Source organism: Amblyomma americanum, chromosome 9 (assembly GCF_052857255.1).
Source record: "Amblyomma americanum isolate KBUSLIRL-KWMA chromosome 9, ASM5285725v1, whole genome shotgun sequence".
In the NCBI taxonomy this organism is placed as follows: domain Eukaryota; kingdom Metazoa; phylum Arthropoda; class Arachnida; order Ixodida; family Ixodidae; genus Amblyomma; species Amblyomma americanum.
In genome coordinates this window covers 29105611-29177699 of record NC_135505.1, presented here as the reverse complement: position 1 = coordinate 29177699, position 72089 = coordinate 29105611, and the positions used below count along the sequence as shown (strand labels likewise).

The 72089-nt window shown below is 46.5% G+C and overlaps 1 protein-coding gene across 1 annotated transcript; it reads right to left on the bottom strand.

Moving 5' to 3' along the window:
- Positions 1-20054: 20054 nt before the first annotated feature.
- LOC144103838 (uncharacterized) lies at positions 20055-49220 on the bottom strand. Its single transcript, XM_077636537.1, has 3 exons — positions 48689-49220; positions 29164-29273; positions 20055-24486 (listed from the first exon to the last, which is right to left on the bottom strand). Exons 1-2 carry the CDS (start codon positions 48912-48914, stop codon positions 29179-29181), a joined length of 321 nt encoding a protein of 106 aa, XP_077492663.1. The 5' UTR covers positions 48915-49220; the 3' UTR covers positions 20055-24486; positions 29164-29178.
- Positions 49221-72089: the final 22869 nt, after the last annotated feature.

Here is a 72089-nt window from a genome sequence, read left to right as displayed (position 1 = left end):
ATCAGATCTTACTGGGGCCGCTGGGAGCTAAGGCTTCAGTTCGTGAAATTTGGCTTTATATTTCAATAAACGGTAACATTTCATTATTAGCTGCATCAACATTTACTTTCATATAATCATGATTTTTTCCGTATATTAGGACACGCAGCCTTGTTATTAAAATTAAGCAAAAAAGACGTCGTTTACAATAAAAAAAAAAGCAACAGTGGTGGCACTCTCAATCCCCAAAACGGATTGACATCATTTCGAAATAAACTAATGTCAGCAGGACTGGTCATAATCAAAGTGTGTTCGCGTAGTTTATTAACTTTGTTGAGCTTGTGGCATACCCAGAAATTCTGGACAAAGGGAATTTCAACGCTAAATAGTTTATGAATGACTTTTTTTGATAGATTTCATTATCAAAACCTATATACCCGAAGATCTTCCCTCAACAGCAGTTAATTTAAGGTCGCTGTGTTCCCTTCTTGGGAGCGGCTCAGACCTCCCCAAACGTGGTGACTCGGGGTTGATAAAGGAGGGGACAATCGATGATGCAGGTGATGAAACGAAGACGTATACTTACAGAATTTTGAAAAAGTGAAAACTACTAAGTTACACAAAAGAAATCGCACAGACAATTCAATAACTAATTTAATTAAAAACAATCTCACACAGAGAAACAACCCTAGTGTACCTTATTCATCGATTAAACGCAATAGTTAGAGCCTAGGTGCTGTGAAAGTTACGTGCTATGCACAGAGCTTCTACCTAGACTGCCGTCCTATGTTTGTTTTTTTTGCATTTTTATAGTTCTCACCAATAAATAAACTTGGGCGGTCATGTTTCGAGGCAAGACCTATAATTCACTAACCAATGAAACTTTAATGCCAGGTGGCCACAACCACTGAAGGTTGGGCGCAACCTAGAACTGAGGGCATGGATGAAAAAAAATTGGCGGTGGTTTAGCCCTGGTTAAACCTGGAGTGACGCGATAGCTACAGCTGGCCGAGTGGAACTTGGTCACGTGGCCAAACACGTGATCAGCTACGGCGCCGCGCCGCCCGCAGCTGCTCCGCACCACGTGACCAACCACTTGACAGCGTGGCGGTGCCGCCACTATAGTGAACTAGAATACCTATAGTATTCTAGTTCACTGTAGCCGCCACGTTGAAGGCTCAAAATGCTACCGTAATGTAGCTATGTAGCTACAAAATATAATGTAGGTACAAAAAAAAGAAACAACAGGAAAACATTCACGACGCCCTGTCCACGCGGAAGTACTCGCCCTAACCGCAGCGTGATGTTCTCCGCCTTTCCACTTTGCTCGTGCACCCTAGCGCGGATCGCCGCCGCACCTGCGTGCCAGTTCTCGAAGGATGACGTGTCCTTTTCGCTAATTGGCAGGGTGCAGGTAAAGAAAAGTCCTCCCTTCCGTTTTCAAGCATTCATCGTTCCGCGGTACGGTATGCGGATCCGCTGGCAGGCATGCGAACGGAGGGCCTAATCGAGCCGCGCTGCCTGTCGACTGCCTCACGCGTGCTTCCTTGGAGCCCGCGCGGCACCGCGGTTAACAATGCCAAGAGTCTTCGGCTGTCGTAGCGACGCTGCTAATCCTACAACGACCCAGGTATGCGCCGCATTTTTGCGTGTGTTTGCGGAGGACCTGCGGGCGGGGAGCTCCGACAACTACGGCACTGTTAAGCCGACAACGACTCAGTTATTCGCCATACTTTTGTGCATGTTTGCGTGGAACGCGCGTTCCGGGAGCTCCCAGAACTCTCCGTCCTGCACGATAATGTGGACCCCCGCGCACACGGGTCTCGAGGGTATACCGAAGCGGCCGAAGCCGCTGCCCGCCCGCTCACTCTCAGGCCATCACCCTCGCCTCCCCCCTATGCGGACTATGCGGACGCCGACTCTAATCCAGCGTTTACCTTTAGAGAAATCCCCCAACATTAACACTTCGACCATGCAATCTTTCCTAAGCCCTGTAAGGGCCTCACGACGGCGGAGGAACGCTTACTCCTTCGCCTGTGTACTAAAACAGTTATGCCCGGCAGTCCTAAAACATTTCGCCCAGCGTGCACAGGGATGTGCCCACACTATGGGGAAATGTCTTCGGACATTTCCCACGTGGTGTGGGCATGCCAATCAACCCCGCACCTTCCAACTATCCCCAAACCTACCCGGGGTGGCTGGGAGGCGGCCCTGCTCGGCAGCTCTGACCTGGCAAGCCAGAAGGCCCTGATCGGGCGTTCCTAAGCCGCAGCTACAGCTGTAAGACTCGCCTTCGGCTTCGGAATCTTCAGGGGCTGGCGCTTAACGAAGAAGAAGACGAGAAGCGCCGAACGCTCCGCCCCTCGTGCGTGCTCTTGGCTGACCGCTGCCTCTGGTCTGCACCTGGACTGTACCGCTGGTTGCTCGCGACGCAGTGCTGTGCAAGACATTCCTTATAACGCAGTTAATTCACTCCTGTAATGAGGGGCCCATCTACTGTTTATAAGGAACGTCCCTTTAAGGACGGCTCCACGCCCTCCCTGTAAATATTTCGACCAATAAAGTTTTCAGTCAGTAAGTCATAATGAGCCGCGGCTTTGCAGCAGGCTTGAATTTTTTTTTCGTTTCTGTCGTCAAAAACATTGCTGATTAGTTTCCTATGGCAGTCTTAACGACTTTATGCAAGCGGTGGAAAGTTTATAAGAAATATTTTGCGACGCATTGGATGAATGGTCTATTACCTTCAATAATTCCATAATAGTACAAGGTACATTGCAGTACAGTACAGTACAGTTCAGTACAGTAAAGTTCAGTACAGTGCAGTATAGTACAGTATAGTACAGTACAGTAAACATTTAATTAGGGAGATATTGGAGAGGCCTTTGTCCTGCAGTAGGCGTAGTCAGGCTGATGATGGTAATTATTAGCTTATAATGTTGCTACACTCAAAAGCTTTGCCCACGAATCCTGGACTTAGGTGATTCTAAGTGTGAAATGAATAATGCAATCACGCAAACGAAGAAGGCTGGAGGAAATAAGAGACAGGACAGCGAATAGCGTTATACTAAAATGAAGATAAGGACGATGGCTGGAGCTTATATAAGTAAAGGCAAAACAAGAGTTAAAACAAAGGATGTGATGCAAACTTGTTGTTTACGGTGTTAATTTGGTCACGAACGCGCTAATGTAAGGTGTGCGCAGAACGTCGGCGATATTATACCTAAAAAATTAATTTCTGGTGGTCGAGCGTAATTGATGCCATTAAAAATTCCAGACGTCTTCACCGGGGACGTGAGATAAAATATTTTTTTAAGTAGCAAGAACAGAGACGGTTATTTCCATCGCATGTAAAGTATGTTGTGAAATGGTGCGCTTTATGAAAGATATCATTAACATGAACCTGCGACAAATGCCAAAATTCAGCTAGGGGATTACACGGGCGAGAGCATGTGATGATTTATTATGCCAAAGTCATTTACTTAACGTACTTCAGATGCTAGTACCCAAAATTTACACCCCAGATGGTGGCGACTGAACCCTGCCCCTATCGTGTTCATAGGACACCGCGCGTTCAGCTGGTGGCTCAGTTTTTTAATAGGCTACCAGAAATTCAGTTTTGCATTAATCATCTTTCCTTTAACATTCGCTTCTAGAGTAGGCGAAAGTTGGGTTGTCCCGCTGGCTACTCCTTAAGTCGGGTTCAACGCGAGAATTCAGAGTGATTAATTTTTTAGATGTTGCCCACCATGCCTTGATTTTCAGCGCCTCAAAACAAAACACACACACACACACACACACACACACACACACACACACACACACACACACACACACACACGCACACACACACACACACACACACACACACACACACACACACGCACGCGCGCACGCACGCACGCACACGCACACGCACACGCGCGCGCGCGCGCACACACACACACACACACACACACACACACACACACACACACACACACACACACACACACACACTGCAGTGTTACGGTTTCAACAGGATCGCGTTAAAGGCCCCGTTCACCAGGAAATCCGGGGTCGGCATTGTGAGCGAATTATCACGGGCATGGCTCTGGCTGGTGGTTCTTAAAGAGCAACAAAGCAGGCAGGTGGGCCACCTAGGTCACGCGACCTTGCGACGCCATCACAAGCTGCACACCACTTTGTTAGCAAATTGCGCGCCGTGGCAGGTGGGAGTTAAAAATGATTGGTCGCTCGGGAAGAACAACCTGGGTCACACAAGGCCCACTGCTGGGAGCACCTGCCACCGCAGGGCAGTGGCGCATCGCTTAACCGCTGCAACACTGCACCAGGAGAGGTACGATGACTCCTAAGCATCTATGAATGTAATGTAGAGAGTGCGCTTCTGCGTATATGGGAATTAACACATTACGCTATCGGGTTATACCCTTAAAGCGGAGCTTAAGAGACCTCTCCGAACTGTTTGTTTCTATTTGCGTGCGCTTCCTTTTTCTTGTTTCTTTTTTTGTTTATCTTTATTTATTTGCGATGCACGGGGAAGATTTAAAGTAACACAAAAGGAGACAAGTTTCTCGTGAAAGGAACTGCTTTTGTACCGAAATCATTTTCTGCCAATCGTACGTCAAGACTCAGTGTCACTCAGTTCGCTCGAAATTTTACTCATAGAGAGTTGCGCCCCTCACAGCCCCGCTTTGAATGCTCGTTTCATTTTAACCCCCACTTTTCCGCACTGGAATTTTGCATCGAAATCACATTTTGCGGCGAGTTGTGCTTGATATTAGGTTTTGGTCTTGTATCTGCACGTTTCTGCAGGAATGAATAGAAGTCTGCATCGTCTGTAGACATGTTGAAACGGAAAGCAAGACCTCCTTCCAAAGCGCCATCTCTCATCGGCTGCACGAGGACGAAAGCAGACTGCGCGAGACAAAGAGTGTTCCTTCACCTCCTTGCAGGGTAGACGTTGCGCGCACAGCTTGTCCGAGAGGGAGAAAGAGAGGAAAACGTTTAATGCATAGAGGAAATCGCAGTTAGTTGGCTGGGCCCTCGTTCCTGGAGCCCACTGGCTTTTGCCGCCGCGCTTGGCCGGTTCACCAACGAAAGCTGGTCCTCCGAATGTGAGCTGGACAGCGCCGCCTCACAATTCTCACTTGTTGGGTTATATTCTTAGTATAGCTGGTTTCTTTTGGCATGCCCATACCATGCGGTATAAGTTAGCCACTTCACCGCAGAAGGCGCAATGCGCGATCATACGAATTTGGAAACATGTAGCTGAATGTGACTGGGTTTAAACAAGCATTTTATTGCCCTAGTCCATCCAGTAGGTCCCTTAATGTCTTGCTTCCTGAGAGCCGTATCATCCGTGAAATCGAATGGCGTTGAATTTTTTCGTCTACAGTATTATGAATGCCCATGTGTAGTAGTCTTTCTGCTCCTGTGCTGACAGGGATACCAAGTGCTCTTTCATATACTCTGCGTATGAGTACGTCCAACTTAGTCTGACTTTTTTGTATTTATCATATGGTGCTGATTAAGCGATCCTGATCACAATAAAAGCCTGTATTAACTGGTGTCTTTTTCTCTATGTCCATGCTAGCGGTTTGATACGCTTCTCTGATTAAGCGATCCTGATCACAATAAAAGCCTGTATTGACTGGTGTCTTTTTTTCTATGTCCATGCTAGCGGTTTGATACCCTTCTAATGATTCTCGCCACTTGTTCAGTTGCCTGCAATCGCGTAATCACTTCCGCGTTGTTTCCCTTGCTGTCTACTAACAGACCTAAGATTTTTGCAAGTGGTAACTTTTGATTTTGCGCTCTCCCTCATCCCCCAAAATATTCTAAAAGGGTCAGTCTCCTTTATTCCTAAATTCTAGTAACTCAGATTGGCTTTGTGCGCATTGGAGTTCACAACTGTTAGCGTATTTTTGCACGGTATCCGCCGCACATTCTAGTCTTTCCTACATGCTCCAAATTCCCCTTCCGAATGTCGAAATCATAATATATTGACAGCATACAGCGCGTGCTTCACATCCTGCCTGCTGTCCAGCTTACTCGGTAATCATAATAGAGCAATGTTGAAGAGCAAAGCGGGTAGCACTGAATCATGCGGTGTGCTCCTACTTCCCAGTCTCGTGTACTGTGATTTAATTCTACGACAGTGAACTTGAATTCTCTGATATCATTATACGTCCTTAAACCACTACTGCATCCCTCTAAATTTTTGACTATGGTATCATGTCTGACATTATCACAGGCACAATCGAGGCCTCATGCTAGAATTGTCCTGGTCTGAGAGTCTAGATTTGCCGACAATTTTACATTTAGGTGTAAGAGTACGTTTCGAGTCGAAAGGTTGATGTCAACCCGAAAATCCTGTTTGGGAAGGGGCCACTTTTTCCTAAATGTCTGCAAATTCATTGACATATTACTTTTTTGAAAAACTTGCTGATGTACGACGTTAGCGATATTGGCCTCAAATTCTCGATACTGATCTCTTTACCGGGTTTCGGAATAAACAGAACTTCTGACGTTTTCCAATCCTCAGAATTTTTCCTTCCGTCCAGCATTTGTTAAAGAAATCCGAGATAGCCTCCAACGACTTGTCGTCTAAGTTAACCAGTATTTAGTTGGTGACCCAATCTCCTCGCACCCCTCCTAATGTGCACGACACACCACCCAGGTTGTGATCTCCTTGTCCATTTCCTTATTCTGTGTGGCCCTGTAGTCTTCCATTTCCAGACAGACAACCTCAGATTGTACGTTTCTCCTTTTACGTTCTCCAATGAGCTCCCTTTCGCTCGCCTTCAAGCTGTGCATTTCCGCAGATTGGCTTTGCGCTCTTTTGCCCTTTCCTGGGTCCATCAGTCATCTCTATATGGACCAGGTTATCTTGAACTTAAGTCTGCACCGAGCTGTACCGAGCTTTATTTTATTTTATTTTTTTCAGCCACAGGTGTATCAGCCCAAATACCTCAGCTTGCCTTTATCGGTGTCGTCGTCGTCCCGTCTTCGGGCTATGGTCATTTTAAAAAAAGATAATGTGCAATTTAAGAACTGCCGGCACGGGAACCACACGTCTGCCCTGACTTGGACTCAACCTTTCTGCAAAGACGGACGTGGGAACCAAATTTGAACCGGAGGCCCCAACTCCGACCGTAAAGCACTGTACTCACCCCGTCAGCCACGAATCCACCCCATCATTAGACAGTTTTAGCGCAGACGGTCTGCCGTACGGCAAATACGGTAACGCGTTGCAGTTCCTCCGTCGTCAGGCTTGCCAAGCCATATCTGCCGTGTAGTACTCTAGCCGTGCGGTATGCGTTGCTGTTCTTACCCTGTTTACCGTACGGTTTCGGCTAAAAATCTCTATTCATAGGCTACTACCGGTGTTTGTGTTTGTACAATGACACTTCAGTGGCAGCGGAGGCCACTGCGGCGTAGTGTAACGATTGTGTTAATCATTTCGCGAACTACCTAGTGCTTATCAGTCGTCGTACCCTTCTTGTAACCATGTGTAATTTTAGAGGGAAAGCTGTTAGCGCATTTTCCTTGATCGTCTCGCTGTGGACGTCGTAGCATGAAGGAGTGTGAGGAGAAAAGGGGAAAGTGGAAGAGCGAGCAGGTGTCGCCCGTCACGCTGAGTAGTCGAAACGCTCTGCACTAGTGACGTTACATTGAGAGAGACCACAGGTGTAGCGTTCCACGATTATTGGCTCTTCCTCTCGCCTGTCCCTCTCGCTGCGCCTGTCTCGCCGCACGTCCACATTCTGGGTGCGGATGAGCGACCGTGCGTTGCAGCGCTATACTTATGGTCGCACGCGAACAAAGTGGCCCTACGTGGAACACACTTTTCCGTACCCGCACCTCTACACAGAGTTTCGAAATTCTCCGGCTGGCAGCATTCGCCATTGTGACGTTCCTTGTGTGTGCTACGAGGGTCCGCGTTCGACGGCGCGGCGTAGACGGAGCCCCCAGTGGCGGCGAAAGCACAACCGGACCCCCTTTCATGTTTCTACTCTATATGGCTGCAAGCAACTTGAGTGGGATTGCTTTCGGGCCTGCCGCCATGGACCGCACGGAAAAGACCCAGGTGATAGCGGCATCATCAATTACCGAGCCATACTCGTTGAGAGTGAACGACCAGAACGAAGGGGTTTAAGCACAACCGGACCCCCTTTCCATAGTGTCGGCACGAGTCGAACGCCGCCGCCGCCGCCGCCGCGGGGAGACGGGCGTTATCTTCCCCAATTGCCGTGGCCATTCCAAGGGGGCCTCGTTTCGGCGGGCCTGGCCCCGTGGCAAGACGGCGGGCATCATCAATCAACCCTCCCGAGCACATCCCAGGACAAGGGACCACTTTCCCGGCCTTTTAGTGACCTCGCGTTCCGGCCTTGAGGGGCGAGTGTCATTTGATGGAGAACGGAGGCCGGTGACCCGCGGGAACCGTCAGCGGGCCAGAGCGCGCCTTACCACAGCCGACGCTACCTCGACGACAACCTTCTTTCCCTTGGACTCAACACGTGAGGGGGGCGAGACCATAAGTGCGGTGGTGTGTTTGTGCGCCCAAGTGAAAGCCCTAGCCCCCCCCCCCCACTCCGGCGTGGGCGTCCTCACCCTAGGGAGTGTGGGGATAAGAGGATATAAAAATTGACAAGGAGTACCGAAGAAGCGACGCTCAGGACGACATCGTTCGCCAAGGGGGCCTTCAGCGCCGAAGCCCGACGGCGTGGAGCTTCTGCCAGCAACCGTTCGAGCTCAACTCTGGAGCCCCTCCATCGTCCCCATGAAGTCGTCGGCACGTAAGCTCGGACGCCCCAGCCTCTGAATCATAATCATGTATAATTATTGAATATATCTGTTTGTTTAAACTGAGCCATACGGTGTCTCTTTGCCTCTCCGTCCCGTGTGGACCTGCGCATTATGGGGGGTCATCACACCATCAACCTAGCTCTCACGAAATTTCGTTAATGCAATCGAAAATATCAGGCCATTTTATTTCCCTTCTCGTTACTGGAAAAACATGAATTCCTAATCTGTATGACAGAAACATTCAGGTACGCCTCCCAAACGAAGTAACCAACAAAATTGGCGGCCAAATTTCATTTATCTCCAAATTTCGATCGCGAACAAAGAGCGGCTTAGTTTTACAGGCACGCAGACCATGCTTTGTCAATTTTCTGTTCGAAACATTTTAAGAAAAGAGATGGCACACGAAAAAATACTCTGCTTTTCCCTTCTTTCATGCTGCAGAAAAATTGCGATAAATTTATCATGATCGCTGTCTCCCCTCTTTTGCGCACTCTGAGCTTTTAATTTCAGGCTAGCCTGTGTTACCTGTATATGACCACACAGGGCAATGTGAACGCTCTCTGCTTAAGCCGCTCTAAACAAGATAGAGGGGGAAGATCTTTAATAACAGAGTTTAGACAATCTAAACGTCCGCGGTTTAGAGCACCGAACCCAGCTGGTAATATAACGGCAAGGGAGTCCAGAGAGAGGAGGATGAGTCTAAGAAGGTGAAAGTGCGCTGTAAGAGAAGACAAGAATTAAGTGCGCTCTGAGAGACACCTCAGACCTTTGAGAGGACTTCAAAGAGGATGTTTACAGAGTAATCACCTCCAGAGTCGCAGACATGTGGTTAAATAGTATAACAAAGGATGCGGCCAATAGGTTGCGAATCCATTCGCGCGTCACATTCACATCGGGACATTTAGCCGCGAGTTAAGCGGCGTTCAAGTGAAAGTGCTTTAATCTGCAAACACAACAAAATCTTGCCACAGACAACTACATGACTCTCGGAAGCGCCTTCGTTTGACTTTTTGCAGCGACAGCTCTAATAGCTTTATAAAAGCCATTCAATACAGACCATTTAGGAAGCTACAACGGCAGCCGCCAAGCGTTCACTCTCCCCCATCAACGGAAAATTGGGGAACCGTAGCGGAGAGCTCCCGATAATTTAGAACCCCCAGGGAGGAGCAGCGATGACGTAGAGATAGAGCATACACCTCACGTGCAAGACGACCGGCGTTCGGATCCCGGGGCCGCGGAATTCACCTCCGAATATTAAAAAAAAAAACTCAGCGTGTCGATAGAATTGCATTAAAAGGCCTGGGGTGCGGCCCGATCTTGCTGACTAGAACCAACAACGTACTACGTCCCCAGAACAGTAATCGCAACCCTGGTGTAATAATTGGCCGCAACTTCCTTACTAAATAAGGCATTTATCCCTCGGCCCTGAGTACCGAACAGCGGCAGAGCAACTGACCAAGGCGGCGGTCAGACCTGTGTCGAAAGCGGAGGGTGCTAAGAATCTCTGGCTCCGGAAAGGCCGCCGTTGGAATCTGAACCTGCCAACGTTTAACGCTAGAAAATTATATCCGGTGAGGCTAGTCTAGCAGTGCTGTTCGAAGAAATCATCATCATCATCATCACCAGCCTTACTACACCCACTGCAGGGCAAAGGCCTCTCCCCTTTATCTCCAATTAACCCCGTCCTTTGCCAGCTGCGCCCACCCTATGCCTGCAAACTTGTTTATTCCTATCCGCCCACCTAATATTCGGCAGCCCCCTGCTACGCATGCCCTCTCTAGGAATCTGCTCCGTTACCCTTAAGCACCAGCGCTTATCTTGCCTTCGCATTACATGCCCTGCCCATTTACAGAAATAGGCATTACATGCCCATTTCTTCTTCCTCTTGATTTCTACTAGGATGTCATTAACCCGCGTTTGTTCCCTCACCCACTCTGGCCGCTTCCGGTCTTTTAACGCTACCCTATCATTTTTATTTCCATGGCTCGCTGCGTTGAACTTAACTGAAGCTCAACCCTTTTCGATAGCCTCCACTTTTCTGCCCCGTAGGTAAGGACCGGCAAGATACAGCTGTTGTATACTTTTCTCTTTAGGGATATCGGTAAACTGCCATTAATGATCTGAGAAAACCTGCCATATGCGCTCCCCCATATTCTTATCTATCTAGTTACTTTCATGAAGCAGGGCAGAATGGTGGGCCTGTTGGTATGGCATGTTAAAGAAGAAATAAACAGCCAAAAAAAGACAAGCACACAAGGAGAGAACCACACAGGACAACGGCTGGACTAACAGCTAAATTCTTTATTGAGTACAGACCGCCGAGTAATCTCAACGCATGCGCCAAGGCAGGACAGACACTCAAACATGGTTATTCAAATAATCATGTTCTTTTATCATCAGCGCTATCGATGGTGAACTGACGCAAGCATCGCCCTGTTTGGCTATTTGAAAGGCCTCAAAGATTTCGCGGGTCTTCCGTTATTTTTTAAAACCCAAAATGGTGACATCAGAGAAACCTGGGGAACATTTCCCAGGACATCTACTACAGTGCGAAGAAGGATTGCCATCTTCACCAGCGCCAAATATTGTTTTGTGCTTGCGCATCCTCTCGTTCACACAGTCACCCGTCGGACCCATGTAAAATTTTCCACAGGTCAGCGAAATCTTGTGAATCCCTTTGGTCCGGCACTTTGCGTACATAGTTCTACGTTTGGTCGTGCAATGCTTCTTGTTTCCGCCAGGCATAATTAGTGCACAAAGACCTGAAAGCTTGACGGGAGCCGAAAAAATCAAATTGACCCTTTGGCGCTCGGCGACGTTCTTAACATTGTGCGCCACTTTGTGCAAATAAGGCATGACGAATTTTTTTTCTTTTGTCAGTGGCATCATTGTTTCTCTTCTTGACCCCGCCGTTCACCCGTTTAGATATGGATTCAGCGACCGCTCTCAACATTTCTGCTGGGAAACCTGCATCAGACAGGCGTTAGGCTTGCGTAGTGACACTGGTTGACACGTTGTGGCAGCAACTTTTTTTTCACAGCGTTCTGGAAACAAGCTTCACCAATACCTCTCTTGACCAGTTTTGAATGGTTAGAGTCAAAGGGTAGGAGGCCTTTTTTGTTCTAGGTGAATACATCCAGCACACATGGCCTTCTCCAGAAAAGGTTATTAACAAGTTTAAAAAACGGATGGAGTTGTTAGTGCCTAACTCGTGAGTAAGTGTCAGTTGGGATGAGCAGCGCCTAAAGGCACCCAAAACATGTTCAACTATCATCTGATAGGAGTCTTTAGGTCCGGTGTTCAAAAGCATTAAAAAATCATCAAGGTATCTGACAATTCATCGAACACACCCGTCATCCAAAAAACTTAGAAGCGAGCGGTCAAACATTGCTAAGAAAATTATTGCAGAGCACTGGGGCTACGCAATCACCTATACAAATCCCATTGATCTGAATATAAAACTTATTGTTAAACTCGACAAGAGTAGAAGAGAGGTAGATAGCAAGGAGCACCAAAAAACTTTCGCTGTGGATTCCATATCTTGCTTGAAAGGCCAATTCACCAGGCTCTTCAATCAGTTCTCTCACCACATGAAACAGTTCGCCGTGAGAGATATAGTCAACCTTATTGATGATCTATTGTGGAATATGCTTTACCAAAGCCTGCCCGATCATTTGATTGAGTAAAGTCTACGGTTGCTCTGAATCTATTAACGATTACCTTAGTAAATGCCTTGTAGGCAACAGACCGTAAGCTGATCGGTCGGTAATGTTTCAAGTCAATGGCATCTCCTTTCTTATGAAAAAAGATACTGCTTGCATTTCTCCTAGCTTTTGGAGCGATCCATGTCATCAGGCATTGCGTATACAGGGTGGCCAGTTTTTCCAGTTCTAACTCCCCTCCGTCCTTCAACAGACCGGCTGTTACGTGATCCTCCCCAGCTGCTTTACCCTCTGCATTGCTCTTAAGCCTTTCTTTACATCCTCTTTCGTTACTGGCGGGATGACGCATTGCTGTACACTACTGTCTCTCTCATTAATATTCTGATTACATTTGCTACTCTAAAGATTCGTGTAGAACTCTTCAGCTACAATAAATGTCTTGTCCATATTCCTAATGAAATTGCCCTCCTGGTCTCTAAGCGCATATGTCTTCATTTTACCTGTGCCTAGTTTCCTTTTCACCAAATTTGGCTGTCTCCGTTCTTTAGAGCATGCTCGATTCTCTCCATATTAAATTTCCTTTTGTCCGCTACCCTTGCGCGTATTGATAAACTTCGATAGCTCTGCTAGTTCTACTTTGTACTGAGGGGCAGACGCCCTCATGCTTTGGCGTTTCTTATTCAGACCTTTCGTCTCCTGAGATGCCTTACCGGTGTTCTGTCGAACCGTCCTACCGCCTACTTCTACTGCGCATTCCGGAATGACAGCTGTCAGATTATCGTTCATTGTATGAACATCAAGATCGTCTTCCTCTGTTAAAGCCGAATATCTGTTTTGCAGCGATATCCTGAATTCCTGTACTTTCCCTCTTACCGCTAAGTCGTTAATGGCTTCCTATTCACTAGATTATTCCGTTCTCTCTTCAAGTCTAAGCTAATTCGAGACCTTACCATTCTGTGGTCGCTACAACGCACCTTTCCAAGGACGTCCACATTCTGAACGATGCCAGGTTGAGCGCATAGAATGAAGCCGATTTCATTTTTAGCCTCACCATTGTGGCTCTTCCATGTCAACTTCCTGTTCTGTCGTTTGCGAAAAAAGGTATTCAATATGCATAAATTATTTCTATCTGCGAACTCTACAAATAACTGCCTCCTGCTATTCCTAGAACCTATCTCATAGTCGCCTGCCGCGTGGTCGCCCGTCTGTTTCTTGCCCGCCTTCGCATTGAAGTCGCCCATCAGTACAGTGTACCGTGATCTTACTTTGTTCATTGCCGACTCCACGTCTTCGTAGAAGCCCTCAACGGTCTGGTCATAATGGTTGGATGTAGGCTTGCACCACCTTCAGCTTGTACCTACTATTAAGCCTAATTGTGAAAGCTGCCACCTTTTCGTTAATACTCTAGATCTGATCTACGTTTCCAGCTATATACTGATTAATGAGTAATCCCACAATTAATTCTCGTCTATCCGCTAATCCGCGATTGCAAAGTATGTGCCCGTCCTTGAGTACTGTATACGCCTCACCTTTCCTATAGCTTCACTTAGGCATATGACATCCCATTTAGTGTGCGCTATTTCGGCGAATAGCACTGCTTGCCCAACAAACACAAAACCTCCTCAAAATCTCCCAGAAATATCCAATAAGGACATTTGGAATGTCCCCAGGAGGTTCTCATTTTCCCGAAGACGTCCAAAAGACGTCCCCACAACTTGCCGTGTCCAAAAAGTTGTGCGTCCCAGGGACAGCCCCGAAAGGTTAATGCTAGATTTCTGGGCTACGGCTCAAAAAAATATTTCTTCTTTTTCATGCAGACTTCAGGCATCTAAGCGCACATATGTGCCAAATTTCAGGCACATGCTTACGTTACAGGTGGTGTAATACATCTGTCAACTCGCGTGAATGCTTGTTGGCTAGGCCATTCAGACTTACCTGTTTACATGAAATGTGCTTTAACAAGGTGAGAATTAGGGCTGGTTGGTGCATGATCTTGTGACGGGAGCAGCGCAGCACGAGAGAGACAGATGCAGGACACGACGCTGAATAACAACCAGATTTTTAATGCACGTTCGTCGAATATATACATCTCGCTCGTATAAGAAGGAAAAGGAAGAAGCATGAAAAACGCATAAGATGTACACGTGATGCAATATTAAGACAGCGCACGCAGATAATCAATTTCTCTGTCACGAAGCGCTATTGAAGATATGCAGACGCAGATGTCGCTCTTTGATCGGATGTTGAAGGCTTCTTCAATCATCCTGGTCCGTTGATCAAAATACGACGGGATGACGATTGTGTTGATAAGCTGCGGAGCGTATCCATGCTCACTGCAATGTTTTGCTAATTCACTGCTGATGGCGCCCTTTAAGGATAATTTGTGCTCTCGAAGCCATTAATTCAAACAGTGCCCTGTTGGACCAATGTAGGTGCGTCTGCATGACAGAGGTATTTCCTAAACCCCGCTTTTCACACATTTCACATGTTTTTTGTGCTTTTTCTTGCATTGATTTTTCTTTGCTCCCTGTTGACTTTGGCGCAAAGGCTTCTTAATTTGTTGAGTGCTGACATGAGCACTTTTACATCAGCTCTTGCGCCTACCATTTTGAGATTGTGGGAAATGCCATTAATGTAAGGAATGACCGCGTACGGCTTCCTTGCTTCTGATGTGGTTGCGACATATTTTCTACCTCTAAGTGCTTGCAGAATCCCTTCTGCGACACTGGATAGCAGTCTCGTCGGGTAAACTGCTGCTTTCAGCCGACTGTACTGGGCGTCAAAACTTCCTCGAACTTCATGATGACAGGATCTCGTCAATGCGGCTCTCATTGCTGTTTTTTTTTTTTACCCCCGCTTTATGATCTTTGAGTGCGCAGGTGTGTAGGGGAGCAGTCCTTTCTAGCTTCGTGGTCCGTACCGCCAGCATATGTGAGCGCCTATAGAAAGGCTAGCGTCAAGTCAAGAAATCGCATAACGTTGTTTTCTGGGAGATCACTTGTTCTAGTCCCAGTTTTTCTAGTCCTTCTAGTCCTTAGCAAAAGTAGCAATGAGAGCCGCATTGACGAGATCCTGTCATCATGAAGTTCGAGGAAGTTTTGACGCCCAATACAGTCGGCTGAAAGCAGCAGTTTACCCGACCAGACTGCTATCCAGTGTCGCAGAAGGGATTCTGCAAGCACTTAGAGGTAGAAAGTATGTCGCAACCACATCAGAAGCAAGGAAGCCGTACGCGGTCATTCCTTACATTAATGGCATTTCCCACAGTCTCAAAATGGTAGGCGCAAGAGCTGGTGTAAAAGTGCTCATGTCAGCACCCAACAAATTATGAAGCCTGTGCGCCAAAGTCAACAGCGAGCAAAGAAAAATGAATGCAAGAAAAAGCACTGAAAAAATACATGTGAAATGTGTGAAAAGAGGGGTTTAGGAAATACCTCTGTCATGCGGACGCACCTACATTGGTCCAACAGGGCACTGTTTGAATGAATGGCTTCGAGAGCACAAAATATCCCTAAAGGGCGCCACGAGCAGTGAATTAGCAAAACATTGCAGAGAGCATGAATGCGCTCCGCAGCTTGTCAACACAATGGTCATCCCGTCGTATTTTAATCAACGGACCAGGGAGATTGAAGAAGCCTTCAACATCGGGCAAAAGAGCGACGTATATGCGTCAGCATACCTTCGATAGCGTTTCGTGACAGCGAAATTGATTATATTCGTGCGTTGTCCTAATCTTTTACCATGTGTACATATTATGCGTTTGTCACGCTTCTGTCCTTTCCTTATTGCACGAGCAAGATGTATATATTCGATCGAACGTGGATTAAAAATCCGGTTGTTAGTCACCGTTGATTCCCGCCTCTCCCTTCTCTGTTTCGTGCTGCGCTGCTCCCGCCAAAAGAACATGAAATGTGCTAGAATTTTACACACAAAGGAAATATTAATTCAAAAAATCGTCCGATCCCACACATATAACAGGAAATAGCAGCGCAATACAGATGTGATTTCAGTTTATTAAATGTGTTATTTGCACTTAAATGATTACAAAATGGAGACGCATATGTATGCACCATTTAACACACAATGTACGGAGCACTACGACACCAGAAAATAATAATGGCCGAAATTTTCTCTAGCTCTGAGAAATCAGAAAAAAATGGAGCAATAAAAACATAATACAGGCTGAAAGTTGATGCACCTTAAGCAAACATTCTAAGGGGTACAAAAGCACATGTGCACACGCAAAAGCAAACGCATGTAAAGAGCAACCTGGGTGCCAAAAGAAAAGATGATATGGGCGTACGATACAGATACGCAGTTTCAGGTTACGGATATTCTGCAGGGTGAAACCTCCCTCTCGCTTTGCCTCTCGCAAGAGCCTCGGAGTAATCTTGAGCCTGTTATCAAAACAGGAAAAAAAATTAATTCTTCCAGGCGAAAATAAAAAAAACGAGCATAAACCACATACCTTGACGACGTTGCCAACAGGAACCTGGGGATGAAATAAAATGCTGCAACTATATATACGGGTTCAACGCAGCCTTCTTTCCTGCGCCTTCTCACGGCACAGCGAACGCTCAAACATACGCGTTACATCCTCGTTACACCCCTGCTTTATTTTCTTGTGACTAAGTGTGGAGACAAGACTGCTTGGAGCCGGATGGAAAGGGGGGACGTCTTGAGGTAGGAGCCCTGGCTCGCCGCACCCATGGTACAGCAGACCACGCGTGCGGCACAATACGGCGTGGGAGGCGAGATCAAGGTGATCAAGGCACAAGTAATTCGGTGGGGGTGGGTTGGGAGTCAGCGACGCGAACACAACACAAACTATACCACTGCGACAGGATGGCAATGTAGGTAGAGCAGGTTAATCCATAGGCACTCGCAGCAGGGGTCTGGTGGGCTTCCGAAGATCTCTCCCGCCTATGACCGCAGTGGACGGCCACGCTGCCACCAACAACACGCCACAGTCGTCGGAGGCGCTGAGGAATGCAGAGTGCGCGCTAGGAGTCGCCCATTGCTTTGAAATCCGCTACCGCGAACGACGCCTGTGAGAGCGCCATTATGTTGTAAGGCCGTGAAGATGTGCAAAAGACTTGTGATGTGCCGCGCGCCACTGCGCCAGTTCCAAAAGGAATTATGGGGGCACGCCGAGGTGCGCGGGAAAGCTGCCATGAATCCGCAGCTACGAAGTTTACGACAGCCCAGTGATGAGAGCAAGAGCTGATGCGCGCTGGGGCCTGCGCGCGAGCGGCTAGGGGCTGCGCGAAAACGTGTGCACAAGATGGCTTCCGTCCAGCGAGGAAGCCGGGCGAGCGACGGGAGGCCCGTTACTGCGCCTCTGCTAGACAGCGGCGCAACGAGGACTGCTGGTAGTTGGAGACGCCTGCAGGGACCGCCGCACCGTGCTGAAGTTGGAAACACTATTGAAGACGGGCACGTTGGTGACCGCCGCTCCAGGCGATGCGATGCCTGCCTGCCTGCAGCATGGAGCCGACGGCCCACGAGAGAGATGCGGGGTGAACTGCGCTCCCTTCAGCTGTTCGAACAAAACTGTCTGATCTCTCAAAACGGCGAGTGCAAGCGCAAAACCTTCTCTCCCCGTAGCTTTTGGCGTGAGGGAGAGAGAAAAGGGAGCGAGGAGTCAATTTGTATTTTTTGTTGAAAAGCATTGGTCCCAAAAACGTTCTCCCAGTTACCTTTCTGCGACCAAAATGCTATGATTTGTTTTTGTTTCTGCTTAACACCCTCGAAAAACGTTTCTAGGAGATTAGTGGGCGCACTTCCCTTTTGCATGTGTTTTTATATCCTGCCTCCACGGCCTGGAAATGTTCGATAAATGTTGTACTGGGACAGGGACATTCCATCCTTTCTGGGCGCTCCTGGCGAGGTACGTTGTTTGTTGGGAGGCTAGCCTCACTAGATAAAGTCCGAGCGTTAAACGTTGCCAGGCTCAGATTCCAATGGTGGCCTGTCCAGAGCCAGAGATCCTTAGCACCCTCTGCGGCGTCACAGGTCTGATCGCCGCCTCGGTCAGTTGCTCTGCAGCTGCTGGGGACTGTTGGGCCCCCTGTTGGTTTGCTCATTGAAGGTTGTGACCAAGTACTACACCAGGGTGGCCAAGTCCTGTTCTGGTGAGACAGTGCGTTGTCGGTTCTCGTCAGCGAGAACAGTCAGCGCCCCAGTCCTGGTTACGCGAACCCTAACAACCCCCAAACATGCCTTATATGGCTGTAAAATATCCTCTATTAATTCATGTAAATACAACAGTGTTGCCCTTTGTAGCGCACTCATATTACATGCACACGTTATAAAGATAAAAAACCAAAAGCACACTTTTTTATGCCCGTCGAAAATTGCGACTCACCTCTTCCTCCGTAAAAACGTTATCTCCTATTTGCAATCATATACAAGCGCAAGAAACCAGGACAAAGAAGGACTACACAACACGAGCGCTCGTGTTGTTCAATCCTTCTTTGTCCCGGATTTTTGCGCTTGCGCATGATTGCAATGCACTAACTCGCCCAAAGGTCGGTGCTCTTGGTTGCCTATTCGTACGGCCTAAATTAAAATTCGGATGCTCAGTTTGAGACCTTCATCAATTTTACCTTTTCGGCACAATTGAATTGGTTCAGAACCGAATAGCGGGATTTTATATTAATGGGACAGCGTTAAAGAGCCCATGTCACAGAAAATGTGGCGCTGTCGTTGACCATGAGCGAAAAATCCCCAGAGAAGTAACCTAGAAGGCAGGTGGGCAACCTAAGTCATGTGACATTGCTGCGTCATCATAACCTGTCCACCGCATTGTGAGCAAACTTCCCACCATGTCAAATGGCAATTAAATTAATGATTGGTCACTCGGGAAGAGCAACCTGTGTCGCACAAGGCCTACAGGTGGCAGCACCTGAAATCCCAGGGCAATGGCTCATCGCTTAACAGCTGCACCATTGTACAAGAAGTGGTGTGGGGAATCCCAGGGATATATGAATGTAAATTTGAGAATGACAAATTCTTCATATATGGCAATTAACCCTTTACAGTATCGCGCCCCACCCTTAAGGCGGAGATTAAGTGTCATTTCTAGTTTTTTCGTACTTCTATTGCTCCAGTGTCACCACACTTATACCCCAGGTTAACCCTACTAACCTCGAAATGAGGCGTTGCATCCTTACGTTGTGACTTGTTCCCAAATTTCATCATGCTGAACTTGATATTTCACTGATTTTACCAGCCTGTCGCCTATCAAGCCGCCATCTTAAGGCCTACACGAGCAACTTGACGAGGCAGGTGGTTCTGCATGGATAATATACCGCACAAGGCATAATGACAAGCTCTCGCAGGCCAAAGTGTCTATTCACTTCCAGCTGATGAGGTTAGAATTCTGAGAAGTGATCAAAATTATCTGGTCATGATAGGAGTCCAAGATAATGTGGTTTCCTACCCCAAAAATGCCTCAGAAGCGACAAACAAGCCATCAACAGTTGCCCGGTAGTATGAAACTGAATGATATGATCGCATATTTCTCACCTTTGACTGAATAGGCGCAGCGTCTCATTTGCATGAGATGCCGCAAAACTGCAGAAACTGAGAAAGAACTGATTAATATGTGTTAATGAAACCTTTATTTGCATGACCGTAGGATGAGCTCAGCACCGTTGTAAACATGAACGTACATTTCTTAGGGCCGAAGTTAAAATTATGCAACGCAAATGGTCACCGGAAAACCTTGATACATCAAAACTGCGCATAACCAAAAAATGAATAAAACCACAGATAATATCTTCTCCACAAGGTACAATGGGTACAAGAAGTTTAAAATGCTTCTAGAATGATATTGCATAAAATACTGATGCTTTCCGTATCACATTTCAAATTAATCACTTATTACATGGCATTATGAAGATGTTTAAGACACGCATCCTGATAGAGTGTAATTAACCCATTCAGATGCCTGCTCACCGTTTTGCAAAAAGATTATTTCGTGATGAAACCCAATAATTAATTTTGCAGCTAGAAACGCCAATAATTAGTCCAATCACACTCTCTCTAGGAGGAACTGTGGGACACTGAAACACTACGATGTGACATGTAAGCACTCGAGTCACCATAAATTTTTTTTCCAAGTTTCCATGATTGAAGAACCACAGGGTATGAAAGTATTATGAATGAAAAAATGTATCTACAAAACTATATAAAAGCACGTGCTACCAAGATGACTGATTGGGAAATGTTTCAGCGTTAGATCGTTTACACGTACAGACAAGAGCTGTACTTGCGATAAATATGTCGCTAAGTGCCTCATGATTAATTAATAGACAGGCACTTTCCCCAAACAGGCATAGAAAGATTTAAAACTCTAAATTCTTGCGGAACGAGTACCACTTCGCATCGTATGCGAAAATACTAGTGAAAACGAGCATTGCAACAATTTCAGGACAACAGGAGCAGATAAATTGGCATAGCCCGAATTGATTGACAGGAAGCAGGTCACTGCTTATGCTGAGTTTGATGTTCAGGGTGTCATGAAGGGGCACCCCATACACGGCGAAAAATGAAACAAAACAAAAAAGACATATGCTTCTAGGAACCCAAACTGATTAGTTTTAGCACTGCCTTCTGTGGCTTGAGCAAATGCTCGAGAAGCAGAACGCTGATGTCCTCTACTACATTATGCCGCAACTTTTTGCCGTTCACAGCCGATAATATTCTAATGCAGATAATGTTCCGAAGCGTTTCATTATAACAAAACCAAAACAATTATCTAGCGCTTGCATAGGGGCAATGATTGTAGTCCTGCTGATTTAGGGCATGCTACATAAATCTTGTAAATGATTTGATTGCGTGAGTTCTAAACTTTTTTTCTCACTACTGACTGCTGCAAATGCTTAGTTAAAATCTACCTATAGCTGAAGGTCTTCAAAATTCGTTTGAAGGAGAGGAAATTGAATAATTTTAAACTTCATGTGCACTACTTCTGTTGATATTATCGCGGTTTCTCTGGAAAGCTATGAAGCTTGAGAGAATATAAAAACAGCACACATCTCAGTTTAGAAACGTGACCATTAAACGGAAGCTGAAATGTGTTCTGAAAGTTCGAGGTTATTGCACAGTCCGAATGAATGAAACTTTTTGGGTAAACTGTGCCAAGTAGTCTTGCCCTAGCATTTAAAATAGTGACGTAATCGCCAAATAAACCACGACGATTTCTTCTCACTGCGGTATCGAAGTGCGGGGAAAATTGTGATGACGTCATAGTTGCCAAAATTTCAGATGACCGCTGCCGTCGCTTGCAACCTTCCATGCGTCTTCCGATGCCGCCAAACATTGCTTCGTGGGCTTCCCCTTGGGTGACGTTGGTTTTCCTCCTTTAAACAACAGTTTCTTCGCTGCAAACGTAGGGCCGTCCTACATGACGCCACCATTGAGGTCTCTGCCCGTCGCTAAGCACTGCAGAGCAGCCTGAATGCCAATGCGGATTTATTCGGCGCTTACGTGACAATTTCAAGTCACAGCACAAAAAAGGCTTCGCACGATTGCCTACAAGTTTCACACATTCGACTCCTTTAAACTCAACGAATTCTAAAGCCACTTCAGTTGTCCTTTAATTGTGTAAATGACATTAAGTATATTGATTGTGAAATATGTGAAGCTTGTGAATCACTGGCACAAAGGGGAAAAAAAAGCATTGTAAAAATACGATCCCAGCCTGCTAATGACAATAAAAGTAATATATCGCACCACTTGGAACTTAAGTAAGCAATGAATGGTTTAACAGCATATGAAACAAGAATATCACTAAAGGTACCAAGAACGCATACACAAAAGCTATTCTGAGAAAAATAAAACATGTACAGAAATACTGTGATATAAGCTGGGATCCCATGTTCCACAGCCATTTTAAAATAAAAAGTGCAATATCCCGGTTTAGCCTCTTATAACAAACCCACGCACAATTACAGGATTTGAACAGATTCAATCACCGCACTCATGCGACCACATCAGCTTTATAATGCACCATGCAATGTTCACAGTATGAATGAAACAAGAAACAATACAGGCGTGATACTCTTAACACGTGATATACATACAAAGTGAACGCCTGTATGCAAATAACACCACATATAACTGCCTTCCACCAGTATATAAGTACAAACAAACAAAAATACTTTGGCAAGTAATAACGCTCATAGTGTGCTATGTTTACAAAAATAGTTCTCACGAGTATTCTCATATAGATTCTAAAATTTCAGAATATAGCTATACAAATTGAGTTTTCACAGCTTGGAGGCACAGCGTGGAAAAGTTCAACACTGGACAGTACGTTCTGAGCCGATACAAATGCAGCCTCCGAAGGCATGGCCTGGCGGCTTGCAACGAATGCTGCGAATAACAACAAACCTACAGCTTTGTTAAACACGAAAGCCAGAAAATGAATGTCCACATCTTCAGGCCATCATCTAGAAGACGGCTGTCATGTTTGCATCAAATACGGTTTACAAACAGAGGCTACAGAGATCTGCTCAGTAACCAATACATGTGTATGAACTTTCCTTCGCTAATGCCTCAGAGATCTTTGTTGATTTGTACACACTTTCAATAAAAAACATTGCCCATCCGATTGCATAAATAACGAACATTAAAATACTGATTAGCGCAAAAATAGAGCAAATCTGTAAATAAGCGATTCGTATATACACGTCATATGCCTCTACGATCACCGTATTCCTTTAGCGAAGTAAAGAAGCAAGTGTTCGTTTTAAACTCTATTACTGTTGCGCCATTCTGTCACGGCATCTAAGAAAATGGCAGTGCAAGGCAGACTTTATAGCAATGGGAGCCGCTGGCACTTACTTGCAAAACTAGAAATGAGAGTATCTTTGCTTCAGACTTCTATTCTAAAGCTTCATTTCATTGCTATTTCCCATTTATTCTTCCAGTGGGTTATATTCGTGCCAGGAATATGTTGGCGCACTTCGGCTCTGTTTCGGACTGAAGAGGTGCGTCGGAATGATTCTTTGATTGCAAAGACCATTAAACGAACATATAGCAGCGGTTCCTACATTACGGTAGCATTTCGAGCCTTCAGCGGGGCGGTGGCACGTGACCAGCCACGTGGTGCGGAGCAGCTGCTGCTGCCGGCGGTGCGGCGCGCCGGGGAAACCGAGACGCAACAGCTGTGCACCTGCGCCGTGTCAAATGGGACAACCAGCGAAACGGAGCGGCGAGAGACTGACTTTGCAATTCAACTGAGCAAGTTCCACTCGGCGAGTTGTAGCTATCGCGTCACTCCAGGTTTAACCAAAACTAAACCACTGCCAATTTTTTCTTTTGCTACGTTCGAAACAGAGGTGAGCCGCCTGATTTATTTCTGGAACTGCACTTCATGATGTCCTATTGCATTCGTTAAATTTCCCAAAAAGAAACAGCCGAACATTTTTTGCTGCGCCCTTGCGTCCTTCGTAAGAACTTAGGGGCGGAAATTTGTTCCATGCGTGATGATTTGACACGTATACACTGTACGTGCTGAAACAAGCTCAGTGCGGGCACACGAACATTTTAGAAGCACTTTCTCATTTTCTACGCTTATTGAATGTGATCATTCACGGCAAAAACGACGAACCAGTCAAATCGCTCAGCAAACAAATCGGGCAATTTATTCCTGCAGTCGCCAGGGATTTGTTTAATGAAATCGAACAGCTAACTCAAGTTTTACTTCAAAACTGGCGCCCAAATCTAGTTGACGGAGGCCATGGCAGCGATTTTAAACACAAAATCGTCTGAAGTAAAAACCAGGCGGGTAAAAGTATTCGTCTGAAAATATGCAAGTGGGAAAAATAACCACAAACAATCGGCTACCAGACATGTTGGAATCCACGTGGTAGCAAGATGTTCGCATCCAGCAAGGAACGCGGCATAAATACTTCGAAGCCGAAGTGATGCCTTCAGACGGTGAACACCTGTGGTGCCTTGGAGCAGTAGAAAACGAGCACGGGATGGCTGTCTCTTCTGTAAAGGTAGAATTGTTTCGACGCACCTGCAAGAAGAACAGAACGTAGGTAAGGACCAGATCCTGGGAATCCACAGTTTCCTTTTCGTTTATAAAAAGTGACTTTTTTATAAGGTGCTAGAGACAGTATTGAATATTTTCTTTCTTTTTAGTTGAAAAAATTTATATTTACAAAATAGTTTATTGATATTACATCAGAGAGGCTGCTTTGACAACTAATAGGCTTACTAAATAAGTGTGACGACTATACTTCCATATTGATCATTTTAAAAAGCACTTGTAGTCAGCCGCCTAACCTATCAGCGCCTGACGGTTCTAAGGCGTTCATACACACGACAGTTATCTTGCACCGAACAGGCATCTTGCGAGTTAAGGACAGCTGGGTCTAAACTAGACTTCAAACCTTTTGCTGTTTTTTTTTTTGTTGGCAGCTCCATTCGCGAACTTATTTCCATAGCAGTATCACATTCTCCTCCCTGCGACGCATCTGAGTTCTAGGTGTAAGCTTATTCCCACACTTGTCATATAGATAACTGTCTTCGAGGATGCGCTTGAGCCTGCAACTGCACTCTGTTATGCATCACATTTCTTCAGAAATCCTGCAGCCACTTCGGTCTCACCAGTGCTTTTACACATGAACTGTTTAGTGTGATCCATTAGCCTTAATTTCTATTTCACGGCTGCATTTTCGAGCAGCGGCTTATTATGATGCACACGTTATCCTTTCGGCGTGCACCTGAAGTGCCGAGTGTGAGTTCATATAATCACATTCCTAATAATTTTAGTCCTTAGTTTTTCTTGTGTATCCGCTGCTGGAACTTTACATTATCTTGCTGCACTCGATCGTACGTGCTGCTTCGATCGTACATATACATACACTATCTTGCATGGCTGCAAATTCTTCCTTTATCGACTGAAGCTCATATTCTTTCTCTGCAACGACACACAGCCAAAGAAAGGATGCAGGAAGAGAAGAATGATGAACACAGCGCTGACTGGCAACTGTTTATTCAGAGACGCACACATAGCTTGGATACTCTCAGACCAGAGCGCCGTACCATGCTAGGTTCCTGGCAATTGCATAAAGAAGAGTGTGACGCCCGCAGAAGTGAGTGCCTTGTTTGGTGCTGTTCCGCAGTCGTGGGGACATGTGACACGCGTTTGCAAACTCTTAAGGTCTGAACTGTGGAGACAAGTAAGGTTATACACAGACTGGCTACGCGCGACATGTTTTGCGCGCTACCCGCAATGGATTGCTTCAAGACAGTTTCGTCGCCTCAGAAGCGAAGCTGCAAGACTGCCAGAAGATTGGTGGAACAAGAACTTGAAATGGATTGTTGCGAGCTCGAGGAAGCCTAAGAAACAAGAGCGGAGCAACGGTGGACTTGTAGTGATGGGTGGGGCTCCTGTCCCTGCCAACATCTCCAGCTTGCTTGACAAGGGTCCAGAATTCGGTCTGGAACCTTGTGTGCCCTCTTATGAGCTTGTGGGCCTAAACCGTCGCATAGCAGAGAAGGCAGGTCAGGAAAATCAGAGACGTTGCCTTTTGGATGCCTTAGATTGCCTGGCAAAGAACGTTAAACTTAAGAGACAAGACAAGGCTAAAAAATGTTTGGCTCGTATCGTGAACTTTTTTACGGATAATTAGCTCTGTCTTTTGCAGGAGGAGAAAGTCACTGGTTTTGTTGACATGCCTAGAGCCATGTTTAACGGAAAAGCTTTGCAAGCAGTGAAAAAAAAAAATTCGTAGCAAGGAAAAACTGTGACACTCAGATTAAAGGCAAATTCGCAGATTTTTGTAAGCGTTTAGAGCAACTGCTGCTTGCTAAAGCTATCACAAATAGTCAAAGTGGTGGGTTACAGGTGTTTTTTTAGTGTGAAAACCCATAAACCTGACGCCCCACTTCGCACAATTGTAAGTGAAAGCGGAACATGGCAAAATAATGTCAGCAGATTCCTTCAAAGGCTGTTGAATTACCTCAAGATAAATGACCCTTTTTTGGCGAGGAGCTCTATGGATGTAGTTCAGTTCCTAAATGACAACCAGGATATAAGATATTCCTTTTTGGTTAATGTTGACGACCTTTTTTTATTCCGTTCCGCATCAAGAACTGTTTGCTGCTGTCAAGGAATGTATTGATGATAACGGACCCGTTCAGTTCTAAATGCATCAGGCTTGAGTGTATAAAACTTTTTAGCACTTTCAGAATTTTATTTGTGTAGTAATTTTATCGTCTTTGACAAGGAGTTTTATCTGCAAAGAAGGGGATATGCATTAGGTCACGTGTTGCCCCGGTTTTATGATACCTTTTTAGCGTCCATTGATCGCCATTTGAGCGATCATTTTAAGCAATCTAAGATTAACTGTGTTCGAAAAGTGTTTTGTTACGTGGACTTTTTAATAGTTTTAAACAAACATTGTGCCGTTCTCAATGATGAGGATACACTTATGAATGTACTGCATAACTTCGAAAAGCATGGCAGGGGGTTCACTTTCACGTACGGGCTCCCGGTTGAAGACAGCTTGCAGTTCTTGGATGTAAGAATTAGGTTCATGAATAAGCACATTTGCTGGTCGTACTCGCCCAGAGCACAAAAAGAGCTATTGCCTTATAGTTGATACCATTCAAAAATTGTGAAGAGAAGGATCCCTAAACCCTGCTTAGAGTCTGCACTCCAAAAATCTTGTGTGCATGATATGCAAGATAGTTTTGAGAATCAATTGGCTAGGCTTGAGGCCGCCGGTTTCCCTGGGTCGGTTGTTGTCGCTGTTGCTGAAGCGCTCTTGAAGAAGTTGAAGCCCCGAACTCGCAAGGAGGCAATAGCCTCTCCACAGACTAAAGTAAGGCCTGAAGTGATGCCCTACGTGTACAAATTATCCCATGGCCTCAAAAAGGTGGCAAACCGGCACAATGTGCCGTTGGTTTTTTCAGCCCCTCGGAAGCTTGGCCAGTTGGCCTGACGCATCGCTTGTGAAACCAAAAAACCTGGCTGTAAAAAGAGGCATGGGAACCGCTTTGCGGAATGAGCCACAGGCGTTGTGTACGAAATCCCCTTGACATGTGGCAGGTCCTACATTGGGCAAACTGGGCGCTGCGTCAACGACAGGATCAGGGAGCACGCAAGAGACCTAAGTAATAGGGAAGGTGCTAACCTTGTCGAGCACTGCGCAACTTGCAAGGATTGCACACCGATGTTTTCGGGAGTGAGGATCCTGGCCAGAAGCAGGTTAAAAACAACTCGTGAAATGACAGAGGCATACTATATTCAAAGAGCGGTGTCAGAATGTCAGCGATACTTCGGTCATTTTGTATAATGCAGAAAAGGCGTTCCTTTCAAATTTTTTGCCATAAGGATGTCATGAGATTCTTTTTTCCTATTTTTCTTTCTTCCCTTTCACGGTGTGTGCCTGCGCTAGTCTGAGAGTATTTAAGCTGTGTGCATGTCTCTGAATAAACAGTTGTCAGTCAGCGCTGTGTTCGTCCTTTTTTTCTTTTGCTGTGTGCCGTTACGCAGAAAAAATATATGAGCTTCAATCAAGAATACCAACTAGCCCAAGAACTAACTCTACTGAAGTACTCTTCCTTTCTCATTATTTTATGTTTTTGTTTACCTAATTGTGGCTGTGGTGGGAAAATATATCTATCTGTTCAGGTTGTTTGGAATTCTATTTGAATTCACACATTTTTAACATCTCTGTGAGCACGAGTGGCGTTATTATTAAAAGAGGCACGGCTTGTAAAAATTAAAATTCCTTTGCGCACCTTTAAGTATTACTGCCTGTGCAGCATGCTTCTGTTTTCCCATTAGCACACTATGCCTTCGACTTTGTCCGTTAGCCACATGTGAGCACAGTGCTGTCCAATAGCGCCGAGTAGGGTTTGGTCGTGACTGAACTCGAGAGTTAGCGATATCATAGATCATGCTGTATGAGTGTAAGAAGCGCTCCTATACCCTCGTCACGAATGTTGAATAGGTATTGAAATGTGAAATTGTTCTTAATTTACTGAAGGTTTTCCCCGTACAAAATAATGCAAATAGCTTAACGGACCGCCAGCCATGCAGGTGTGAAAACTCTTTATGCATCTGGTGACAATGAATTGGTCTTCATTACAGGTGACGGCGTTGCTGCTGTTTTATAGATGCCCTTTCCTATTTTAGCGGGTGTCGGCAGGGATTCTGTGGATTCCGTTTTGCCCAAAAGTTTACTCAGAAATATTAAGTGGCCCAATTGAAAATAATCAACTGCATGGTTGGTCATTAGCATATGGCATTGTTGAGGGCTTGGTGCATCTCTGTGTTCATGACAGCATATTTTACCAGGAAGAATAAGAAAATAAAAATCGCAACGAAATGATTATGCGGATCTGTGGCCGGCTACAGGTACCCTACACACATTGCCATATGATTTGCATAACCTCGTAGAAAAAGGGCAACATGATTTTTTTCTTTTTAGGAAAAGAAGTTGTGCAGAAGAAATCATCCTATCTTGGTGAAAACAATTCACTGCACACACTAAGACCAACAGGTTTTCCAAGTAGTCAGCAGTAAAAAAGTGAGTGATAATAATGAAGTGAATAATGAGGATTCTTCTCCCAAGATCAGCATAGATAAAAGCGGTAGACCAATGAGCGCGTGTGAGGCGCATTTCTTGCCACCAAAAAGAGTGCGGCTTGCGGGTGCAACAAGGAAGTGTGCACTCACAGATTTCCGTGGCAATCAGTAAGGCGTCCTTCCCGTCATCTCCGAGCGGCCAATCACGTCGTCGCATCTTCCTTTGAAAGAACAGCTCTTGTCTTTCTGCCTGTGGGAATCTGGAATGAGCAAGATTTAATGCTTTTAGTGGAAGACGCCAGAGCACTTTGAGAAAGCAGCACAGTGCTCTGAACACGGAGTAAATACAGAGAAAAAATATCAAACGCTGGTAAACTGCAGCAGACATAAGGAAAAAAAAATCTCCGTACGCTTTTATTCTTGTTCTGTGACATTACACGAATGAAACGGGAACAATCTCTTTATTCAAATCAAGGGCATTATAACTAAGCAAACTCTGATATGCTACCACAGTCTGATTTTGCAGAAGTGGGCGATAGTGGCTCTCCTAGCTTTCTGTGGTCAGCATACGTGAATTGAAGGGCTTTCCTTGGAGAGCTGTCTTCAGATTCCACTGCCAGAACATTGCCTGATGATTCTGCCATGAAGCGCGGAACTCGCTAAGGCGATCTTCATCACGTGAGTGCACGGCAAAAACACAATGGAAATGAGTAGGAGGCATGTGTCCAACGCATCAGCCTGTTTTGAATCAGTCGAGCCTTGCGGCATATACCACCATGCAACTTGCAGTTCATACGGGCAGCTGCGATGCAAGCTGCATCCTGATGCTGCTGCACAGTACAGTCAGCACCAATGCTGCAACCTGCAGTGCGCCGCAAGAACAAAATGATCCTCCTTAAGAAACTTTGCTGCATCTCGTACGGACAGGTCTAGCCGGTATACACGGTGTAACATGAGCTGCATCAGATACATGGGAGTAGAGTAAGAATGGAGTCAGATTGCACATACCCGGACTGAGGTTCGTTTAACATGCGCGTTGAACAGATACTTTGCGCGCGGATGAAGATTGGTGGACATTGTTGGGTCCTGAGTTTTGGTTTCATTTTATGTTTATTGGGTTGAATTTGGGCTTGTTTATGTAGATGTGTACTTGTTATTCGCTTTGTAATTGTCTCGTGATTGTTCCCTATATAAACCCACCCCGCTAGAAAAAAGCGTCATTCGTCATTCATAATTCGTCATGTCATTCTAAGTGTTGACGCACAAGTCTTGCGGCTGCCCAGGCCGACACTACAAAATATTGGCGACTATTGGTAAGAAAACGCATTAAAAACACACATGGCGCTTTGCATAGAAGCCGACAAGGTTCCCGGCAATGCCTCTGATACGGGTATCAGGATCAGTGGGTTGCTGACTACAAAAAGAAACAAAGGAGAAAAAAGCTCTGGTTCAATGACATCCAGTTGTGCCGATTACCGACCAAGATATACCAAGGACATGGCAGTCACTCTATGTCTCCTAGAAGCGCAGTGTTTTCGTTTTTTTTTTAATGCTATCAAAGTAACGAATAAACCCTTGCTTGCAGTTCTCTGGTTCTTAGTAAAAGTCAATAGGGACAACGACGACGTTTTCTGCCTAATAACCCTGCGTTAGCCGCAACCCCTGCGAATCATTACTGTGTCTCAGGGGCCCCCATCATTGCTTTCGGTCCTGGAACCCGCGATGAGTGCAAAGAAGCCCCCCCCCCCCCCCCCCCCCCCCCCCCCTGCTGCTTACACAAGAGCGTTAGGGGAGGAGGCCGAAGGTTGCGATGGAGAGGACACTGTCGGGCGCAGCTGATCGCTGCATCATCGGCTTCAGCCGGAGGGGGAAAGAGCCGCAGCGCCTGGAAAGCCGCAGCTGAGCGGCGAATGCGGGGCGCCCAGCCTCTTCTCGCACTGAGAGCCCGTTCTCTCTGCGGCGTCCCACCAGCCACAGTAGGACCGGTTGGCGCGGGCGGCGGACCCGTCATTAGAAGAGCGCGGCCGCCGAGAGGAGGCCTTCCCGTCGGGGACGCAGCCAACGGTCGCCCCTACTCCGGCAAACCTGTCTACTCCCCTCCGCTCTCTCCTCCTCCTCTTCTCTAGTTCTCCGTACTCTCGCTCTTCAGCAACGACTCCTGCAAGACGACGCGACTCCCCCTCCCTGCCCCTCGTCAGCCGGGCGACGGCGTGAGCATGAGACGTCGCACCTGTGCGCGCCTCTTGCACACACTTCGCCCTCTCCTCCTCATACCCGCCTTCTGCTTCCTCGTTGCGTTATTAGTTTTTGCGTCGTCGTGTTCTGCGCTCTTGGTGCAGCAGCGGGTGGGGGGGCTGCACTAACTCAACACTGGCACCCTCTTTCTCCATCCCGCCAAGCTTTCCTCCGCCCGGCGCGTGTTACTCGCCCAAGCCATGTGCCCATCACGTGGACCCAGCAGCCCGCTGCTTCTGCTGGCTGTTCGTCGCTTGCTGTGTGCCCCGCGGGGGTTTGTCCTCCGGGCGAGTCGCTCCTTCTGTCCGCTTGATGAGGACCTGACTTCGCCAGCGAAACGGCGAAAGATAAGCGCTCATAGAGAAGACAGAGGTGGAAGATAACTGCGCGCTGACTATTAGCGCGAAGATCGCGACACGGATCTGCACAGCATGCGCCCTTTCAAGGCTGGTGAAAAGTCGAGCCTCCACAGGCAACCGTTGCTCATGCCTGTCTGCGTTGACGTGATGCGCCGGTCAAGGAGAAGATGCTGACTACAATGCCGCTGATTTTATGCGTGAGGCAGGGAATTGGTACCTGCCGCTATTTTTTAACTGCATGCACAGTTTATCCGCAGCATTGCGCCGCCCTTTACAGGCACATGAGACAGGTTGACCAGACGAAAGTGACGAGATCCAACCTCAAAGTGCCTGACGCTGACTACATTTGAGCCACGATGTTTGCAGTCGCATAATTCGTAGTCAAGCCTCCTAAATTGGGTTCTATAGGTAAAAGTAGTTAAATGGTAGGTTTAAAATGTGCTGCTCTTCTTCTTTGTGGTGATCTCTTCCTTAGTTACACTTCAGTAGCCCCAACTTTTCATTGCGGGAGAGCAAACAAGTCGAATTAGTTTTGGTGCATTGTTGACTGTAGCAGCAATAACAACATAAGTTGGCACAGAACTAGATTAGGCGCTGAACACTCACGTCCTTTGCAACAATAAGCACTTGTGTGCCTGCGTTTGAGTGCGCAGCATGAAATGTAAACAGCAGCACTGGGGCTAAAGAGATGGCTGCTCCAAAACGAAATATTTTCAACAAAAATGTCTTTGTAGCACAGTAGCTGTAAAGAGCGTCCCTCTATGATATTCGGTGACCTTGCTGCCTGCGGAACATTTAGGAGACTTTTCTTGCGCGTCATAGATATTCGTCTCTGAACGCTTTCCACACGAATCGGCTTTTTTTTTTTTTACAGCGGCATGTGTAATTATCAGAAACAGCTGAACGGAACGATTTCGCACGCATTTAAATGGTGAGAATGTTGCACCACACAATAATCAATTCGTTAATAAAGAACAAGAGCCATAGCAGTGTTTGTTTTCAAGGATGGCGAAAAAAGAAAGCTCAGCAACACTAATGTGCCTCTCATGTTCCTGAAGTGGTGACACTTCTATGTTTCCTACAGTACTGGTACGAACTTTTGTGAATTAAGAGAAAAGAACATACTCGTAGAAATCACACTCTGGTAGGCGCTTTCTGGTAGTAAGAAATGGCGGACTAGCTTAAATTCGTATCTACATAGGTCGAGTTCTCTTTATCTCTCATGCTCCGCGCTGGTCAAAACGCTCCAACGCACAAACCGCTTGCCGAAATATAATGCTTCAAGTTGAGTGCCGATGAACCCAAAGCTTCTGACACTGCGTGATTTGAACAAATATCAGTGAAAATGGACCCTGCATAATTTAGCGACCTTCTGTTTTATCTATGGCGTCACGCGCGTACCGATTCAAGATCTTCAAGACGTAAACCACGACTTACTGATAAGGGCGCATCGCATGCTACAATACGCCATTGAGCACAGTAGGCTGCTTTGCACAAATGCGTAAATCAAAGAAGCTACTACGTAATCGGCTTAATTATGAATGGCGTCATGGCGTCGAGAATTTTCCAGAAACGCCACTCATTCGAAATTCCAGTGCCGCTTGTTGAGTATATGAATCTTCACAGGAAAAGAATTTGCCGGTGCAAGCAGCCTTGTACTTTTTACCTCTTATCGCCTTTTTTAATTCTTTTCTACCGTCTATTTCCAGGTGTAGGCACGCCTCGCATCCTTCTTCCTGAGGTTGCCAGCCTGCTCCCGATCGCTTTACCACGACCGGCCCAGTGTTCATGTTTTTGACGCGAGTAACACTAGCAGCACTCATGTTTCCAGCGGCTACCTGCAGTTGTTTTTATAATCATGCATATAGGCTACAGTTGGTATGACGGATATCGCTCCTACTAGGTCGCGCATTGCCCCATATCCAACTCTCACAAAGATGAAAGGCGTGTCTTGGAACCTCAGGACTGAGAAGTTTTTCTGGACACGCTTTTGGTGAATGCAAACGGTGAGTTATTGCTGTGCAATGTGAGCCACTTCGCTAATCGACACGGTAGGGGAAGTGCAGAGTGACAAGTTCTGGCGGGAAATTGTGCGCTGTTAGGAAAGCGCGCCGTGCGGTCCAGGAGACCACGCAGAGCGACGTCTGTCCAACTGGTTGCCGCACGCGGGCAGTGCAAGCCGAAGATTCGGTTTGCGGCTAGAGCGGCAGCGCCGTGGCAAGGCCGTGTTTTGTACACAGCGGTGCAGCCAGCCATCCACCAACCGGTCGGTGCACCCGGCTTTCCCCGGGAGTCCCCGGGACGCGTCATGCTCACGTCACTGCCACGCGGTGCGCACACACCCTCTCCCTCCGCAACGCGCTTTGCTTCTTGCTTTCTCCTCCTCTCCGCCACGGCAGCACGCGACGGGAACGCGCCCACTCGGATAAGATCGCCTCGGTTGGTCTGCACGGTAGCTACATTTTCAACCGCTCGCCCTCCCGACCCAGCCCACCGCGGGAAAGGAGCATGCCCTGCACATTGCCACAACCAGGCCGCCTCCTCCTTCGTATGCCCTCTCCCTGCGAAAGAGAGCAGTGCGGGTGCCTTTCTCCTCACCAAGGAGAAACTGGGCGCACTCATCTGGCGACAAGCCGAACGACGCTGCGTTTCGGTGCGGAGTTGGCGCCGGACGGAATGAGAGACGCAAGAGAAGATAAGCTGTGCCGCCAGCAATTTAGGCAGTATTTCATGCATCGATAACCACTGCACCAACACATCTGAGAACCCGAAAGCATTACCGCATCTCCGGAGAGGTTTTTTTTTTTTTTCACAACCTGCCACATCTAGTAGGATGCAGTACACCATATGTGACAAACTTCCTGCTTTTTTGCGATCTTAGTCGTCTGTAATTAATCTCAGTTCTTCGATTTTCTTAAGAATCAGTGCACTGTGTTTATTGGCGCATTAAAGCAAAATTAGGCAAGCATCTCGTTTCCTTCATTTTCGGAAAGGGGGCTCATGCACACGAACCTCGATATGCTACGAAGCGCTCAGAATTACGGCTTGCTTTGTTTCATCTGAATGTCCCGTCCTACAAATCCTTCCGTACTCGATGTCATGCAGTGATGACACTGTGTTGCTAAATTAGTTGTTTCTGATACCTACTAGTACGAGAAATCTTATCATATATGAGCGTACCGTATGTTTAGCTTAAAATACGGCCTCTTTTTTTCGCAGAGGCGCAGCCTGGGCGAAATATCTACTAATTATGATTTGTCTCTACTTGGTCCTTTTAATATATAATTTCATTTATAGTCTCATTCGGAAAGCCGAGGTTAGTGAGCGTAGTACTCCTCATTGCTGGGTGCATACATAGTCCTCAGCCCTGCTGTGTAATGCACAAAAATGCGCGAGACCCCAGTGATAGCAGGTACGACTGGAGTATTTTCGTCTGCAGCACCCTCAACTGGTCCAAGGATGAGGCTTCCGAAGAATATCAAGCTTTGTCCTAAGCTTTCGTTCGCATAGTTTTTAAGGATTTGCTGAAAGAAAAATGAAGCTTTTTCAAGAAGGAATTGCGATAAGTCAGGCGTTGGGGTTCCCCGTATGTACAAAAGGTGTTTTGAATACGAAGAAATGAGCCCACCGATTCACGTTGCATGAAAGGCGAAATCCTCTTGTTATATCTGGACATCAAAACGAGACCTTTTCGAAGCTTGTACTCGAATACATTAACTATGGAAACAGTTCTTGCGCGACCGCTAAAGAATAGTCAAGAATTCAACCTTTCTCTCATAAGCCGCTTTCCCTTGAATGGAGTAAACGCGAAATTATGATCAATAAACCCTGAATGCCGGGTTTACTTTGCGCTTCGAGAAATATAAAGCAGAAGGACAATTACGAAAACGCCTTAAAACGTCCCTAAAGAAATTACGAAAACGCTGCCATTTGCGACTTTATATGGTGCGTGAATTTAGCGTGTTCGCGCATGCGCTACAGAGGAATAATTAGAAAGGAAGTTTGCTTCACTTTGACCAATAACACACGGAGAAAGGAAAGGGTGCCTTTACTTCCTTTATGAAGCATATAGATCTGTCGCAAAAGTAACTTTAAGAAGGCATCAGGAGATTGAATTGGTATGGTATGATACGGTGCGCAATGGCATGGTATGTGGTGTTTAAAAGAGTATAGACACCTAATTATGATGCCACGTTATCTGCCCTACAGTGATGCGGATGGCATTACTATGCATGAGTCACTATGTGGTATTCGCCTACGAGCACTAAATAATTTTAATGGAATTTTTCTGTCATGCTGTTTAGGGTTCAACAGCCGAACGACTGCTGTGACGTCGAAGTGTGGTTATATGTCAGTGAGGCATGGAAAGACGTCGATATAATCACTGTCTCATCGTTTCATTTCATTACTGTACTCAAGCCAGCCTTCCTCGAGAGGCGGAATGACAACGAATGCAGAAGCAGCGATTATATTGCAGGTTTTGCCTGCCTCACGTGACGTATAACCACAGTGTGACGTCAAAGCCATCATTCGACTGTTCAAACCGAAACAGAACGAGTTCGATTATAAGTTATTTAGTTATAATTTAAGCTATAAGTTATTGGTTTGGTTTGGTTTGTAGCGGTTTAACGTCCCAAAGCAACTCAGGCTATGAGAGACGCCGTAGTGAAGGGCTCCGGAAATTTCGACCACCTGGGGTTCTTTAACGTGCACTGACATCGCACAGTACACGGGCCTGCCGAATTTCGCCTCCATCGAAATTCGACCGCCGCGGCCGGGATCGAACCCGCGTCTTTCGGGCCGGCAGCCGAGCGCCATAACCACTCAGCCACCGCGGCGGCTACTATAAGTTATTAAGTTATAAGTTATTATAGTTATTATAAGTCCGTAGGAGTACACCACGTAGTAATGCATGTACAATAATGCCTGACGCATCATTACAAGCACGAAAACACGCACCAAAAAGTTAGGTGTCTATACTCATTTAAAACCTTGAAGCTGTAGTTAGCCTATGAGGGACGACGTAGTGGAGGACCCCATAGCAATACGTGGGCTTCTTTAGCTTCGATTCCCAACGCACGGCACATCGCTATACGTTATCATTCGCCTTCATAGTACCGCGGCCACTGCGGCCGGTATTTGGTCCGATGACCCTGGGCGCACCCAACACCAAAGTCCATGATGCACTGGAGCGCGTAGGGATCGCTTATGAATGAGCAAGCTAAGATTTGTAAGCTCTACTGCAGTGTTTCTGCGCTCTTTGTGGTAAAAATGTGCTCTTTAAAAAATATAACTCTTGATCAAGCGCAGTTCAGTGACCCCCTACAGAGGTGTGTATTCCATTGACAACCTTTTAGGTGCAGACATCGTAATCAAGCAACTATCACGAGCGATAAAGAAGGAAATATATTTCTAAGTAATGCTATTTTCTTCCGCTTAGGGCAGAACAAAGCACAGCGCTTGAGGGCTCAGACGAGCGTCTCGTCCCAGCGTCGAGACTGCTCCCGTCGCGAGGGCCTCCCACGAGAGCGGGGCGTCTTCCGCGAAGGGCCCCGCAAGACGGAGAAGATTCGGGGAAGGCGACGCAAGAGCGTGGGCGCGACTGCTTCATCGGCGGCCACGAGCAGAACATCCTCCAGGCGGGCTGTTATTGCTGCCACGCCTTCTGCCCGTCGCGAGGCGACCGGGAAGTCACGATCACGAAAGGCGCCAGTGACGCAACCTGCGCTCCATGGGAAACTGCGAGCCCGTACACAGGGGTTCGCGGAAGCGGAACAGTTACGGCTGGGTCGTGCACGAGAGAGCCCACTGGACGGCCTACCTGCGCCTGAGTAGGAGAGACCGGAACAGAGACAGGGCCGGAAGCCTGAAACGTGTAGGTCTGACGGCGGGGAGACTCAAGCAGTGCACCTGAACTGCACCAAAGTGCTAGCAGTGAATTTGCGACACGTTGTCTTTAGTTACGCGAATAAAATAACATAACTCCGCAGGGAGCGGATTTGAAGTCGATCGCCTGAAGAAATTCCGCTTTTTCATGCGTGGAATTCGCCTTACAAAGACGCAGAAGGCCGACCGAACTGATCGGGGAGTTGACATACTTCACCTTTCATACAGAAGAGCTGCTGATTTCGTGCTTATATAGTGGACACCGTGTCAGTACGTGCGCTAGACGAAACATCATAAACCGCATCCAGCCTTGATGTCAGCACGTGCTCGTACCCCAGTAAACGCGCATGCCTTCCGTATGCGCTGTTAGGTTACATGTGTGTAGACGGCTCTGATGGCAACGGCTCTATAGCACGCAACGCGATAACAAGCGCTGAACAGCGCTCGCCCAACAAACGGTATTGCTGGATGATAGCGTGCGTCACGGCTGCAAGCCAGACGACCAGGCAGGGTCACCGGCCTTGCAGTACTCAGGTATTCCTTTCTGTTCTTTACGTTCCTTTGAAAACCGAGCACTTTGTGTTCTAAACGCTGGGCTCTACTCCGAATGGAATATCACCTCCTCCGCTCCACTTCCCTCCAAACAAAAACAAGGAAACGCCCAGGACGTCAAGCTGAGCGCAATCATGCAAAGGGACCCTTAGCACTGCGAGAGTACGCTGGCCAGCTCGAACGCGGTGCTCCTCGTGCAACACAGTCCAACATATGTTTGCGAGTTGGAGGGAGTATTTCTGGGTCACAGTGCGAGGGCGCGCAGAGGAAGGACAAAAAAAGGCATTTTGCTCGCAGCCTACCAAACAACGTTCGAAGAAACCAATATTTATTTACTTATCTCTAGTCAGCGTCTGTTTTTGAACCATGTAGAATTACTACACTTTTTAGCGTTAAACTTCGAAATGCACGTTTGTAAGTGATCAGTTGCATTTCGTTTAGGCTATTGTGTAAAAAGCACGAAGCTGCAGTAAGGGATGCCTCATCTTGCGATGCTAACGCATCTTGCGTCGAGTGAAATTATAGGAAGCCGCTGCGGTGGCTGAGTGGTTATGCTGCTCCACTGCTGACAAGAAAGACGCGGGTTAGATCCCGGTTGCGGCAGTCACGTTTCGATGGAGAAGAAATGCTATAGAGGTCTGTGTGCTGTGCGTTGTAAGTGCACGTTGTAGAAACCCAGGTGGTCGAAATTTCCGGAGCCCTTCACTAAGGCGTTCCTCATACCCTAACACGTTTAAAACTAAACTAAGTAAGAGTATAGGTTTCACAGCATAACAAACATATTCCGTAGCCAGCGACACAAATCAATGACAACAATCTCTGCAATATGGCTTGCAGTATATTCAGGCCCCATCAATCAATGCGCAAGAGCGCTCGCCGGACGACATCGGGACGTGTCCTCGCCCTTGTATACCTTCAAAGAAGGTTCTTACAACTATGGACAAATCCGTCCATTTCATTCCTGGAACGCAACTATATCCGGAAGTGGTGCCATACTGCGTAGCAAAGGGAACGTCCAGCGAACGAAAAAAAAAAAAACACCACATATATTACAGCAAGCGAAGCAAACGGCCTCCTTGGATACCAGCCAACCCGGCACTCGTTGGCACAGCCCTGTAGCCAGATGTTCTTTCTTTTGGCGTCACACATGGCTCTGACTCGAAGGGAATGCACGAAGCGCAACAGTTACATATACTCGCTTAGGCCTCTGACCCAGGTCGGCCATGCGCGCTGCCCAGGAGAAGCGCGGGGACGTGATCACCAACTTCCGCGTTAAAACCGGTTGCTGGAAGGCTGCGCGACCATACAAAATAATTTGCTATCGGTTGTCGCGAAAAAAGCTGTAATAGAATGATGGCTAGCTTCAGGAGTATACACTCGATCGCCCTGGCCATTTCCCATTAAGCTAGGGGCGTAACGTATGCATTTATATTCTTGAGAGCGATTGAAAAACTGAAACGGAAACACACACACAAAAAAATTAATACACGAATGTTGTTTCATATCCTCTTGGCTTCGATTTGCGGAAGGGTGCTAGAGATCGACACCGACGGAAAGAGGGCACCGGGCCGTCTAAACGAGATATGGAGAGATCTGATGGAGAAAGTCAATTAGAAAAAGTAGCTCTCATCGGAGAAATGTCACAAGCAAAGTAAGACAGTCAAAAGGAGCAGAGCTGCCCCGCATAGACACAAGTGCGATAATCTGAAGCAGGAAGAAGTAACGCAGTGATTGTTTCATATCGTTCGAGTAGGACAGGCAGCCGGCTTTGTAACAGTGATAGCCCGATAAGTTTAATGCTGTGCGAGCAAACCTTCACCCAGGCCTCATAACACTTACAGGAGGAGTGGCCGCAAAACGTCCCGCTCCCCTTCACAGCGTAGTGGCATAGACAGTAGTGCTGGAGCCCACTTCTACCTCAACCCTTATAAGTGCTGCCAAAAAAAGGCTAGCCAGATCACATTACCACGGTCGATGCATATACTGAACAGCGTCACACTGACGGTCCGCATTCGTCGTGGCTCATGCACCATCTAGGTACCCTTCTACTCCGTAGGAACTTGAACGTAGCGGTTTTGGACAATGCCCGGAAAGTATTCTGAGCAAGCTCACAAACCAGCTAGAGCTTTGAAACACACATCGCTACGTGGTCCCGGCTTACCGACACAGGCAGAGAACCACCAGCGGCGAAAGTGCCAGCAAGAACTGCAAGGCAGCACCCGCATGACCGCGTCCCTCTAGACGATGGGCAAACGCTTCCCACTTTGAGGCCTCATCTTCCACGCCTCATTCTCTCTCATATTCGCCGACACCTGCGTAGCAGATGACCGGCCTCGTGACCTCGTGCAGAAACCACCCGACGACGGTCGTGCTAACCATCCCGGCACCACGGCGGGGCGCAGCCGTGTTTGTAAACAAGAGGCGGCGGGTCGTCGTTCTTCGCAGTGGTTCCTTGGCCCCTTCTTCGACAGCGGCCAGAAAGCATGCGGGAGCACGGAAGGGATGGAGCAGGGGGGAGTGCTCACGACCCCTCTGCTGGATGCACCCTTCAAATGCAAGCAGGCTGGCAGGGGCTAGCGCAAGCCCGCCCGAACCGGGTGACGAGCGCGGAGGGAGGGGGGGGGGGGGGGGCAATGGAGGGGCGTGTTCTACTCTGGTACGCTCGCCTCTTGGATAGTGGTGGAGGGAAGAGGGGAAGGAAGGTTGATGGAGGCCCTCAAAGCTCGGGGCAATGCTCGCGACATTTCCGCGCGAGGGAAACAACCCGCTGGGCGAGGTGAGTATACGGTAAGCGGCGGCGTTGGCCCCGTAGCGGCCGAAGAGTCAACGTCCGCCGGGGGGCCATCGAGCCCACGGATGGGGGCAAGCGTGCCCAGTAGTTTCGCCAGAGAGAGGAGGGGTCACTCGCCGGTCAGCGCGCTGCGATGCTTCGGCGGCGCGCGTCGTCATCGGCGCAGCCATGCAGGGCAGCCGCGCATTCAGGGTCAGCCAGCCGTGGCGTGTACGTACGTACAAGCGGAGCTTTTCATTGCGCCCGGGAAGCTAAAGGATCACCAGCGTCGGCTTCTCTCGGGGTGTGCAGAAAGTAACCAGTAAGCGAAGGAAGCCGCCCTCAGCAACCTGTGTTTTTGCAGTTCTCTACCCTTTCCTTGCATTGCGTGTGCCGGGATATGCCGGCCGTTGAGAGGAAGAAAAGCGCAGGTTCAAGAGAATTGCAGATTCCCGCGGTGAACATTCCGGCGCTCATTGCTATGAAAGCGATACGAGATCTGCACTTGTGCAGGAAACAGCATGTGCGCTATGACATCAGGCAGCGCTTTATGCGTTGCTTTTAACGTGATAGCGTTAGTAGTACCCACATGTCGGCGACCGTTTGAAGCCTCGCCTAGGTCACGTGACCTTGATGCGTCATCACGACCTGCCCAGTGGAATGTGAGCAAACTGACCACCGTCGCAGGCGGCAGTTAAATTAATGATTGGCCGCGAGAGATTACCCGGGAAGAGCGACTTTTGTGCCATAATCGCTTAACCGCTGCACGACTGCGCCAGGAGCGATCTGAGATGAGAATTACAAATTCTACATTAGCGCAGTAACGCTATCGCGGCATGCCGTTAAGGCGGAGCTTAAATGTCTCCTCCATTTTTGTTTTTCTTTTTGCGCTTGATAACTCATATTTTTATAGGGCACAAAAGGATTGCAGAACGCTGCGCGCAAACAGGAGTTCAGAGGATCACCCTGAATATACTGAGACTACATTTATCAGATGCACACAAGCGACATCGTTATGACAATACTGCTACGACAGAAATAAAATTATTTCCATTCAAACAAAGACGTCATTCACAGGTTGTCACACGACCAGTTTTCATCCGTACATCGCGTTGGTTGATGCTCGAAATTTTAAGAAATTCAATGCAGCCTAAGAAAACAAGCAACTGTGACATTCCTTGTGTGCTACGAGGTACATTCCTTGTGTGTGCATCGAGTTGGGGCTTAAGGCCGCCCCTCTTTTCCAGCTGCATACCTTTGCAGAAAGCAGGACGCCGGCACACGCGGAAACCGCTCCCCAGTATAAGCGAGAGCCCCGAGTACATACCGGGAACGAAAATTGTCGCTTGACGCACGGACCCCCCACCCCCTTACGACGTGGGCTATCGCCGGGAAGGCACCCACAGCTTCCCGCGGTGCCTCGTGAACAAAAGCGCATTCCCAGAAGGGCCGTGACGGACACCTGTCAGACAGACAGGCAGTACTCGCCAAGAATGTGGAAAGACAGGCGCAAGTGGACAAAAGCGCATTCCCAGGATGGCCGTGACGGACACCTGTCATGGCGGACAGGCAAGACTCGCCAAGAATGTGGGAAAACAGGGGCGACCCTTAATCTGGTTTCCCGGAGCGACAGACGAACCCCTTCATGATTATTAGCTGTGTCCCGCCGTCGGTAGCGCGGCAGCATCGAGGGCGCTTTCGCCCCCTCCTCTGTTGCTGACGAACGACGCGGACCGATGGTGGGTGGCGGTATGCATGCCTGAGGCAAGGATTAGCTCCGAAGGGAGAGCCTGTGGATACTCTCACTTGAGAGAGAGTGGTGACGTTTTTGTTGTTTATTTAGTTTGTATTGTTAACAAGAATCTGGGTTCGAGGCTAAGCCCAACCCAAGGGGTTGTCCCCATCTCGCATGTTATTTTTCATTGGAGAATTGATGCTTTGGGCGGGCCACTGAAAATGACCGCCCTTAGTCCTTTGTTAATCAAGTGCTTAAAAGCGCATGTAAACGGATGCAGTCCAGTCCAGTCTGAGCTGGGGCTCCATGCTTAGCATGTAATGTGATGCTACTTAGGCACTAACCTGCCCGGTCGATGAGTAAAGTAGTGCAAAGTTTGTTCTTTTGTAAATTCAGTTCTGCTTTTTCCAGTTTAACTCTCTGTATATGTATGTTGTAAAATTATGCTCTGCTGTCATCATCTACAAGCTCGCCTCCTGTTCATCTTCCAAGCCGAACGACACTAGAGGAAGGGTTTGTGAACCATCCTCGAAGAAACGGACGACTATTGAAATTCTACTGCATACACGCTCAGGATGACATCGTTAGCGAAGAGGGCCTTCAGCGCCGAAGCCCGACGGCGTGCAGCTTCTGCCAGCAACCGCTCGAGCCCAACTCAGGAGCCACTCCATCGCCCCCATGAAGTCGTCGGCACGTAAGCTCGGACGCCCCAGCCTCTGATGTATAATCTTAATCATGTGTAATTATTGAATATACCTGTTTGTTTAAACTGAGCCATACGGTGTCGCTTTGCCTCTCCGTCCCGTGTGGACCTGCGCATTATGGGGGTCATCACACAACCGATATTCTCTACAATACTTTTTTGCAGTAGAGGAGGCGGACGAAGCTGGCCGCGAAACTCACACATGAAATAGTCAAGCAGTTTCGAAAAAAAATGAAAAAGCTAGTGCACATAAAAATATAAATGACTGCCCAAAATTTGGCTTCATGAAATAGCTCTTTCGTTTCTTTCTTCACAAACATACTAACTGGCGGTGTTTACAGAGTTGCATTGACTATTACGGATAGTAGGCTAATGAGGTGCAAAAATAAAATTGCCAAAGTTTGAAACTCTGCGATAATCGAAAATGTCAGAGACAAATAACTCGCTGCAAATGTTGGATTTCTGCCTCTTGGATATAGAAATACAATTCCCAGATCCAAAATTCATAAAAAATTGAGCCGCATGAATATTTCACGTATTACACTATACATGAACTCATACCCGAGCCGCATGAGATGACCGTGAAATCCTTATTGGCTTCTTTAGTTACCTTCAATTTCGGCTCGAGCAAAATGTGCTGCAACCGATTGCCGTGCAGCAGTTGAAGATTCCATGGACGCGGGCATTTTCATGAGAAAGCTGCAGACCGATTTGACCAGAGTTTGACATTATCAGTGAACAGCATTATCATTAGGAAAATGTTACCAGCACGACCAGAAGTAATTATTTCATAAAAGTAACGTGTGTGATCCTGCTAGATAGAACAAACACGAAAGCTTATCTTGTATCTCCGGTTTATGCTTTTAGGAAAGCTCCCACAACTCATAACAGGGTTCCAAACAGAGGTCCAACAATTAGTACGTACCAAGTTTCTTCATATATGCCAGCTTCCACGTACTCTATGCGTCGGACGGAGCCGTATAGCCTGCACAGTGTAAGGATGGCGGAGAACAAAAATATGGACCAATATGATTTGGACTGGAGTATTCTTAGCCGGACCTTGCGAAGTTTGCGAATTAACCAGAGTATGATCTGTTTTTGCGCCCTGCCACAGTGTCGTACGGTATATATAGCAAAGAACATTCAAATCTCTTCAATGATAGGTGTAACGTTAATGCACCGGAAGCGAGCAGAGTGGGCGAGGGAACGAACGCGGGTTAACGACATCCTATTGTCGAAATCAAGAGGAAGAAATGGTCTTGGGCAGTGAATATATTGTGAAGGCAAGATAACCGCTGGTCCTTAAGGGTAACTGAGTGGATTCCAAGAGAAGGCAAGCGCAGCAGGGGGCGGCAGAAGGTTAGGTGGGCGGATGAGATTAGGAAGTTTGCAGGCGTAGGATGGGCGCAGCTTGCAAAGGATAGGTGGGAGAGTCCTTTGCCCTGTAGTGGGTGTAGTCAGGCTGATGATGATGATTCCGTGTTTTAAGACGAATTCCGATGTGTTATTTCTCATTGCACAATCATAATTTGCGGTATCCTCTCAATGAACGAAGCCCAACTTTATCTTGTGTTCTCTTGCGTTCACTAAAATTGCTGCGGGCATAAACACCCACAAACTTCAGGAAGTAATAGCCCACGAGATGGACGCCAAGAGTGATGTTTTTGCTGCATCTGAAGGGAAACACTGAGAATTCCTTGTGACAAGCAGGAGTTAATTTTTTGCTGTGCACGCAACAAATACGCTCACGCAAAACAAATTCCGCATCTGAAAAGCACAGAAACGTGTCAAACGGAAGCAAAATAGTGCCAATGGTGACCGAGCTTTTTCCCCAATTAAAACAAAAGGCTAGACCTAAGTGGCGGAGTTCTAACATTTAGACAAATTTGTAATGTGTTATCGCTACTTTTTTCTTAACTTCTGCGGTTTCAGTTATGTTCCACTTAGAAACTTATCTCGAGTATCTCTGCGTAAAGATTCTTTCTTACTATAAAACTATATAGATTACATCCTGCGGTCACAGTGTCAGGAAATTAAAGAGGATTCTTGCAACTAATTCTTGCTGGCATTTGAGGAGGCAAAAAGAGAGACCAAGAGAAACTGAACAGGGAGGTCTTATAGCCTGTCTTGTCCTTCAGTGACATGAGGTAAAGAACCGCATGCTGGGAAGATATAAAGCGTCTGTGTCTTACTTTTACATGGATCGTTCAGGACATGCTTTTCCTCGGGTGTCATTTTCTTTCACAAGTTGTCTGTAAGGAGCAGTGAAGGTAATTTTGTTTCTGTACCTAGCCTGGGGAAATAAGTGCGATTTATTTGTAGCAAGGTGAGGCTCTACGGCCAAGAGAAGTACAAGCCCCCGGCTCAAAACAGTACGGCAGCGACTCCTGTAATAACGTGTTGTATATTTTGGGTGTTCCTGATGTGTATGGTGCTGCAAAATGAAATAAACCCCTTTTGTTCAGGTTAGTTGTTTAGCCGCACCAGTGACGTGAGCGTCGAAACACCGACAAATGTGACACTAGGGTAAAGTTAAGAGGCTAAGCGAAGGAAATAGTTAAGACAAGAAGTGCCTGGCCATTTTGTTTTTGCACCGCCGACCTCGGGACCCCAGAGAAGACGCAATTCCCGTTCTATCACCTCCGTAGTTACTTTTAATTCAGCCTCAAGGCTCAAACCTATTTTACGCAGAAATAAAGTTGTAACAAAATTGCATACACCTGTTCCCCTATACTTTTGAACGCAATAGTGCATGACGCACTCTAGTTTTGGCGCTTTATTTCTGGCAGGATCTTAGTAGGTTTATGGTTTATAGGGTTTAACGTCCCAAAGCAACTCAGGCTATGAGAGACGCCGTAGTGGAGGGCTCCGGAAATTTCGACCACCTGGGGTTCTTTAACGTGCACTGACAACGCACAGTACACGGGCCTCTAGAATTTCGCCTCCATCGAAATTCGACCGCCGCGGCCGGGATCGAACCCGCGTCTTTCGGGTCAGCAGCCGAGCGCCGTAACCACTGAGCCACCGCGGCGGCTTGGATCTTAGTAGGTCTGAACATATAATTACTCTTTGCTGAATTTTGAGGGAATAACTGAATTTCCAGCTTTTTTCCGCAACGTTGATTGAGTGCAAACCTGAAAATTTATAAACTTTTTTTGAGTGGCACAACTAATGCTCCTTAAAGACTGCATCTTTAAGCGCCATCCGCTGATGTTGCCTTTGAGAGAGGGAAACATACGCTGGACAGTGTGCAGACAGAGGGACGAGGGACGGTATTAGAAATGTGAAAAGAAAACTAAATACAGCAGAAGCACTCAAGAAAGCCTGCTCGACGTTTGTAAAGGTCTGTTTATTTTTACAGGACGACATTGTGGTTATGTGGGCTGGAATCCCCCAAAATCAATTGTGCTGAGATCATAAGACAGCTCCAAGGTCTTCATAGTGGGGCGGGAAGTTAAAATTCGGGCAGGCGTCATATGCCTCTGCCAGGCTGCTCATAATTGCCAAATAAATAAAATGAACAAAATACAGCGGCCATAGTTTCAAACAGCGTCTTGCGAAGAGGCCTAATAAAGGCTGCATCATGAAGAATCTTCCTCCTCGTAAGGGTCTCAAGACAGCGCTCAGAACATTTTTCCTGAGTCAACAGTTTTTGGTAGGGTGGCCGGCGACTGCACATGGCCCCTTCACTGAAAAAGACGGCTTGTAAAAGATGTCAAATATCTTAAGGCGCTTCGTCGTTCAGTGTGTTACAGTTTTCAGGATTTCATAACATGTTTGGGTGAATATCACCGCCGCCTTCGGCTTTTGTTGCCCCACTGTTCATAGCTTTGTTATCCTGCACCGCTGAAATTAAGACGGAGAGCTGATGGACGTACTGTAAAATAATTACCGGGTTCGCAAAGTAAACCACAACAACCAACAAAAGCGCTTCCTGAGAAAATGCGCTTCAAGAGTACGAATCCATCTCTTCAACAAAGTTTTTTTTTTGTGTGTGTGTGTGCAACAAAAGCGGCTCCGCCGATGCTGCGAGCGAGCAAAGCGAGCGGCGTTATGATCCGGCCAACATTTGAATTCCGGTCGGGCGACTGCGGCGGCGTCCGTCAGCCGACGCAGCCAACGTCGGCCGGCGTCGGCAGTGAGAGGAGGGGACGCACAGCTTCTCTCCCCCTCTTCTCCTTCGGCAGCCGCTTCTTCTTCCCGCCAAAATTCCTCTCGAGGCCGTAACGGGTTGGCGCCTTTGCCACCGATGCCGCGCGCTGCTCTTCCCGCCTTTTTCACTTGACCTCTAGGCGTGAGCATGGCTCTCTCGCCTCTGGACCGTCGGCAGCACACAAAAGTTTTGAACTGCCGAGACAGGGGTCAGCGAATAGGGTTGCTTGGAAGCTATGCGGCTTCTTCGCATCGTGCCAAAAGATAAAACATGAGCCTTCATTAGTAATGGCGCGTTTATGGCTGCTGACGTAACGACCGTTTATTAGCACATTTGTCCGTAATCCCGGAGCTGCACGTTTACTTCCTCGATGGTGCAAGCCAGCGGGCTCGAGTTGGATGACTGGTGCCAGAATGGAGATGCTTTTTGCCAGTAAAACAACAAATGTTGCTGTCGAAAAAGCTGTTGGGGGGATTTTTTTGCTGCCTTGAGAGGAGCCATTCTGAAGTTGCGGCCCAAAATTCAGTCCATGCATGCACCACAATTAGCTTCAGCTGGTGCGTGGAACACAATTGCCATTTCGCAAATGCGTCCCCGAAGGTGCCTACGAATGGGCAAGGATAGCTTTCATTAAGTATCGTGCTCCCAGCGAATCGCCGCATATACAGACCAGTTATTGGCGTTATAGACCATAACCTGCGATATGCATCACAGGCGCCAGTTTCATTTATGACGTGCGCCGCGGCATAGATAAAACGCGCTCATTGTAACATTTTTTTCCGTTTTATAAACGATCCGGTTCCGTTGCTAAGAACTGCTCACATTGGGTGCGAAATTCGTCTTGCAGTTTATAGATTACCCATGACGGGCATTTCACAGGCGTCAAATCGTCTCCCCAACAATTACAGTTTGGTTCTGTTTGAGGCAGCGACCAGATCCCGGCGACCAGCCTTATCATATCGAGAAGTGCGTCAACGCTTGCTGCCTGCAGCTTGCACGTGTACCTTAAAAGCGACTGAAAAGCCGCCGTACCTACTCGGGATAACGAGCAGTGCTGTACGAATACATTCAGCAGTGAGAACATCAATGGGCGCGCAAGTAAGCAGAAACAAATAAAAGCGCGCCAACCACTGCCCCGGCTAGCGTGCGCTCCGAGCTAAAAAAGCGCGCGCTTGCCCCTCAACCCGTTCGGAGGGAGCAGGGCTGCTAGCAGGCGTCACGCGTCCCTTCCCCCCACGACCTGCCGCACGTGCCCGGCGCGCGCGCTCCGCGGCCTCCTCACCTGAGCCAGGCGACGCGTCTCCCCAGCGACGCTGCTGCTGCTGCCGCTTGTCGTCGTCGCCTCTCTGCCACTGGAATCGCCCCTGGAGCGGCCGGTCGCGCGCGAAGTCGTAGTTCCAGGACCGCGAGCTCTCCTCCTGCAGCTTGTCCAGCTGACGTCTGGTGCCCCGGTCCTCGCCGTCGTCGAAAAGTCGCCGGCACGCCCTGCCGTGCGGCGATCCCATCATTGGCGGACGACGCGGTCTCTTCTGTCGCTCCGGTTGCGGATGAGGGCTCCGTCGACGACCCCAGAACCAGCGCTTGCGGGAACAGACTCGGCGCGTGCGGCCACGGATACGAAGTGCCAGGCAGCTGCCAGATTCGTTTGGCGCCGCTGGTTTCGAAGGCCCGCGTCGCGAGCATCCATTGGTCGCTCCCTTTCTCTCTGCCGCAGAGGCCTCCGCTAGAGAGAGAAGGGGAGGGGGGGCGAGGAGCGGCAGCCGATCGAGGACGAGGAAGCGGCACAACCGGTCCGTCGGTCGCTGCTCCGAGAGGAAAGTGGCGCGCCAGTTTGAAAAACACGCGGACGGGCCGCGTCGCGCGCGCCCGCTGGAAAACACGCCGCTGGCACTGAGCCGACTGGTTCATTTGCGCGCCAAAAATCGTCCCTTGCGCGCGACGCTCCAGCTAACTGGCTGGCCCGGCGCTCTCCTGGAATCGCAGCGCTGCTGCCCATGAAAAGAAAAATATTTTTCATGCTATTCGGTTGTCAATGCAAAAGAGGACTTTCAACCGTCATTGGCTGCGAGAAACATTTCGTTTGCACCAGGGTTACATTTTGCGCAGGCTTTAAGTTAAATAGTAAAAAAGTTAAGTTAATAGTAAAAAGGTAAATGTTCTGAGATTTCTGGCTTAATCATATAGTTTTGAGGCGCACGTTAGCATTAGCTCACTGGTTCAAAATGCTGAAGCCTCCAAAGTACGCTTTGAAAAGGCGCTAAACAACCTAGTTTTATCAAGACAACGACTGCGTAATACATTCAGTCCATTGCAATGCAGCTTTTACGAAACTGGCTGCATTATGTTACCTCCTCGCTGCGTTTTGTTGCGTAACTTTTTTTTTTCCACATAATAAAAAGTAGGGACAGTAAAAAACGGGCAGAGCAACTGCGGATGTATTTGAAGATAAAGACCCGCGATGCAGGCCATGGTCATGATACGCTAGCCTGATACGGCACACGGCGTAAGGAAAAGAAATAATGCTGTGATGGTCCACACCATGAAAGGTAGAGGCTGTACAAACCATTACCTTTGCTTTAAATCGATCTTCTTTGGCCTTTCAAAATTCTGTACCTGCCCCGTTTAGAATTTTAAATATTCCTTGAATATTCAGCGAATATAAATGGTGCGCAGAAATGGGCACATCTCCGAAAAACTTCAAATTACTGCAGTGAAAACAATCTGTTGATTCACATACCAGTAGCAAACTCAAGTTCTATTTTGCCTTTGCAATTTAAGAAGCACTTCGCTGTTTGTGACAGCTATGTTAACGCATCTCAAGCTAAGAGAGCAAAGAGAACCTTTCCCTGATTGCTTTGTACAAGTAGTGGTAAAGTTACCCGCAGAGCTTTTGGATTCGCAGTGACGATGCCGACTTTTCGCATCACCCATGGTCGCTTAGGCCCGGTTCCATGGGCGCCCTCGTCCGTATCTGCCCGTTTGCAGCGGGTGCCGTACTAGCAGAGCGCGGTGTTTAAGAGGACACGGTTCTCTGGCAGCGGTTGCCCAACGGCAGAAGGCACAAATCTCTTTTCGCACTTTCAGGACTAGAGAACAGTGTTTGCTAGACGCGATCGAATTATTCCAGTGTAAGTAATTATATGATTCGCACTGCATTATCTTCTTTTACACGCATAAAATTGTTCGGAAATTATCTATTAGCAGCAATTTGGGGAGCGACGGTGCGGCGGGAGTGCATTTCAATTGATGAAAATCGTGAATTAACTGAAATCGAACACACTGAATTGAACTGCACGTGCGGCCACACGACCAGAAGAATGGAGTCTTTACATAATCTAACCGAAGTCGACGCTGCACGTACAGTTCATTTAATGCACTTTTAAAGCGCTACACTTATTGAGTGAGGATAACGCAGTACACTATTTAAAGGAAAGTGATGGGTATAACAATAAGAGACCGGAAGCGGGCAGAGTGGGTGAGGGAACAAACACGGGTTAATGACATCCTAGTCGAAATCAAGAGAAAGAAATGGGCTTGGGCAGGGCATGTACTGCGAAGACAAGATAAGCGCTGGTCCTTGAGGGTAACGGAGTGGATTCCAAGATAAAGTAACCGTAGCAGGGGGTGGGTGACAGTTAGGTGGGCGGATGAGATCAAGAATTTTGCGGTGATACAGTGGCCGCGGCTGGAATCTATAGGACAAGGTTAATTGCAGGGATATAGAAAGGCCTTTTTCTCGCAGTGCACATGTTCAGGCTGATGCTGTCGATGAATCATGCGTGAACACTAGCACTCCTGGTTGCGACGGTGAATTTAATTTAGCTTATTGTTCCCTTTTCTTTACTGCTTTTCGAAACGGCCGTAAATATTTATTTATTTATTTATTTATTTATTTATTTATTTATTTTACAACACTGCCGAGATCCTCGAAAAAGGGCAGCAACGATGATTACTTGTTCGCGTAAAAAATATATGTATGAGTGACACAAATAACGGAGAAACGACACAATTCATCAAAATATAAGCGATAAGGTAAAACAAAAATGCAATAAAAACGACGTAGAATATAATGAGCAACAGCGGTGCACGTCATAGACAAAGGAATTTTAACGTGATATTGTGAAGAAGAAACGGTATATCAGTTCTACTTATTGAGAGTGCTGCTTAAAAGATAATCGGGAACAAACATTAGAAGACCTTAATAATCTTTTGTGATGAGCTCTAACTGTGAAACGAACCTGGATAATGGATTTGTCGTTGTTAATCATGAGTGAAGTGCATTCCATTCTCGGATTACGCGAGGAAAAAATTAGTACCTGAATATGTCGTTAGAAAGAGAATACTCAGGTAGCGTATGCTCGTGTTGACGAAATGTATGAAATGTACTGGGTGGTATCCCTTTTATTCTGACGATGCAGAATTTGAAAAAGAACAGAGGTCGACCTTGTTTTGCTCTCGTCGATCATTGTGCTGAGGCCTGAACAGGCTGAGAGACGCGAGGGTGAGCCAGTAGGACAATATCTGCTTTGAATAAAGCTTGAGGCTTTTCTTTGTACGCCTTCAAGTTTAGCTATGTTAGTTGCTGTGCAAGGAAACAAAACTGAGTTAGCGTATTCTAAAATAGGTCTCGCAGATGTTTTGCAGGCCAGAAACTTAGTATTCATTGGAGCGAACTTTAGGCGTCTTTTTAGATAAAATAGCTTTCGTAGTGCAGTAATCGTAAAATTAGTTATGTGTGTTTCCGTTTGAGGTTTGATGTCAAAGTTATGCCTAAGTAATTATGTTGATCGACCTTCGAAAGAGGCATGTTATTAACAGTATACTTGAAGTGAGATGGCAGTTTTTTTTCTTGTTATCTTCGTCGACACTGATTTTTTTACGTTAATAAACATTTGCCACTTGGAGCGCCACTCGGCTAGGGTGTTAAGGTTACCAGAAAAAATAAGGATGGTCGTTATTGCTGTTAATTTCTGTATAAATCACACAATCATCAGAGAAGTGCTTAATTTATCCCGCCATATTATTTCTTATAGCGTTAATAAAGATAAGAAATAGCAGTGGCCCGAGAACTGAGCTTCTGGTACTTCAGATATGACAGGCACGACATCTGATGGCGCATGCTCGAACAGAACAAACTGGGCGTGCTTTGTTAAAAAAATCTGTCATCCAAGCGGAAGCTTCTCCCTTTCCAATAGCTTGTTCCAGTTTTGCAGTGAGCTTGGTGTGACTAGCGCAATCAAAATCTTTAGATAAGTCAAGTAAAATCATGTCAAATTGAGAACGATTATTGATACTAAGAGCAAAGCCATTAACTACCTGTGTTAGTTGAGAGGTGGCTGATAAGCCCAATCGAAAACAATGCTGATGGGGCGATAGCACACTCTCGCGTTCTAGAAACATTGTTATGTGTTTGAAAATGATATGCGCTAGTATTTTGCATGAAGAGCTGGTGAGTGATAGAGGCCTGGAATTAGCTGCATTATCTGTGTCTCCCGTATTGTAGGTCCTATTATTTTAGCCTTTTTCCAATCGTGTAGCAGATTAGCAGTTCATATTGACTTGCGAAAAATATGTCCTAGATATCTACCGCACCACCCAGAGCATTTTTTTATAAATTCGTTTGGGATTTCGTCAGGACCGTTTGCTTTTTTAGGGTCAATGTTGAGGAGAATATTGTGGATGCCGGTGTCAGTTATTCCGGTGTCTGTGCCTCGGGTCAAGCACCGAGGCACAGGGTGGCGGGAGAGGGGGAAGTGCATTGTTGTCTTTCGTGAAGACAGACTGGAAGAAATCGTTGTATTGATTTGCCGTTTTACTTTTCTCCTCTTTGCTTAGCTTGGTTGTCGGTGGCTGCGTACTGCGCAGATGTTTCCGGAATCTTTGTGGGCTATTCGTCAGGAAGCTAGGTAAAATGACAGCACAGTAGTATTGTTTCGAATCTTTTAGTTTTTGCTTGACTTGCATTACTGCAGACTTTAACTTCAAGGCTGTGGATAATTTTGGGTTATTCTTGTTAACCCTACGAAGCCGTTTTACGCGCCGTTAAGCTTGGATGACTTCGCGTGTGATCCATGGATTCTTAAGGTGCTGTTTTTTTTCTTTCTCATTGGGATAAAGTTTGTTACACTGTGCAGGACGATGCTCTTAAAATATAGCCTCAACGTATTCACATCTGTATATTCCTCAGAAGCTTTTTCTAAACAGGAATTGAATTCATGCGACAGATGAGTTAGTATGCTGGCGTCATCTGCACTATGAAAGTTGAAAAAAATTTTACTGCAGACAGGCGAGTAATGCACTGGTCGAGCTTAAATGTGCACATCGGTGTACTATGGTCAGCTATTCCTTCAATAATTTCCAATTCGGCTTCATTTATAGGATAATGGTTCCAGGATATTCTTTGTTAAACCTTGAATGCTAGTTGATGAAGGTTAAAGTTTAGCATTATGTTCATTAGCGCTTCTGAAGGTTCTGATGTGTGGTGCATTGAGGGCCAGTCTATGTCGGCAAGGTTAAAGTCTCCCGAAAAAATAATCCTGGATTGATGGACATGACGCTGCATATATTCTTGAATTGCTGAAAGACATGCACTGTCACAGGAAGAGCTTCGATCAACGCAACCGGTTATAACCGACGTCCCGTAGCACAAAACTTTGCAGAAAACTGCTTCAGCGTTCTCTACTTCGGGAAGAAGGACAAAGTGAAGATAATTTTTTATCACTAAGGCCACGCCTCCACATCGTGAAGGTCGGTCTCTCCGGATGATTGTGTAGTTTGGCGGGGCAATCTCGTGGTCGAATATAGCGGGTGATATCCATGCTTCCGTGATGGCCACGATATCGGCATCGTAGTCAATTGAGAAGGTTTTCCAAGGCTTCTGTTTTATTTAGGACACTGCGGGCATTTACATTTATCAATCTTTATCTTTTGAAACGCAGCTTGTGCGGTTTGACGAGTTATTCGGCGGCTTGTTTCTGTGCCGTTTTTTTGCGTCGGTATTTGTCGTTCTTTTTTGCGTCCCAGATATATGCGCGTTTGTTAATGTAAAGCTTGTCGTAACGCAGAGATACTTTTTCCTTTCTTTCGAGGTTTGATTTTGCCCTATTCCAGAGTTTTCCCCGTATATCTCGTATTCTCTTAGTGAAGTCTTCACCAACTGAGTAGGCAGTTGTTTCGAGTTTGAATCCTTGACTTAGGATTGCAACTTTTTGTCTGTAGTCAAGTAACTTCATTATTACCGGTCGAGTTTTGTCTGCAGCGGGTTTCCCCAGCCTATGTATACGCTCGATGGCAACCTTTTCTAGCTCTAGAGTGTCTTCAATAATGACTTTGTTCACAGTTTGCTCTAATGACTCGCTAGTTTCATCTTCTTTTTCTGGCAGGCCATAGATAATTACGTTGGATCGCCTACTGCGGTTTTCAAGGTCATCAATCTTTTGTTGAAGTGTGTCTATGACTTAGTTCATGCAAGCTATTTCTTGTTGACAGGATTCAACTTTGCTTTCTAGGACTGTGAGGAGATCAAGCTTGTTCTCTATGTCTACCAAGCGTTTTTCTTTAATATCTTTGATGTCGACTGCAATATCCTTCAGCTGTTTTGAAATTTGGGATAGATCAGGACACGGGCTAGTTTCAATATCACCACCTAATAGCAGCAATTTTCTTAATTCCAAGGCAACATCGAGAACCAGGATACAAAACGGTGGGCACGGCAGCACTACCAGAAAAGGGTCACTTGAGCGTATGCAATAACCGAAATGTTTTCTCACTTGCACGATGAGAACAAACGGGTTGTCAGCGTGCCGCATGCTAGCAGTGCCACCGTGCCCAGCGGCCAAGTTCATCCAGGAGAGGCTCTTTATAGCGGTGGAGAGCAGTGGCGCTGAACGCAGATCACGTGCCAAGAGCTCCGAGCATGCTTCCTTCCGGTGTTGACGATGCAGTTCCCACGATGTATACGGCGGCGAATCCAGCACGTGGCAATGAGTGGCGTTGAGCCCCTGCGCAGTCGTGGTCACCCCGGCTTGCGCAGTTTCCATCGCCGGCATGACGCAGCAGGCCAAAGGACAGCTGCACGATGAGAACAAACGGGTTGTCAGCGTGCCGCATGATGGCATTTCCACCGTGCCCAGTGCCCAGCAGCGCCACAATAAAAAGAGGAGTCTATCCTCAATCATAGTGGGAAGGGATTACCTCCTTCCGTCTACCACTCCCTAATCTGTCATACTAGCAGGGTCATGAGAATCTGCTGACGCCATTGGCTGGAAGGGGTCCTTTTACAGAGAAAAGCCGCTGTGTTCTTAAGTTGTATCCGTCTATAAGTGTTGTCCATAAATGCGTGAATGTATGCAGTCTGTCTCTCTGCACATGGGTAAATATGCAGGCATGTCAACTAAACCTTGTTACAGTACTGTGCTCGTTCTGGACTGTTACTTCATCAGTGTCCATAGTTTGCGCTTCTGTACCTTTCCTGAATTACGAGCCGCCGCGATGGCTCAGTGGTTACAGCGCTCGGCTGCTGGCCCGAAAGACTCGGGTTCGATTCTGGCCGCGGCGATCGAATTTCGATGGAGGCGAAATTCTAAAGTCCTGTGCACTCTTCGATGTCCGTGCATGTTAAAGAACCCCAGGTGGTCAATAATCTCTTTGTTCGCAGTTTGCTCTAGCGGCTCGCTAGTTTCATTTTTTTCTGGTACGCCATAAATAATTTATTTCATCGTATACTGCGGTTTTCTAGGTCTTTAATCTTTTGTTGAAGTTTGTCTATGACGTGGCTCGCACGGGCTATTTCTTGTTGAATGGATTCAACTCTGCTTTCAAGGTCTGTGAGGAGGTCAAGCTTGTTTTATAAGTCTACCGAACGTTTTTCTTTAACATTTTTGATGTCGGCTGCAATATCGTTCAGCGGTTTTGAAGTCTAGGATGAATCGGGCCAGGGTTAGTATCAATATCGCCACCTAATACAAAAATTTTCTCAAGGCTTAGGCGACATCAGGAACCACAAGGACAGAAAAGGGTGGGCACGGCAGCACTACCAGAAAAGGCTCACTTGAGCGGATGCAATATCCGAAATGTTCTCTCACCTGCACGATGAGAACAAACGGGTTGGTAGCGTGCCGCGTGCTAGCAGTGCCTGTGGCCGAGTTCATCCAAGGCAGGCTCTTCATAGCGGTGGAGAGCAGTGGCGCTGAACGCTGATCACCTGCCAAGAGCTCCGAGAATGCTTTCTTCCGGCGTTTACGGTGAAATTCCCACGATGTACACATGGTTTATTATAGTGCTCGGCCTGCACGAGCGGGTTTGAAAATGTAGGCTTTGCAGAAAGCATGATACATGTAGCGTCGGCAAATTGGAACTTATCTCATCCTGTACACAAATTCTACGCGCAGTGCAGGACTGGAATGGAGATCCTATCATCAACGACCCTCACCCTACCGCGAAAAATGTCCGTAAATAACTGGGGCGATTCGTCCCCAAACCTGTGCTTTCAGCCTTCAGTGCTTTTGTGTCGATTTTTCAGTGAGGATTTCAGGTTGAATGGCCAAATTATTTAATGGCTTTGATCAAGAAGAGCCGAAGTTTAATGGCAGCACGACTATAGGACGCGGAGCTAGTGTTACGATTTCGCATTGCAAAATACGCCTTTAGATGGCCAGTCTTGAACGCTTGGCGGCATTGTACGAAATCGGCTCCTTTCAGTTTTCACTTCATTCATTTCTCGTGCACGTTTAGGGTGACGTCCTGTGATATCCGAGAGGATTACATCTGATGCACTCGCTTCTCGTGCGCGCCTGTATGGTGTGGCCTACGCCGCATGCATGGGCGCTTGCTTTGGCGCAGTGCAGTGTAGTGGGGCACGCAGGACGTTTGCGAAGGCAACAAAATGTGGTAGAGTGAGGACGACAGTCCTCCTGGCGTTGCTGAGATTTTGAGCTGCAGAGGTGCATAAAGTGCGCATTACAAGGCTTAAAATCAGGCCCCGTCACCGGGAGAGTTTAGGCCAAGACAATGTGGTTGAGGTAACGAAATAGTCATCATGCTTGCCTTGCCGGTTCAGTTTTCTGCAAGGGAAATGTCTGCCTTGATCGTGGCGAGCTATAACTCTCTTGCGTCCGTCGCGGTCGTCGTCTACCAGCAAAGTCTCTGCCCTCGAGTTGCTACGTGGCTCTCTTCTGGTGTGTATTACTTGCCGTCGAATCTCTTCTGCAACCGTGTATTACAACGCGTTACTGGCTCATCGCATCACATGTCTCGTAAATGTAAATTTCCGTTTATTTATTACAGCTGCGTTATATCCTTAACTCTTTTTTTTTTGTCATACGTACTGGTTTCTCTATTTGTTTGGATGCAACCTGAACTATTGTATTTCCGCAGCGTCCAGCATTGTCCTAAACTTAACTTGTAATTTATTGGTTAGCCTCATACTTGAGCACCAACGGGCCAGGAACAGGAAGAAGAAATCGCTAAAATCTTTTGCAAGATATGTAAGCTCTTGCGCGATTAAATCAAACGCTTGCTTATTTTACTCGTTATTCCTTTGTAACTCTTGGTCTGCCACCATCATTCGGTGTAGACAGATGTGCTCTGCACTTCTAATATCTAGCAATCAATCATAAATTTTTGATATCTTCCGAATCTCGTTTAGTTTAGATATGTTTTGTTTACGCTAGTTTTTAAGAGCTCAGGCCAAGCATAATATCCTCGTAGTCGCATCGAGTTAGGGGCAAATAATCTCAGGAAAAAAAAAATTGATGGAGTCTACTTATTTCTCCTCCAGTCGATAAATTATGAAAGGAAGCAAAACCATGAGCCGCTCTCAGAACATTAAATGACAAAGCCGACGTGGTTATCAGTGTATTGTGCTTCCAACATTTAATGAGTACTCTCATAGAGCAGAGGCAAAAGGCGATAACAAACGTCGCCGCAGAAACGTGCAGCACAATCACGGCAACATTTCTTACGCAGCATGGATAAAGTACACAATCCACAAAACCAACAACAAAAAAGGAGTGCTGTGTAAAATTTCAATTCAGTAAAACTTGGAATTTTTACATATAGCTATTGACACAATTTTTTAAAAGTTGATTTCGGTCCATGATAATAAAAAAACACCATATGCGAACGAAAAGCTGATGTGAAGAGGAGAATCAGTACTATTTACAGTACAAAGAACCGCAACGCTGTAAGCCAACTAATTTAATGAAATTAGGCACTTATGTAACGGCCCATATTAACCAGCAATGAAGGGCACATGCTCGAAAAACTAAAAATGAGATTACTTGGAACATTAATGCAATGACATGAACTAGAAGAGCAAAAATAAAGTAACTGATGAAGCGGCCCTGCCTAAAACATACGCGACGTGACAGGCACCGGCACTGAACAAAACACTGCTTCAATTTTGAAAGTTAGACAGAAAATATTCTGTAGCCTTTTTCGGGAAAGAAAGAAGCTAGGGACAGCACTAGACAGTCTGAATAACGGCAGGGAGAAAGTTTCGGCAGGTAGCTGCAGTAGTAGTGGCTATGGTGGCTTGCTTCTCCGGTCAGAGTTGAGGCATGTCTTCCATGAAGCGACGAGACATGCGTCACCGCCCAGCCAGCTCAAGGGACACGGCCGCCTGCCGATGAGGACCGAGCGGCCGACAAGCCGTACCGTAGCTGTGTCGCACAGGCAGCGGTCACACGTTGAGGAGTCAGCGGTAAGAATAAGATAATTATGTGTAGTTCAGAAGGCTCCTCGTACGTATGACCAATACTGCAGCGTTGCATCGCAACGGGAAAGGAGGGATAGCAGCTGTATTTGCACAGAGGGGTCAAGGCTGTGTGGGCCGAGCTTCCAGCAGATTTCCCAGAATTCAATGTCACGTGGTGAGCAAGAACACGAAACTCTGCTGGAGCGTCCGCCGGCAGCCTTGCTCTCTCATGAAACGGTCGGGCAGCCATGTCAGCGAGGCCATCGGCGACAGTGCGGCTGGGACCTGGCTGCCAGCGAAAAGAGGGGTTTGTTCAAACGCTCCAGTAGTAAATTTTGGTGATTTCTGAAATAAATCACTCCAGTCTTTCTTGTGTGTGTGCGACAGAAGGCCAACGCCGAACCGCAGCACAATGTATACAAAATACCGCCTGCAGTTGGGGCGAATTTCTGACTGCCTAATATACCGCGTAGCTGAGGGCGGCAAGGTTGGTTAGATAGAAGGCGACAAAATTGTGCTGGCGGGGTTGTCTGCATGGCATATTGATTCTTTTGCCTCGCTACTTGTGCTGCCAGTCTCGTCGGGGATTATTGCACGAGGTCCGCATGAATCTTGTCCGCATATACAAAATGCAAAAAAAGTGACCAACATAGGCAACATACTGTGCTAGAGATGGTCAGGAAATGCAGTGAAAAATTGCTGCCCATTACCCTTCACAGAGGTATTTGCCTAAGTCAATGGCATTCGTAAATTCTTGGACATCTATTCCTGCAATGAAGGGCGCGCAAGTCAAAGTAAAATGTGATTTAGAAACATTGTAATGTTACAGATGGGATTAAAATAAAAAATGCTCAAAGCCCAAACTAACCACCTGAAGGGGGAACAAAGGAAATTTATTTGTTGAACAGGGTTCATGTGGACAGTAAAGCGTGAAGTGAACATAACCAACTATCGTGGTTCTTTTAATAATGAAAGGATGCAGACTATTTCCTTCATTTATGGCCATTGGAAACGATGCAATTTTCAAACTGTCCGTTTAAGTGCATCTAAAAGTGTTGAAAAGTGCACATACCTACCTGGAAATGATTTTCTTTCAGCATTATACCTGGGGTAAAATATTCTTGGTTTCAAAGACCGCGAATTTAAGTTATTTCCAGAAGCTCAGCGAAAAAGTCCGTTAGATTATATTGCAGATGGACCTGCCTACCTTTGTTTGCACCGAAATTTCTGGGTAAGTAGTCCGGCAGGAATACATGTGAAAATAATTAAACTGAGTGGTGTGCGCACTGCACAGAAGCACGGGATATTGCACAATTTTCGCTCCCGAAATTTTTCATGAAACAAGCTTTGGCCCAGCGTGATTATCACTTTCCCTGCTTGTGCTGTGTTCCGGTTGTAACCAAACGTATTACTGGCATCAGCCGCTGCCTCGACTAAGAAGGATAGCCTCGGAGCAGGTGCCGCTGGAATGAAAATAAAGTGGGTGGCGGATTTCTGGGGATTACAATAAATCCTGCTCAAAGCCCCAACTAATGACCTAAAGGGTGAACGAACCAATTGTATCTCATGGTGACGGTTCTTGATTAAGCCTGTCTAAAAGTGTTAAGAAGTGCATATGCTACGTGGACATTGAGAAGATGAGGGTACTGGGTTCTTTAGTAACGGCAAATGATTTCAGGCTATAACGTACGTTTTTCTCGTTGACAAAACATCCAACGCAGTAAACGCGTAGAAATGACCTTTTTGCGCGACTTGGGCACCTGCAGCAGTGGAATATATAGCAGCTGCGGGCCACCAGGACAAAAAAAAAAAGAACAACAAACAAACAATGTTTAGCTAAAATTCTGCCTGCATATTATTCTCCTGGTGCAGACTATGTACCTGAAATTACTGTACTTGTTGTAGTATGTTAATGTGCCTTTTATTGAATGAAAACCAAATGGTAACATAGAAGACTGATATGATGAATCCAGCGTAGGCTAGGAGCTTTTTTTTTTGACGATTTCAGGAGAGGGCAGCTTCTAAACAATAGCCGTTTGCTCTTATTATTCTTTACTTATTGATACTTTAAAACCTATGTTTTCCATTCACCTCCTTTGTGGTCCTGATGCTGGCGCTGCTCCCACAAACTGCGCCTACTTCTCTGCGACGTGTGAATATAATAAAAGCTTCCTGCCAACTGGCACCTTCATTTGGTATAGTTTTACATTTATTAGCCAGGGCTAATAAATACATTTAGTACGGAATAAAAACGCTTCTGTTTGCATCGTCCAGCCGACTGCATCAGTAAGTTTCTCAGAACGAACCCTTGGGTTCTTTGCATGCTTTTCGCTCACACTGCACGCCTGTCATACGGCGATGCCGCTGAGAGAGGAGGCAGTGGCGCGATATGGGCGGGTCGGCCAAAAGCGGTGCACCAACTGTACAATGCGGCGCTCGTGCCCCGCCTGATGCGCCCGGGCAACCCTCTCCGTCGAAGAATTTCCGATCTTCGCCGAACTGTAGCCGGAAGTCTGGGGATGACTCAGAGGCGGAGACCGTTCGCAGCAGGTTGTTTGGCAAACTGCTGGAGGGCTCACGTGCACCTGCAACCGGCACTCGTTTTTCTTTACCCCCGCGCCAATGCAAGACTTTTTGCTTATGGCGGTTGCATCGAGCACGGACGGCGTGCAATCAATGCAATGCAGCGCTTGTTCCGTTGTGCGGTAGGGGAAGAAAACACTCTCTCTTGCTCGGGCCGTTCGCTTTTTGTCATGCGCTGTACTTCGCAGTAGCGCTAGAACAACTGCCTTCATATTTTTTTACGCTTTAGTAACAATAATAGATACAATACCTAATCTAGCGCAGTCAGTCAGTTTTATAGTGCTGCATCAAGTGTTGTAGGCGTTACCGAAAAAAAATGTAACTAAATACGTTACTCGTTACGATAACAAAAGAGGAGAGCGTTACAGCTCTACGCTAGCTACAAAAAAATGTAGCGCATTACCGTTACCGTTACCGAAGTAAAGTACCGCACGTTACTGTGGCGTTACTCCATGTCCATAAATTTTAATTAGTGCGTCTTCACTAGAAGAACGCACGATAACAATTTTATAAAGCTCATATTTCACTTAAAAATTCCAGCCGAAACAACGATTTTATCCGAAATCCTAATTTAATTAGAATACTTTGTAAAAATGTGCAGGATCTTAGCAACGTCATAGTGTCCTAAAGTTGCTTGTATAGTTACATGTGATGGCTTCTAACTCTGTGGCACTTGATGAAGCCATTTTCTGAATGTCTCATTAAAACACAAAATGACACTTTGTCATCAATTCTAACTTGAAAAAGAAAACATCGCTGAAGTCTCAACAAAGTTACAGTAATTCTGAAAACAGTGACGTTCCAAAATGCGGGGCGTGCTTCCACTCGGACGTAGATGAAGGCAAGTGTGTGAATGCGTGCTCGTGCACGTGTTTTTTGCTAATGGGTATTCTGTCTTTTTCTTTAATTGGGCGCGCCGTCAACCGCAGATCTCGTCTGACATGCAACAAGGGTCGTCGAGAGCGCCTGTACATTTTGTTTATTTGCAACATCACTTCAGGCACTTTTTTTTTCTGAAGAAGAGTCCTAGGGGGGATTTGAATAAAAAGTAACTATAGTAACGTGAAACCTCACGTTAAAGAAAAATATTGACGTAAGTACGTCACCCGTTACATTTCTGAAATGGTAACGAGTGCGTTACTAAGTTACCGAACAAAGTAACGCGTTACCGGTAACGCCGTTACTTGTAACGTGTTACTGCCAACAGTGGCTGCATCGTATTCCGAAGAGAGGTAGCCTGCCGATTGTGCACCGTAGTTACAGGCCACGACATACATAGGGTGTTTGGGGGTGGCCCAATGCACCGGCGACGCCTAACACGGTGCGCATGCGAACTGTCTACGCAGCGGTCATAATGCCTGTAGCTTTCACCGGTTCACCCCCATTATAGCCTTGAAGTAGCGCTGCGAGAGAAGCAGAGTCTGGCCACACTGCGATCTATAACGGAGGACTCCTTGCCTCGCCGTTCTTCCAGGCCCAGTTTGGGATAAAACTACGGAAGGGTTGTTCAGTGAGAAATGCACGGATTAAGCATTGAATTTAGTACTGAGCAGGCGCGAAGGGTGACACGCTGCCATACTACAAATCATCGTTAGAAATTAAAACTTTGTTCAGTGTCTTCACAGTTTTAAATTCAGCTTTGCTAAATCAACTCTTAGATTGATGCCAGCATGTTCGCCCACAGTTTCCAAGTAGCTAGATGCAGCTTTATGGACTGCTGTTAAAGCCTCTTGTGAACGCTGAAAAATTTATGCAGATGTTGAGGCCTCCTACCAGTGGATTCGGTCAAGGTCTGCGGACGGTAAGTGTGCGTCTGCTAAACAACACGACTTTGGCGTTGGTGCGGCTGGCGCGAAGCATAGGCGCCGAGGAAGACCTGCCTAGGTGCGACGGGCATAACGATGGCCTTGGGCATGCATGGTACGCACGCAGAACTGCCGCACCGTGATGACCTTGAGGCGCGAATATGATTTCTGGGAACAAAATCGTGCCACCCTATTTTCGTTCATTTAAGCAACCGTTTCTCTCAACTATTATTGCATACGCCCTTTACGCCCTAGGCAGTAAATATCGCTTCAAAAAAAAGAAAGCCTATAAAAGTGTCTGGTTTCCAACTTGTTTATTTGACATCTATTTGGGTACAGGCGCGAAAACAGACACAACACGAGGTAGAAAGACGGGACGGAGCGCTCCGTCCCGTCTTTCTACCTTGTGTTGTGTCTGTTTTCACGCCTGTAACCAAAAAAATGTACAGTTACCAACTTGCCTAGCAAGACGTTCTTTTAAAATTGTTTATTTGAGCCTCTTGCGTTGACCACTAGCGCCGGTGCCAGCTTGTATGCCGCCAATGGTTGCAGGAAGCGCTTACGCAGTACTAAGCCGAGGTCTCGAGAAACAGCACTAAGATCTACCGTTGTGAAATGCTTTTATCCCACCAGAAGTTGCTAAGGTTCAACTGAGGTTCAGATGAAAAAAAAAAAGTTAAATCGTACAAAGTTACCACGCATGCAATCTTACACAGCTAAGCAAAACGCGATGCACCTAAGAGACCAAGCGCTTTTAGTTTTTAAGAAGAAACATAAAACTTTCTTCTTTCACTTTGTGTATGCGACTCCCTTGCACAGAATGGAGCAAATCCAATTCTTCAGCGCTGAGACCCAGAGGACGGCACACTGGTGCATTTTTTTTTTTGCCTCAAGCTTTTTGGGTAAAATGTTGTAGAGAATTTGTATTCTCTATACGATTCATTTCTCTCGCCCCTGTATTCAGTCTCAGGGAAACAGCCACAATGCCTCAGCTCTGTTGAAACGTTTCTTTTCCTTTCAATAAACATAAAATATAAATCAATGGAAGAAATGAAGCCCACCGGCCGTCAGCTTCTAGGGAAGCTAATTAAACGGAATCCTTGTTGTAGTCCTACTTGAGGAGCCTGAGCAGCGAGCCATGGAAACACTGCTGGTTAGGGGGTGGTTTTGGACCAATACGTAGTGCACCGTTACATGAAATCAGACTTAGGCACGAATCCTAATGCGCTTTGCCTAAGCCTTTGCTCCAGCAGGGTAAACTAGGCAGTAGTCCCATGTGATCCATCAGCTCCATTAAGACACATTTTCTCGGCAGAAGAGATGAGATGAATGACGCGAGGTGTTCCCGCATGCAGTCATACTGGCTTCCCGGGTGTACGCTACGGATTTGGCACACCAAACAAAGAAAGCTTTGTGTCGAGTACTGCATCAATTTCGCTGCCTGGTCGTGATTGAAAGTTTCGGAAAGGGTGCTATCATTCGAAATTCCGGCCATCTGATATTTTTGTTTGGAATGGATATATGTTTCTGTCCATAGGTAGCTTTTCTGCTGGTGCTTTGAAATGGGCCCGGCCTGACCGAAGGTAAAATTCTATAGAATTTTCTTTTCAAGCAGTTTAAAAGTGCACAGTTTCCCCGCCAAATTCATCCTCGCATCCAATCGATTTCGCGGAAATTTACCCAACAGTGGTATGATCTCTCGCACTTGTCATTAAAAATCAAAATTCACGAATGGACATCCGTAACAGTAAGATGCGCACTAGGCAGGTCTTCGAAAATTCCCGCGTGAACCGCAGTGGGCATGACTGTAACGCTGAAATTGCAGCCATTAAATACTAAATAAACTAAGCAGCTGAGATAATGAACCCTGCCGTCGAAGTAAGGTTACTCAAATCATAAACGCGCATCTTGTTAGGAGTCAGTTTGAGCAAAGCCGCGACACTTCTTCCACAGCCACCAAGGGTGCCTACGCAGTCAGTGTGAGTATGCAACTTGTAATTGCAGGAGAGCTCAACCGAAGTCAAGTAAGAGTAATGTGTGGTAATGTTGTGTGCTAAGTGCCTTCTTTCAGGGAAAAATGATACCGATGTGGTTATAACTACGGTCTTAGAGTGAATCTGGAAGGACTTATATGACCAACTTTGAGAGCGCAATTTTAACACGAGAAGGAGACGTAGGCAGCTATCTAGCGATAACTCACTGTGAAAGTTTTTTCTCTCAGCAGCAAGTTTAAAACATGCACCCTTGAATTCAGAAGCGGGGCTCAAGGTGGGCATCAGAACTTCTGCTCCGACTTAAGTGCGAGCTGACGTCTGCTGTGGTGATACCGGCGCCACAAGGCCTTTTTCTCATGCAGCGTGCCGTTGATCGCTTTGCGTAGAGCGTTCGAACGCAGTCGTTTGTAGCGTGAATATGCGCGTCAGAAATAATAATATTTGTTGTTCCGTGATGGGCGAATCAATGAATGTTGGAAAAGGAAACGTGTTATTCCTGTCGCAAAAAAAGTTCAAATATTGGGGGAAACTTTGAGCATGCCTTTGAGCGTTCGACGTGACAGCGGTTCCTCTTGCCCACGCAGGCACGGACACTGCTTCCTCTTTGACAACCACGATCACTATGTGAAAAACAAACGAATTAGATATAAAGCTCAGCTTCAAGGCCTTCAACCAAGCCGCACGAACGTGTCTGAGTTGCGCAGCGGTACAGTGTATGACTAGCAATCCGATCGAGAGCCCGAGGGTCAGGGGTTTCTGATGCGCTGCTGGTGTTGCTGACGCCATCTGCGGGAGCCTCTAGTAATCAGCTAGTCCGAACTTTTCCGTCACGCCGACGGAAACGCCGACACCGGCTTTTTTTCGGCATGGCTGTCATATGGAGCGCTCATAGTTATTCGAACTGCTTACTTTGAAATCTGTAAAGTTTGGAAATGTTCTATCTCCATATTTCCAAAGTTTGGAAATGTGATATTCTGTGTGGCGAACGGTTTCAGCAAAAGAACTTTCCTCCATTCGCTTATGCATTTCAATCCATTTCACCTGTTTCTTGAGGCTGTCAAACACCTTCAATTCATTGAGACCTATATAACAACACGGTTTTCTGATCCCAACATGACAGTGAGTTGGCGGTGCGGACAGCACGAACTGGGTTGTAATTTTCTTTCTCGAATGTGGAGAGCAAAGTGGATGAGTAATCGCGAACTTTTTATGAAAACTGTCGTCTGCACACTCGGTCACGGCTCTTTTCTCAACCAGAAGTCGAAAAGAGACAAAGAGTACTAATTTCAGCGGTTCCTTGAACTTGAAATGACGCTTTGGCTGTCGCTTCAAACAGCAGTGTACGTGGCCCTTTGTATTACCGCTTATGTGAGCTAGACAGGAAGGGCAGAACGATTGGTCTAAAAATATGCAGAAAACCAAAGTAATGCTCAACCGCCTCAGAAGAGAACAGCAGTTCACAATTGGTAGCGAGGTGCTGGAAGTGGTAAAGGAATGCGTCTACTTAGGGCAGGTAGTGACAGCTGATCCGTGTCGCGGGAATGAAATAACTCAAATAATAAGAACGGCTTGGAGCGCAACTGACAGGCTCTATCAGATCATGAATTGCAGGTTACCAGTATCACTCAAAAGATAAGTGTATAGCAGCTGTATATTCATGGTACTCACCTACGGGGCATAAACATGGAGATAACGAAAAGGGTTCAACCTGAGTTAAGTACAACATAGCAGCAGCGATCGCCTGACGAACATATGTGTAGAGCCATTCAGAACAGTTTACAGAAGATTGAGAAGCCTACGAGATAACATAATCGAAAACCAATTCTCCGTAACCCATAGAATGCTACTCTTGTAACAAGAGGCGCCGTACAGTGTTTCTGTACTTGACCACATCTGGCAGCGTCAGTAGAAATGGGTCATGCTTTCCTGTAAACATCCACTTACCTGCGAAAGGGCAAACGTGATCTGTCTACTCCAATGTGCAGTATGAAACTTGCAGCATGCAGGTCAGCCTTAAGCACCCTTTTGATTGCGCTTCAACAAACACAGAGCCGACGCTCAGTTCCTTCGAAATTCAGCCCTTTTAAGTCATGTTTAGCTCAGTAGTCGGTCGTCTGATGAGATTTCAGCTACTGTACTTAAATCCTGCTTCAGATCTAACCGTCACCGAGAAATGACACAGTCTGATCGAATCCCTAAATTAAATGTCTTCAGGCTCAAATGAAAATACAGGAAAACTGAGCTGCATTGCATTCTAACACTCAAATGCTAGTCACTGTTCGTGTTCGATGATTCACGTTTCTTCTTGAGTGCCTTGACAGGTTTACATCGCAGTATGTGTTTGTATTTTTTTAATGTTAGGGCTTAACATGCAGATAGCACGATAAGTTTCCATTCTGGATTTAGTATTATGTAGGCATGGTGCTGCTTATGCGGTGCGTTGCAACAACGCGTTTCATAGAATATGTCTTGCATCTCGCTTTTTGATTATTGCTCTCCAAAATCTGCGACATGTCATGTTAGTACTCATTGCATGTGAACTGAATAATCCCGTGTATGCATGTTCATTTGCTGACGCCGCGTTATGTAGCTAAGATAGGCGACACAGTAAACCTCGCAACGTAGCTCTTCTGTCGGCCGCTCTGGTCGACACATAGCCTTGTAGCCACGCGCCCCGTGACGCGTTTTTACTTTCACTTCTCTTCGTATCTTTTCCTGTACTCTGTTACGCGCCTATCTGCATATACAGTGCCTCCCGTTACAATTCCGACTATCTGTTCACGGCCATATCACGGACGAAACTACGTTTCCCCCCCTCTCTCCTATATATATATATATATATATATATATATATACACATATGGTTTATGGTTTATGGGGGTTTAACGTCCCAAAGCGACTCAGGCTATGAGAGACGCCGTAGGGAAGGGCTCCAGGAATTCCGACAACCTGGGGTTCTTTAACGTGCACTGACATCGCACAGTACACGGGTCTCTAGAATTTCGCCTCCATCGAAATTCGACCGCCGAGGCCGGGATCGAACCCGCGTCTTTCGGGCCAGCAGCCGATCGCCATAACCACTCAGCCACCGCGGCGGCTATATATATATATATATATATATATATATATATATATATATATATATATATATATATATATATATATATATATATATATATATATATATATATATATATATATATATATATATATATATATATATATACTCATTTGTTGAAGTTGAAGTTTATTTCTCGCTCATCACTGGGAGAGAGGACGCAGGGAAAAAAGCTGCTTGAATGCAGCTTGAGAGGCACCCTACGCCCACATTTCCGAGGCAGCGTATTGCCTCAGTTTTTCACAAGACAGCTACAGGTGAGGCAGTGTGTGTGTATGCCACGATACTTTTGCTATTAGTCTAATGGTCCGCTTTTGTGCTGTTATTAGTTTGGATATGTTGTGCTGGGTCGTCGTTCCCCAACTGTGAGACAGTATGTCACTGATGGGAGAAAGAATGCTTGATAAATAAGGACCTTTACTTGAGACGGAAGTGTGTCCCTGTGTTGGCAGATAAGACCGTTGAAGCGATTTAGTGGTTTCCAAACATAATTGACCTGCTCGGCCCAGGTGAGAGACTCTGAGAAGATTACTCCTAAGCATTTTATGTTTGGCACGATTGCAATCGTTTGGCCTCCTAGTGATAGGGTGAAGTTGGCGTGAACAGTTTTGTTTCTTGTTCGGAATAAAACGGCCTTCGTCTTATCAGAATTCACTTTCAGATTGTTATTTCTTGACCGCTCGTGAAGATACTTTAGAAGTTATTAGCTCGCGAAAATAATTCGGCTTCTGTGCTACCTGAAAATAGTGCTGTCATATCATCCGCAAAGCCTACACGGTCAACGGCAGGGGTAAAAAAGATGTCATTGATGTAAACAAGGAATAATAAGGGCCCCATCATGCTGCCCTGGGGAATACCAGAGAGAAGGGGCTCAAGGCTTGAAAACTTGTTATTGTGAGCAACCATTTGTCTGCGATGAGCTAAGTATGATTTTAGCAGAGACAAAGTGGCTTCCCTAATTCCGTAGTGTTCCATTTTTTGTAGCAGCAGATTATGGTTGAGCAAGTGAAATGCTTTTGAAAATTCGACATAAATGCCAAAGACTAGGCATTTCTTCTCAAGGGCTTGAATTATTAGTTCTTTTTGTTTAATCAAAGCTATCTCTGTCGATTATTTAGGTCTAAAGGGGAACTGTTCGTCCGACAGGACAGCATGCTTATCTAAAAATTTAGTTTTTCTGGAACACATAATTTTTTCTAAACCCTTCGATAACACAGGCAGGATCGAGATCGGCCTGTAATTTGATAAATTTGAATTGTCGCCTCCTTTATGAATGACAATAACTTTTGCGACTTGCATTTCTCTTGGAAAGACCCCACTAGCGAGAGCAACGTTGTAAATGTGAGTTAACGGAGCAGCAAGTAAGTCAATAATAAACTTGAAAGGTTTGATGCGGAATCCATCTTTGTCCTCTGCACTGCTACATTTAAGGTTACTGAAAACTGCTCCGACTTCAGCTTCAGTTGTGGGGAAAAGGAATATAGTCTCAGCAACAGTTTGTGCTCGCAAAGCGTAATCGGCAGTCGCTGCGGTGGAAGAGGGCATTGTTTTTGTGATGCTCGAAAAATGTTCATTAAATGCATTTCAGAGATCGTCTCCACTAATGACTATGCCGTTTTTCATTACTGAGGTGACAGAAGGTTTGGGATTCCGTTTAAATAGTTTATTAAGTTGGCACCATTTCGCGCTCACATTTTTACCAGACATGGAGGAGAAAGCGCAGTTGTAGTAATTAAACTTCGCGGATTTGAGCTTTCGGTTAGGAGAATTCCGGTATTTCTTAAATTTCTGCAGCTTTGATGGGTCACGGGATTTAATGAACTGTGCAAACAGCTTTTTTTTAACCTTCATTTTGCGCATTACGTCCTGTGTTATCCAGGCCTTTTTAGCTTTTGGTTTGCGAGGACGGTGAACCAAGAAACAATTACGTACACAACTTTTATTTTATTAATCAGGATGCTGTATGCGTCATTCGCGTCTTTTGAGCGCATCACGTCATCCCATCTAGATGTGCACATATCACCTCGGAAGCGTTCCAGGGTTATCATATCTATGCGCTGACAGCTGTTGCAAGCTGTTGGTCGGGCAGAATTGGACCTTGAAGCATGAATGAAAGCGAACGTTGGAATGTGGTCCGTGATGCCTGATAGAAATGTGCCAGCCTTTGCATTGGAAACTTCGAAGCGAGTAACGATGATGTCTAGAGAGGAGGGTGTAGTGCAGGTTATGCGAGTGGGAGCATTGATAAGGTTCGAAAGCCCGTGACCATCAAACAGTGACATAATTTCTGTTTGTCGGGTCGCGACGCTTTGCATGTCAACGTTCACGTCGCCCGCTAACGCCAGTGATTGTCGATTGGTGGACACATAATCAAAAAGACTTTCAAGCATATCAAGGCATTCCTCGAAACTACCGTCCGGGGTGCTGTACAGTAGAGTGTATTCTTCGCGATCATGCTCAACAGTTCGCACTTCATAGTCGGCATTAGATAGAAAGAACTGTTTTACCTCTGCAACTTTGCGAGTATTCAAAACTTGGATTGAAACGCCGCCACCTTTGCGGTTTGGTCTATTCAGGGCAAAACGCGCATAGCTGTCTAAAATTAAATAGTTCGCTTCGTCGTAGTACTAGGTTTCTGTAAACATTACGACTTCCAAGGAAAAGTTAAAATGGCCGAAAATATTCTGATTTTCTAATGAATTATGTTTGAGCGATATAAAAATCCCTTCTAATAACCATTGATCAACACTGGAAATAAAAAAATCCCGTATGCTTCTGTTGGTTTCTCTGACAGGCCGCCATTGGAATCTGAACCTGGCAACGTTTAACGCTAGAACTTTAGCTAGTGAGGCTAGCCTAGTAGTGCTGTTTGAGGAACTAGCGGGAATTAAATGGGATCTGATAGGGCTTAGCGAAGTTAGGAGGACAGGTGAGGCGTATACAGTACTAAAGGACGGACACATACTGTGCTATCGCGGGTTAGAGGGTAGACAAGAACTAGGTGTGGGTTTCCTCATTAATAAGGATATAGCTGGCAACGTAGAGGAGTTCTACAGTATTAACGAGAGGGTCGCAGCTATAGTAATTAGGCTGAATAGGAGGTACAAGCTGAAAGTGCCTGATAGAAATGTGCCAGCCTTTGCATTGGAAACTTCGAAGCGAGTAACGATGATGTCTAGAGAGGAGGGTGTAGTGCAGGTTATGCGAGTGGGAGCATTGATAAGGTTCGAAAGCCCGTGAGCATCCAGCCATGATGACCAGACCGTTGAAAGCTTCTATGAGGACGTAGAATCAGCAATGAATAGAGTAAAATCGCAGTACACTGTACTGATGGGCGACTTCAATGCGAAGGTGGGCAAGAAGCAGGCTGACGACCACGCGGTAGGTGACTATGGAATAGGCTCTAGAAATAGCAGGGGAGAGTTATTAGTCGAATTCGCGGATAGAAATAATTTACGGATCATGAATACCTTCTTCCGCAAACGAGA

Bases quoted from the DNA above. Each gene is read 5' to 3' on its own strand.
- LOC144103838 (XM_077636537.1), bottom strand. From the start codon at position 48,914: ATGATGGGATCGCCGCACGGCAGGGCGTGCCGGCGACTTTTCGACGAC. The intron at 29,274-48,688 runs GTGAGGAGGCCG...TGCTCATTCCAG, and splicing joins AGACGCGTCGCCTGGCTCAG to ATTCCCACAGGCAGAAAGAC.